Source organism: Psittacula echo, assembly GCF_963264785.1.
Source record: "Psittacula echo genome assembly, chromosome: 4".
In the NCBI taxonomy this organism is placed as follows: domain Eukaryota; kingdom Metazoa; phylum Chordata; class Aves; order Psittaciformes; family Psittacidae; genus Psittacula; species Psittacula echo.
The window spans coordinates 73,652,969-73,725,057 of NC_137738.1; the positions used below are offsets into that span (position 1 = coordinate 73,652,969).

The window sequence follows — 72,089 nt, forward strand, 5'->3', positions numbered from 1 at the left end:
GTATAATTTCAGTCAAAAATAAATCCAGTCCTTTGCAGAGGGAAGCACACTCATGATGGAGTTTCGGGGTTCCATATTAGCACTCAGAAGTCAGGATCTTTGCTGCCCACAGGTGACTCAATGACCTGTAACGAAAGTCAGTCAATCACTGCATGGTGAAGATCTGTGATTCCAGGTGCTATGCAGAGGTATTCCTGCATCTGTCAAGAGTCTAATTTGCTGCTAAATATCCTTCCTTAGGCCACTTTTGGATTTAAGGTGTTTATTTGAAGAAGATGATGATACATGGGGCCTAAAAACGAACCTACTTTGAGATATAGGTATGCCAGTTACAATAAACGAATATTTTGCAAACTTACATTTGTTGTGATCAACACAATGTAAACATACAGGTTTGGAGAAAATCCCTTGAGCATAGCTGAGTCTTCCAAAGCTCTTGTAAGACCAAATTTGGCTTTGGCTGGTCTTTCATGTTATGCTGAAGTAAGTCTTTCTCTCTAAAAGATAACCCCTACTAAATGACCTCAAGCAGACCTTTTCCTCATTTCCCTCAAAATCTTCTCTCACAGTGACTGTATTAAAGTTTTAGGGAATTATAGTAGAACAAAAAGAAAGAAAATGCATCCCTGGACATCTGGGAGCTGTGACAGATGGTGCATGAGAGATCATCATCACCAGAGATGGGCATGGGGTAGAATATGGAAATTAGATATCTTTGCCGCAGAAGACAGGGTTTGGATGGTTTAGACACCCAAATGCCTGCTTTCAGGCAGCTGAGCTGAGCCTTCCCTAGATGTCCATTTGCAGTAACATGCAGTAAAGGGAACTTTGATAACTTGCTGTAATGGGAACTTTGATACCTTGCTCACATAAGAATATGCATTTTGATAACTTAAATGGAACTAGATCACATCCCACTCTTTGTATGTTTTCTAAACTGGATAAAATTACACAAAGTCAAAGGATGCCTTCAGTTGTTATGCTGAAATTAATGCCTACAGAATTATGACATTTATTCAGTCATAAAGCCAAGCGATGAGGTAGGGACTTTGAGAGGGTATTTATAGAGTCACAATGATCTTGATGACTCCTTTAATGTTGAAGGGTTACAACCAATATTTAAACAATGGAAAATGGTGCTACTTACGTCTTGTGGCTGCTATGACCGTGGTGTGCTTTAACAGAACTTGTACTTCAGGTGACGTGGGTTGTAAGAAAGCATCGCTGCTTTCAAAGTGTACCTGTAACGTCTGCTGGTCACTTTGACTGTCCAGCCAAGCCAGCAGGCAGGGACACCACTGCCAGCAAGCTTCTGTTTTCAGTGACTGCTTCCTTGAACCCAGCAATAAGGAGGGCTAACTTTACCCCATGGATTTTGGTGAACTTGTGTCACTTGATACAGCTCTGGTTTGACCGCTCAAAAACGTGTCTGGTAAAAGCATCACGTTTTAAAAGGGGCCTGTCTAATCTCAGTCCAATTTGCTGTCTGAAAACAGCGGCACTGAAATTCTCAGAGGGGTTTATGCCATTTCTGTGCAAGGAGGAAGAGGCATTTCGCTCCATCTTTCCCCTAGCAGCACAGAGCTCCTGTCAGCCTCAACGAAAGAGCTGCTTCCCTGGGGAAACCACTCCTCGATAAGCAGATATTGCTGTGGAGCACCAACCCTTGTAAAACCAGCTTAAAATTGCATTTTTATTTTAAAAATGTATGCAACAAATATTTCACTCCGCGTATCATCATTGATCTGTAATTCAGCTTCTCTCTTATCTATTTCTAGGCAAAGTAGGGATGAAAATAGCACTTTATATAACCCTGATGTAAAAGCATCTGTCAAGTAGCGGGGAAGAAATAAGTATGAGAGACTTGTTAATAAAACAGTAAAAATATCCAGAGGCACAGCATTACAACGAGGGAGCCTGGTGCTCTAATTAAACCATCTGCTTTTAAAATTGGTTTCCTATAGCGACCAGCTTAAGTGCTGGGGCATCCCTGTGTGGCACCAAGCTGAGCCTCCTGGACCTGCCTCCATCAGTCTTTCCCTGGGCAGGAAGGCATCGTCCTCCATACCAGCTGTCTCAGACGGTGTGAAACAGCCCCTAAATCCATCACTCTCATGCAGGAGCACTCCAGAGAGGGGCTCCTGTGCCAGAAGAGTGTTGTCATATGAGATGGGTGCATTTCTGCCTTGTCCATACATCTCCTTCATCAGGATCCATGCTGGAACAGCATCTGACAGCCAATCATTTTGTAAAGTAACCCTTCTCTTTCCACCCACTGGTGAAACTTCCCTTGGCCCAAGGACGGAAGTTACTGGCTAGTTTATAAAGTGAAATGATAAAGATTTGGGGGGGTTGTCCGAGGGCACAACTTGGAGAACTTTGCAAACTTATAGCTTTGTGAAGAAGTCAGTCTCTGTGTCATCCAGCTCTACTGGGAGACCATCAGGTGTCCACTGCCCAGTTTATTTTCCAGACATAACACAGCCTTATTGCAGATGAACAGGTTTTCCCACTTTCTTCCAGTTGTGGTTGTCTGCTGTTCCTGGCATGGTGTGTGAGGGCAGCAAAAAGGCCACCTCTATCTAACATCGCAGGCATGGGGACCATGTTTACTGATTTCCTCTTTCTACGGGACATCCTTCATCAATAAAATAAATATAATAGAATAGAATAGAATAGAATAGAATAGAATAGAATAGAATAGGAGTAGAATAGACTAGCGTGAGCCACTGAGGTCCACTGCTTGAAAAAGCAAATGGGTAGGAGCCCCCCAGCTGTAAAGGAAGCAATAATAGGGATAGCTGAGGGGAACACTTCTCAGCCGACATGCAGAGCTGCTGGGAAGCAGTGGCACAGGTTACACCTACTGCATTACCTGCCCTCACTGACCTCAGCCCTGTAAATCCATGCTGAAAGAATGGGAAAAGCAAATTAAATGCAACGCTTCATTAAAATCCCTCTAAAAAAATTCATTAGCTTCGTGCAAAACAGTTTACTCATCCATTTACTGTTGTGCTCAGTCTGTTTATGAGAGTAGCCTGTTCAGTAGTGCAGGAAAACTAAGGTGTGCGGTAATCCGCTGATCCTGGGAAATTGCCCCATTAAGTGCCAATTTGGCATGGTCTAAGCAGGGCAATGAGCTGTTGCGCATGTGCTCAGCCACACTGAGAGGAGTCACAGGACACCAGGTTGGAAAGGACCTCCAGGATCATCTGGTCCAACCTTTCTTGGCAACAACAGTGCAGACTACATGTCTGAGCACCCCGTCCAGCTGAATCTTAAAAGTGTTCAAAGTTGGGGAATCCACCACTTGCCTCTGGAGATTATTCCAATGGCTGATTGTACTCATTGTGAAGATTTTTCCTCTTGTGTCCAGTGAGAATCTCCCCAAGAGTAACTTGTGCCATTACCCCATGTCTTTTCCATGTGACCCCTTGTAAAAAGGGACTTCCATCTTCCTTGTACCAACCCTTCACTGGAACACGGTGGTTAAGGTCTCCTCTGAGACTTTCTATTTAGGCTGAGCAAACCCAGTTCTCTCAGCCTTTCCTCACATGTCAAGTTTCCCATTCTCTGATCATCTTTGTGGCCCTTCTCTGGACCCTCTCCAGCCTCTCCACTTCTTTTTTGCATAGTGGTGACCAAAACTGAACACAGTATTCCAGGTGTGGCCTGACAAGAACTGAGTAGAGTGGGATAATGCCTTCTTTATCTCTGCTAGTAATGCCCTTGTTGATGCAAAAGCAGCTCCTTGGCTTGATTACTGATCACCTCCTGGGGCAAGAGGAACCAGCCCAGCCCAAAGAGCTGCAAACAATCCAAACTAATCCCACTAAAGCTTTCTAGAAATGGTATGAATTGCTGCTTCAGCCTCTTCAGTTGTTTTCTACATCTGCAAAAGCTTGGTGCTGGCAGAAAGACGCAAAGAAAGTGGCTTGTCTATAATAGCTTTCATCTTCATCCTCATTAGCTGTGCCAGGGAAAGGAGCATACAGTGAAAATGTCTCTAAAACGAAAGCAAATTTCCCAGGAGCCTCTCTACTTATTTTCTTTAATTTAAAAACCAGGTTTACCCTGCATTAACAGCAGCTTGAGCAACATATTCTTTATAGGCAGGAATAAAGAATTCATAATACAAATGGATGACAACAGGATCCTGTAACACTCCTGGTTGCTCCTCCAACCAGAAGAACCCCATCCAGCTCCCCATCCCAGCAGAGCGGGGCAGCAGATGCACCCTGCAGCAGGGCTTGTACCATACAGTGCCAGCAGCACCCCTCAGCCTCCTGCTGACACCAAGCCTAGTGCCCATGGACCCTGGCACTGGAGCTGTGGGGTTCTGCTGGTGCCTGCCTTCCCTCAGCAGGTCAATTAAAGCCCAAGGGCTTCATGGTTGTGGTGGATTATGGCAGCTGCCTGCGTGTTCCCCATTAGCAGATGTCCATCACTGCCAGTTGTTCCGCTTGGTCTCAGATTTTTTTGTGTTTGCTGGGGAGAAGAAGATGAGAAGGCCCTCGTAGGTGATTAATGTAGAGTTTAGGTCATATGTAACCCTGAGAGGATGTTGAGCAGGTAAAGAAGATCCTGTAAAGTTACAGTGATCAAAATTCTGCCCAGTCTTTAGCTGGGAAAAATTGCTGAAGCGGTCACCATTTCATATTTCCTTCTCAGTGATTTTAGGACATATGCAACACTGTTTTTCTGATTATTATTAACCGTAAAAGTATCTGTCCCATTGGGATTTGAAGACCATAAACTTCATAGCACCCCTTGGGGCAGTGATGCATCTGCTCCATGGGGTTTCAGCTAACTGGGTGAGAGGCATTTTCAGATGGGTGGTGCTTTGTAATGACAATTGATAATCTTGGAAAGAAGATAACCAAGATGTTTGTTACATTTCCACTTATCTAATACCCCAAAATGTCCCCAAATATCTCCACAACCACTCGGCTGGTGACACAAGGCAGGGAGACCAACGTGAAGTTAGGGAGTGTGGCAAAGGCACTGAGGTTGCATTTGAAGACACACAAGGTGTAAAGAGAGAAGACTGGAAAACACACTGATAAACGTGCTGAAAGTCCAGCTAGGATGGCATAACAAGGGGGAGAATTCAGTTGAGAGCAGGTTGGAGCAGGCACCACAAGAGTGATTTTGGCTTGATGTGCAGGAAAGTCAGGCAGCAGGACTGCCCTGAGAGGCGACAGCAAGAGCTGGCAAAGGAGCGGGGAGGGGAGAGCCTGAGCCCCATGCAGCAACAGCAGGCACCATGTGGCTGCTGAAGGGCAGGAGGAAGGCTCTGTACATGCTCTGGGAAAAGTGGCCATTCCACAGCACACACAAACAAAGCCGGAACTGCAACAGGCCCCTTACAAGTTTTTATGCCACAGTAACTGCAGTCTGCCATGAAGAGTCAAGTTCCTTGTTCACATCTGTGGGGAATTAGGATTTACCTTTACTGACTTCTTTCAGTATGTATCCCTATCCATTAAGCTGAAATGAATTTTAGGAAGATACTCATGGCCTTTCCAAGATCTGCATTCCACTCTGCACCTGGTGAAAGTTAGAGGAGCACATCCCTGGCTATTGATTTTTCTGACACCTTTGAATTAATTGAAGGTCAAAGTCTGTCAAACAGAATGTTTAATTCATGTATTTAACAAGTTCTTTCATTTGCCCACACAATATGCCCAAGAAATATGGTAAATTGGAGCAATAGCTCAGTCAGGATGAAAATGAGAAACTGTTAAATTTCAACACTTCTGCCAAGATGAGAAAGCAAGTATCAGGATCATCTCTAAATCATGAATTCTACTATCTGAAATAATTAAAGAGCTCCTTCTGGGCTTGCTTCATGGAGTTAACCCATGCTATTGTACAGAGGAGATCTCCTCATCCCAAGGCTCTCAGTTGCCGCTGGCCATCAGTGGGCACTTTGCACTGGCTCAGCCACTTCTTCCACCTTAGTGTTGCCAAGGCAGTAGAGAAAACCACCACGGAAGCACATGTGCCAGGTAATTCCTGCGAGGGAGACTTATGAAAGGACAGAAAGAGCAATGGAGATAATCTGGACATGAATAAACTTCAACTAGAATTTGGAAGAAAGTTCATTCTTTAGTGCAGAAGCAGCAGGATTTTGAGACAACCTTCCACATGGCAGAGCAAAGCCAGGAAAAAAAACCCACGGGAAAAGAATTTCAACCCAGACCCAGTCTGGTGCTTTTAGGTACAATTGGTGGTTTTATGAAACAGGCTCTGTGATGACAGAAATGCAGAGGATTTTCCTCCGTAACCCAAGAGATCTCCTCTAGGTTGACTATTTAATGCAGACCATGAAATCTCGTTGCACCGAAATGCCTCAACCCCTGTAAGTTTCTGTAGGTCTAATTGGGTTTGATGGATACCTATGCTTTGCTTAGATCACGAATGCTCCGGAGAACATGAAATGGCCACTTAGGCCCTAAGTATTATAGTCTGACTGGAGCAGTACTGATGCTACAGCAATTTACCCTAATGACTCAAGAGTGTATTTCATGGTGATGCTGTGTGCTGTCCTGGCCTAAAAGCCATGGCTTAAACTCAAATTATGTCACTCACAGAAGACATCTAAAAGAAAAAAGCATAACAAACAAATCCAAGAAGAAAACCAGAAGGATTTAAAGCTATGAAAACCCAGAGAAGAAGATGTGTTGAAGGAAAATTACACCAGAGGAGGTGAAAATGATTACAGAGGTCTCATAGCAGGAAGAACGTTAGCTCAGGGGTCAGCAGTGAAAGCGATTATCAGCCATTACTTGGGTGCAGCACTGGCCCCTCCACTGGCATGTGCTCACGGGGCTACAGCCATCTCAGCGAGCAGCTTCGCTGTCTCTGGATATGTCATATGGCCATGTCACCACTGCAAACGGGTAATGTCACCGAAGGGCTCCATAGGGGCCATTCCCAGCAGAGACAGTCATTTGGCAACAGCTGAAACAGAACAATATGTGTATGTTGGCAAAGGAAGCTGGGGCAGAAAGAACAGGACGCCTGTCCAGATAGAGCTTTAATTAGACAATTGATAAATGATAAATGTTATGTATTTGAAACACATCAGTATGCTGTTCATATCATGCTTAGGAGTGATTCAGCTTTCTCACTTCTCACATACAAAAGGCTGGTCAGCACATCAATTATCTGCCTCTTCACACCTACATTCTTCCCGCCTCCTTGCTTTAAGGATATAAAACTGTGAAATTAAGAGAAGCTAAGGAAAGCAGAAGGGAAGAGCTCCTAGCAATGCTTCACCCCTGGCTGCAGGCTCCACAAGATGGATTTTGCAGATGGAGGTTCAAGGATAAACTGGTGTTTATGTGCTGTGAGGCCAGGAGCAGCTGTACCCACGGCATCTCCAGTGCTGTGTGTGCCATCCGTGCAGCTTTGCCCTGTGGAAGAGAAGACAGCACATGAACTGGCAGAGAAGGAAGAAAATTGGCTGAAGTTATTTTGGAGATGCAAAAGCCATCAAATCTGGCAATTATCCTTTTCCTACCAGGAAGGCATGAGCTGGAAGTATTTAATGACAAGGAAGGGTGAGCTAGCAGTGGCTTGGAGAAGCAGCCTGGGACAGACCGGAGATGCTGTCTTCAGCAAACCTCACCTGCCACAGCACCGTGTTTTTCTCCTGGCCTTGCCCACAGGTACTTGATCACCCTCTGCGGGTTTCTCTTATGCCAGCACTGATCTGCTTCCTACTCCTTTGGTCACACACCCGTGGAACAAATCCCTTCTGCATAGGTGCACAGTCGCTCTGGGAGGCAAAGGGAAAAGGAGTTGCAGCTTTGTTTGGCAGCCAGGGCTGGAGGTCCTGATACGGTGTCAGCTCTGGCACTTCACAGCAAGGTATCTGCAAAAGCGTGCTGATCCTCGTCGCTGCTCGCTCAAATAAATGAGGCAAAAAAGACAAGTTACTGATGATTGTTTTCCTTTCGGTTCCCAGCAGAATAACTTGGTCTGCCAAGCTTATTTCTGGAAGGTGCTGTAATGCAGAGACGTGTAGGCTCAGCTCTGGTTTTACACATTCCAATGTTCATTGATTTCAGTGGAATTGCTCTTGATCCCCGAAGAGGTGCAAAGAAAAGGTAAGCACATTTACTGTGCAGCATAGTTACGGGAGGTGGTGCCTGGGTCTGAAGGAGGGGTATGATCTCTGGGGCTCGAGAGGCACAGAATCAATGCGCTGTTTATTCCCGTTATGTGAAGAATACCTTCTCTCTCAAGCAGCAGATAGCCTTCTAAACACAATTCTGCAGGCCTGCAGCAGACCTTTTCTTTAGGGTGTTAGTTTTTTAATCTTGTAAATTTCTCACGTTTCCCAAATTCATCAGGGGATCGAATTGCATGCAGTGGTCACCTTTAAAGTAATCAGTGGATGGAGGACTTGCAGCCCGAACCAAGTTTGCCTGTGCCACACCATGCAGCCTGGGGAGGTTACTTCAGATGACAGTATGAAAGCACCTTCAGTAATAGCTTGGTTGAAGTCTCTGGAATGAACAAGTCAGGTCCTTCTGGAACCTAAAAAGCAAATCAAGTTAATGGGCTAGTCGAGAAAAACCTTCTCAAAGCCCAGACTGACTGCTTGGGGTGGGAATGAGGAGGTGTAGTAAGACTGGTAGACACAAATGTGTGCAAACACAGCAATGACTTTCAAGCATTTTGTTCACTGATGCTCCTCTGGCTCAGGGAGCACACACAGAGCTCGGGAGGACGGGAAGAAGACAGCTAGTGGCAAAGTATCCTGACCATGCTACCTCTGCATGCTGACTGCCCTCAGTGCTCTCTCTGGCAGCCATGCAGGAGGAATGGCAGCGCCACGAGTTTCACACAGAGCACAGGAGGGGTGCTACATAAGCAGTGATACAGAACATCTCTTCATCTTCCTCTCCGGAAATCAAGACATTTCCGCACACCCCTGCAGCAAAATCTGGCTGCTTTTACCCACCGTGACACAGCAGCTGAGCTGCTACAGCTCTGCTCACTTCAGAGAACTGCTGCTACCCGTCCTACATCAGCTGAGGATCTCATTTCAAGGATTTCAGGCTTGCCTTCCCCATCCACATCTCCTTTACTCATTCTGTCTTAGAGCAGGTGGCACAGAGCACCTCACTCCAGGGTGCGGAAGAATGGGTAGAGCTTTTTAAGCAGTGCTCACACTAGAGATAATGGACAAGTTTCAGACAGGTATTTAAAACCACATGCTAGCCTGTTAATCAAGGGGAGTCTGTCATGATGCAAACGTGTACCTTTGGTTAGCCACTTACTGGGTAAAACATATTTAAATACCTTCTATGGATCGGCAAAGTGGGCAGGCAAACCAGAAACTCACATTCCTGTCAGACAAGAAAAAGCAGCGCTCCTGAAGGTTTTAACCCTAGAAACAGAACTTTCAGGTGTGAAAACTTCCTGGGTCCTCTGTCCAAGCAACCCCAAAGTACCTGTCATTTTTTTTATCTGCTAACCCCAGTGCAAAAATGGAAAATACAAAACATCTTTTTTGGTTTGGTTTGGTTTGGGTTTTTTCTTTACTACTGTTTACCTGGGGAGGACCTAGACCCTAACCTGATAGGTGTCCTACACATTGCAATTCCCACTGAGCCACCAGGATCAAAGTCACTTAGCATCTTAGAGAATCAGGCTCACTCATCCTAGGCAAGGAGCTCTGCAGTGCTCCCACCTGCAGGGTCTGCTGGAACCAAAGCACCAGGCTGTCACTAGAGGGAGTTGCAGCAAGAGTAAAGACTCGTATTTTGTCCTTTGGCACACACAACACGGTCCACGCGTCTTTTTTGCGTTACAATTTTTATTAGATGAACATGGTTTCAATATATAACGTGTACACGGGCTAGGATGCAACATGCTCCCTCCCCCGCTGAGTTACAAAACAGATGCCATGAAGGTGAACAGCAACTCTGCATTTGTGACCTCACAGGGTGTGATAGAAGGACAGGAACAGAAGCTCTGCACACAGGTGGGTCTACACAGGACAGGATGAAGCACATTAGGAAGAGGTAAAGAATAGGAAGAAGAGAGTAAGCCGGATCCGCCCTGGTTGAAGGAATGCAGTCAAGAAGCTGTTCTCCATTCCCCCTCCCAAATTCCTTACGGAGCAGGAGGATGGTGGCTAGGCCATGATGCAGCTGCAGTCCCATGGAGAGCAGCACTGTGTGGCTGCACACATGCACTGCCAGCCAAGGGCTCCTGTGAGAACCACTGCTCAGGGTGCTGTGGGCCATTCTGCGCCATGTCTTCCACTCCTGCTCTCTGTGCAGGGCAAACACTAGGGGCCCCCTTCTCCTCCTCCTCCCACTGCTTGTGCCAGGGTCTAGTGAAATCAGTAGACAAGTCTGATTAGGCAAGTGCAAATGCCTAATGGGACCTAGCACTTGCCTGGTGATGCCCACTCTTGCAGTCCTGTAAAATGCCACAAGGCACTGCTTACAATCTCATGGTCCTACTTCTGAATCATGGTATTCCATGAACTGGACTCCCTAAGTAAATGGCCTGATGGGGAGACAGGGCAGGGAAGAGGTCCAAGAAAACACCTGAAAGCTTGGTAGCTCCACTTCATTTCAGCAACAGCACTTGGGCTGCTCAACCCTCGAATCAGACAGTTATTTTAAAGTGTAAACATGGATTTAGGGGCTTTACTCCAGGTCCATTTCCCTTGGAAGGTTTGGTTCAAGACAGTCAACAAAAAGGAAAAGGAAAGAAAAATACAAAAAAGCCACACTAAGACAAATCCAGAGTCAGCAGGCTCATCAAAAACTGTTTCAGCCTTACAAAGTATGTGTCCTTTGACTCAGGCCTCAAAATCAATGTACTGTATTATTAAAAAAGTAGCAATATAGAAACTACCCTTTTCTTTTTTTAAGTTTTAAGTTTTAAGTTTTTTAAGTTTTTTTTAAGTTTAAGCACATGTAAGAAGACCCTACAGAAACAGTCTTCTTTCTGGCAAGGCACTATCCAGCAGTGTGTGGCACAAACAAAAACACCTCTATCAAAGCCACTGATACAGTGAATGTGTGCAGGCACGTCAGCCCACACAGCAACTTCAGCTAGGTACAAAGGTTTACAGTTTAATTCACACTACTCTCTCTTAAAAACACAGGGTAGTTACAAGTATTAGCTAAAAACTGGGATCATTTGGTTCTCATATGCATATGCAAGTGTTTTTAACAGAATAAAGAATTTGTTATTCCTTTCAATAAATGGCTCTATTTTCCACAGACCTTTTCAGTTACCTGATAGCTACATTTCATTATTATAAAACTGGTTTAAAAAATCCCACATCATCTTGTGTAACAAACTAGAACTCTACTTGCTTTAATTACAAAAATAAGGCTGTAGCACAGACCAAATTCACATTCAAGCAACGCATATACTTTTTTTTCCCTTCTAAACTAGCCACTTAAAATTCAAATGCTGTGAGGGACTTACACTGCCAATCCATGCAAGCAAGCAGCATACCTTTGGAGCTAATGTTGTCCTCCATACAACCGATTATGCCCACATGCATGCTCTGAAATAAGCTAGGTTTACCTATCTACCTCTTCACTGAACAGGAGGCTTCTATTCTACAATTATCAAGATTCAAGAGGAGTCTTGTGAAACTAATTTAATCCCTGGAGAAATCAGTGTGGTTTTGCCTTTCACATCAGTAAACCTGTGATTTTCCCCAGGATTACTCCTGTGTATATACTTACACACTTAGGTAAGTCTCTGGAAACTGGGACTTCAGGCAGTTCTCAAAGTTTGCAATGTATCAAGTATATGATAAATCCAGGATGGCTTCTCTGTAATCAACTGTGTAATTATGCAAAATTATATCTATATTCATTTGAAAATAGACATATTTTCTTTTAAGATTTTTTTAGGAATAGTTATATTGAACTTGGTGAAGATAACAACAACCAGCTCCACCCCATGTCACATTCCCTTCCTATAATGAGCTTCAAGTCTCATTAAAGTGCGGGACTGGTAACAAGAACATCACAATAACTTACAACAGATAACATAATTCCTTAAAATGCACATGCATACATATATGGATACATATGTATGTATATGTATGTATATACATGTTATCAGCTAACCTTCAGGATTCCTGTAGAGAAGGTGCTGCAGCTAAGATTTTGACTAGCAAATACAACCATGGACTTGAAATATGTGTGTGCTCCATTTAACGCTTTCACTGAGCAGAGGAGACACCAGAGGATCCAAAGTGAAACTGATCTATGGATGGACTCCTTTAACATCTCCTTTTTTAAAGTGTTCTTGCCTTTGTACCACAGGGAAAAGCCACACAACTGCAAGCAGTTTGTAGCTGAGACAACAAGAACAAGAAGGTAACCTGTTCTTCACTGTAGCAACTGGCAGTCATGAACATTGTTCATGTCATGACTCTGTAGTTGTAAGCTGTTGTCCAGAATCTGAGAGGCTACAGTTCTATTGTTCAGCATCTTCAGCAGGGACCTGGATGATGACCTAGTGGGCACCCTCAGCAAGGCTGTGAACGACACCTGAACCTGGTTCAGTGGTTGGTGGAGCTGGCAGAGCTTCAGTCCAGTGGCATCTCAATAACACTGAGGACTGGGTTAACAGAAACCTCATGAAGTTTGCTAAAGACAGGTAGAAATTTCCACCTTTGGGGTGACGAAGCATCAGTATGGGCTGGGAAGTGACTGACAGAGTAATACTCCTGCTGAAGGACCTGGGGATTTTAGTGAATGCCAGGTTGATCATAAGCCAGCAATGTACTCAGTGCAGATAGAGGAAAGCACTCAGTGCGCTACTTCAGAAGCGTGGCCTGCAGGCTGAGGAAAGTAGTTATCCCCCTGGCCACATCTGTAATATTGGTTTGGGATCTTCTCTCAGTTCATGAAGGATGTGAACAAACCAGAAAGAATAGCCTTCCACCAAAGCACAACAGCCAGGGGCCCAAAGCACAACAGCCAGGGTCCTAAAGCACACAGCCTGTGAGGAGAGGCTGAGGAAGACAGTTTTGCTCGCTCTCGTAAGAAGAAGGCTGATGGATGATCTAATGGTAGCTTACGACTAATTTGAGATACAAAAAGGTTGGTGCCAATCTCTTCCCGTGAGTGTCAGAAAACAGCAAAGGCAACAGCCACAGATTCACTCACAAGGCTTCAGCCTTGGAGCTGAAGCTGGACATTAAAAGAAAGTTTCCAGTACGGAAGTGCTGCTGCACTGGCACAGGTTACCTTGTGGGTTACAAGGTCTTCATAGTTGGATATTTTTAACACTCTGCTAGACAAACCCGTATCTGATCCGACCTAGTGTGGTGTTAGCCTGGATTTTGACAGCTTTGGGCCAGATGACCTCCAGCTGTCCCTTCCAACTAACATGTCTCAGATGCCATGGTTACTGATTTTAACAGAACATGTTAAATATTTGTTGCACAGGCAGTGTTGCTTTCTGACACTTTTTAAGAGTTTGGCTTCCTGCAAGCCACACAGTCTGAGTAATGCTGTGATTGCAAAGAAGCTTTTCCACATAATGGTTGTCTTCTTTTACCCAAAGACATAAGGACATTTATTGGAATGGCACTACCCTGCCATTATGAAATCACTTCAGTAAAAGCTACATTACAGCATAGCTGTTATTTTCATAGCCAGACTTGATTCAAAATGCATAATGCAGTTTGACTTTTGTCTAGAATGTATTTTGGAATGGTTATTGGCAAGTCATAAGCCTAAGTTCTACTATGTGCATCAATGCAGTCCCGCTGGAATAATCTCCACGTCCTTTACTTGACTCCTGCTCCTCAACTGAGCTGATCATTGTGGCTTCATCCAGCAGAGCACACGCTTAGCTGTCTCACTGTCTTTGAGGCACCTCCACATTTCTACATCTGGGGATACAACCAGGATAACAGCTAGGTGAGTTAGGTGTGTGTTTCTTGATAGAGAGTTTAACCATCCATGAGACTAAGCCCTGGCTTTGAAAGTACCTCCTGACTCTCATGTGGCTAATGGTGGAGCTGTGTGTTATTGAAGGTAAACTGAAGGATTTGGCAAATTTCATTTTAAGACTGTTTAACTATAGAGCTCAAACTTTGGATGTTAAGTTTTCTCAGTTAAGCAATAACTTAATATTATCATTAGCTATGAGATCTCTTCTTCTGAACTACTCAGTATTTTCCATCAAATGTTTTTCTGCACATTTCACCTCCACTTGGAACCATGTCAAAATATTTCACTTTGGCACCTTCTCCATAATAACAACTTTTTGAACAGTCAACATGCATCATTAGACAAATTGAGTTTTCATGAACATGGTTAGCAGCCCATGTCTCTTACAATAAACATGATCTAGCATAAACATCACTATAAATAAATGTAGAGGAAAAACACACAGTTATTGGCTTACATGGAAATCTTAAGATTGACAATTTTTACCTTCTAGATCATAACCAGCACAAACATTCTAATAATCACCAGTGTTTTAATTATCATGAGGAGCTAACTTCAACTACAGTAGCTGGAAGAATTAAAAAAGGTGAAGAATCTGACTACATAAGTATATCAATGAACAACAGAAGCCCTACTCTTCCACTCCTAGTTCTCAAACACAGGTGTCAGTTAGAATATCAGTGCTAGCTGCAAAAGCAATCCAAAGACAAAAGTGAAACATCAACAATAAGTATTTTTAAAAAGGAAGATGAGTAGCCCAGCCTTAATCCTGTTTCATATGTGTTATTAACTCCGCATTGTTGGAGAGCACCGTCTCACAGCAAGCAGACTACTACTAATGATGCATGTTTGCTCTATCACAGTGATCCATTAGGAAAGCTGTTGTGTGCTGAAGAACAGGGTCATTCATACAGAAGATGTGCTTGTCCATACTTCAGGTAGGCTTTTTATGGTTCTGACTCCTATTTGAAAGAAAAGAGGAAAAGAAAAAGATCATTAATGCTTCTCTCCCATGTCTGTGACCTTTGCATGTAAGGTGCCCCTAACCGTGGTCCTAACACAGCAGTTGAGGATTCATCACTCTGAAGTACTACCAGACTGAAGCAGTGATCTGGCCAAGTTTATAATGTCTAGAACAGGTAGGAACAGAGCTGCATAGAAGCTATTTCTGATTGCAGTAGCACATCAGCTTTTTCCTAGGGCTAGTTCTTCAAGCTACGAAGTGAGGCAGGCTGTCAAAATAACCTGCTTTTGCAGTGCCCTGCTGAGGTTCCGCCCTATTCCTGTCCCTTGTGGAGTCCAGAAATAAATGAATTCCTGCCAGAAAAGGAACCATATGCAGGAGCTACCTTCCAGGCCTGAAGCAGTACTACTACCAAACACAGCTGTATCTACAGTAGTCAAGGGAAGAAAAATCCTCCCCTATGTGTCTGACCTACTGTCAAAAGGTGCATCATACAGTCTCTTTGAATAAGTGTCCAGGCTTCCATATGGCAATAAAATCTCGCCTATCATACTGCCCTCAACAGAAGGATGTTATCTGGCTCTGTGTTCTGATCTGTATATATGTATTTATTAAAACTGAATTTCTTTCCCAAAAAGTTGATGTAACTCCTGACTGCTTCAGCATTTCAGCATTTTTTTTGTAAAAGCACACCAATGCCTAATGAATAAATGGCCTGGTTGAGCCATTATGTCAGGCTGGCGCTGTAAAATGATGTTTTGATGGCATGAACTGCAGATATTCCAGTGACTAAGATCCTACTTCTGTCTCCTGTAATAATTAAGTTGCTTTCAACTTAGATTGATAATGTGAAGGAGACTGTATTCATTAAACTTCATTTATCTGCTGCCTCAGATTAACTCCTCACTATATGCTTGGTTTCATTTAAAATGCTTCGATTTTCATGGCAACTGTTTCAATTACCTCATTAGCATGAAGCTGATACGGACAAGGTATAGATCAGGGCAGCTGTACATCAAACGCACAGAGTTCTTTCAGTTCAAAGAAAATTCAATCTCACTTTATTTCAAAAACTCCATGAAAAACCTACACCGACCTTTGATGCCAAAGTAGGTTTCAGTCCGAGGAAGGAGAAGACAGTGTTGCTCTCCTTTGATTCAAAAAATCCATCATAATCCTAGAGAGGAAAAAAAAAGATGAGTCAACATTTGTATTCATGTTTTCCTGATTATTTTACCACACCAAGCTTTAGTCTAAAGGGCGATAATGCTCAGGAAAATACTGATACCTACCCATATTCTCTTATGCAAATCTAAAAGCTATTCTAAACTACAAAGGTATCATCAACCACAGTGGCAAAGAAAAACAAAAAAATTCTCTAACTTACACCACCTTTCACTACTTTATTTGATAGGAAAATATAAATGTGGACTTGCATTAAAAGGAAATCTATTGTGGATACATTTTAACGGTATTCAAGTGCCTAACAACACAAGTAAGTTTCTGACTGTGTTCGCAATTTGCATTTTAGCAAACAAAATACTTCATAACATGCAAACCTCCAAGAAGAAGTCCTAAGGCAGCTGAACTCCTTATTTCTTGTGTGGTGGAACAGAGACTTCATCATCATTGTATCCTTTGAAATCAGTAATCATATCTCAGCCTTGGACAACCACATAGTTAAATATAAAATGTTACCATAAAGAAACTCATTGTATAGAAAGATAAAAACCAAGCTTCATTAACATGATCAAGTTCCTTTTAGATTTCATTTGCTTAACATCAGGTTCTGATGTCAAAGTGTTACTACTGCTTTTACTGATTTATTGCATTGGACACCTGCTACTCTTCTATCATAAGATGAGCTGACAATATTCAGTTTTCCAGGGAAAAAGAGAAAACTAGAGCAGTTTAGTAAACGGATGTGGCATATGGCAAGGAGCTGGGAAGTTTCAGTTTCTCTTCGCGGTTTGGCAAAGATTTCCTGTATGACCGCTAGCAAACAATAAAGCACCCAGTTCAGACTCCTTTCCCCCACCACATAACTGCAGAGCGGAAATATTAATCCTTATTTAACTACTTCTGACATGTAAAATACTTTGTAAATGTCAGGAAATTTCAGGTATGTGCTCATCACTACATAGTAATTATCTCTAAATATCTAAGATTAGCAGTTATGCTTAACTTGAAAGCATTCAACAAGAGAAATGCCTTTAAATACTGACTGCGCACCTACATACTTTCAATACAGAATAGTAACAGGCAGCCCTGGTGCCACTGCATGCTTTTCATCTGTGTAACAGACATTCCAATGCACCTGACCCACAAAGTTAGCACTTCTTTGGCTCCTAAGCTCTCATCTCATACTTTTTGAGAGCTCATCTCATTGTTACAGTTTCAGTTGCTTTCCCCTCAATTTCTCCCCAGCAGCAGCTGCTTTGCCCACTTGTCACTTTCCACTCCTGCCTTCTCTTGAACCTATAACTTCACAAACTACTCCACAATCACAGGGTTGCTCTAATTGAAAAGCAGAAATCTTTCTCTGACCTGGCTATTCTTGAAAGGCTGTCATAGGATATGCAAAGATTAGGAACCTTCTTCTGTCTTCCATCCAGAGTTTACTCATGCCTAGCCAATATCCACTTGTGGGTACATGTTGGCTTCTCAGATCCTAAGCAAGAAGCAAAAATGGTCTGGGCAAGTGTTCTGCTTCCCAGTATTCTTTTGGGTCTTCACAACGCAGTGTGAATCTCACTTGCCAGACCCAGTTATAAGATATACCAAATTATATCCTTGCAGAAGGATGGTTGGTATTTTGTGAAATAACTTTGTAAGGAAAGTGTGTGCTTGCAGATGAAGGCTTTACTTTTCTTTGTTCTCTTTTTTCTCTCCACCAACATAAAATAAAAGATTGTTTGGACAGAAAAGTCATAGTCAACATAGCCAAGATAATATACCTCCCACAAGATCCATAACCATCCTCCAGATGTGTAGAATTTCTCTTAAAACCTTTATGTTGCACTAGCCAAATATGCTTTACTAGCATCTCCAAAATGATACACTGCTGTACCAATGTGCACGCAACTGTTCTAGCAAAGTGATACTTTGCAATTCCATAATCACTCGAATACCCTCACCGCAGAAAAAGCAGAGCAGCACAGAGGCAGTTTCCCAACCTATCCCTCTATAATAAGAGCATCAGCTCTGAAAGACACAGAGAGGCCACCGGGAGTGTATGGTGGTCATCAGGCCTCAGACAAACTAGCTGAAATAAATAGAAAGAGTAAACCTTCTTAAAATGGCTTTTTGTTGTCATATTCTTAAAACATGGCAAAGTGCTGCGCTATAGACTAGGGCAATAAGTCAGTATTTCAGGACTAAGCTTTCTGTCTACTGATCCTTCCAGCTTTCATACACATGTATATCTATGTATATACAGAGAGAGTGCACACACATTTCTTCTGTGTGGTTTTCAGTTCCATGGTTGCCACCATGTGTGATACGTCATTTCCAATGAATACCATCTACCCATTCCACATTATGGGAAGAGCCAAGTTTATTTGCTTTCACTGACAGGGGGATGAAACATATCAGGGAATAAAACAGTTCTGGTCCAAAGGAAGGTAGAATCTCCTGCAATGATCAGCATCACAGACTGAAAAACAGACTTCGCAGACAGATACTGCTATCATTATGAGCACAGAACTACTACCATTACTGTTTAAAATGCTAACATATTAGACACAGTTTTAAGTTCCCTCACTGTTAATTTTAGGTATGGTCTGTTCTACCTAACTTTGAAATTAAACATATGATTAAACACAGGAAATAGTCGCTCTTACATCAATTTAAAAAATCATTAACAGTGATGAAATAATGCTAATTTCTTAAGTAACATAAATTTATAACTAATAGCCAAAAAGTAAATCCACATAAAATAGACAGACGTCACAACTAAGCCATGACACAAGCTGAAATAGCACTGAAAGCAACCCCAACAATGCCATGAATTAAAAAGGGACAGTGGAATGATCAAACACCTAGAGGAGTAGTAAGTAGCAGTAAGTAGTACTGAAGCTCTGCAGAAGGATGTTTGATTAAGCCCTTAACCTCTATAAACAAGACTTGAAAAACTGCACATATGGTGTTAAACCTGCAAAAGGTCCAGTGTGATTCTGCTAAAGCAGATGAAAAGCCATGAGGGACACAAGCTATATAAGCTACCACATGTGAAGACAGCATGTGATCTAACTGAGAAATAAACTTAATTTTCTCCACTGGGTTCATCTACAAGTAAATCAGACTGTCTCTGGAGTTGGAGGCAGGGGAGCAGTGGTTGAGTACAACCCACAACAAGAACAGCACACACACACATCCTATCAGGACAGGATAAAATGCCTTAAGTTGCTCATTACAGCCCTGTAAACTATTGGCAGCCAACCTGTGGGCAGGCAGCTATTGTGAGCGTTTCTGCAGCAGCTTGGCACAAGACAGACATCATTCTCACATCCACCAGGAGTACCTTTTCCTCCTAAGCACATAGGCAGTTTTCATGAACCCTCAGACACCTCTGTGCCTCAGTGCTTTGTCCGAGGAAGGCTCTTTGGTTTTTTGAGTGTGTGATCTTCTCTCAACACCATTTTCAAGTTCTGGGGTTGTCCTGATGAGTCTTAATCCCAGAAGTTCAATTAGCTCTAAACCACCGCTACTCTAAGTCCACGTTTTTTTCACTCTTTGATAGTAAATTGGAAAGAAAAACAGAGCAGGGAAGGATTCACAGCCTGAAAATAATGTCATAAGAAATAAGGCTGCATTCCTATCTCTGACAAAGACTTTGTGACTCTGCTAATCCACCAACATTTGTTAATACATGTTTACCTTAACCTCTGCAAAGTAATTTAAGACTTTCTAATGCTAAAAAGCTTTCTGAAAGTGACAGTTATCCATTTTTACTCCCAGAAGTACCTGGGACTGATTTAGTACAGGGGTTTTTGCACATTTTTACTAACTATCAAACCTGGATTCACTTACTGAAAAAATTGTTAAGGTTACACAGTGAGCTAAAATGAGGAAGTATATGTTTGAAAGAGCACAAATCCCAGCGGATTGATTCATTTGAAAAGGAGCAGAATATTTATTACCACAGCAGATAATCTACTAGAAGCAACTCCCTGAAGTTTTGAAACATCTGCATTGCAAAACATATCAAAATGCTATTGACACTTTCTTACTTTCATAGGGAACAGGGGGAAGAAGCAACATGATTTTAGATAAAGCAGCAGTAAAATTTTGAATAGGAGAATTTTCTTCCTAATCATTGCAATAAAAACATATGATCTCAAAATATTCACATGTGGGAAAAAATGTTATAAAAATGCATAATAGTCCCATAAAAGGTGAAAGAAATCACTTTAGTAGGGTAGTCTCTTAAGAGATTTTTGAGAAGCATGATCTCAGGGAACCCGATCTCAAGGATTCATCAATTGTGCTTTGGCATGTGGTAGGAGTTCAAAGTGGGCATCCTTGGCTTTCCTGGTAATACAGCCGAGGTAACAGATGTTCCAAAAGCATCCTGCCTTTGACCTTACTTTCATAAGGAGAGAATGTCTGTGCAGATTTGGATGACATCCAAAGACACTAAATCCATGGGTGAGGACATGAAAATTCTTGCCCCACATAAAGAACATCCCACTGCTATCAGCAGTAAATGCAGAGGTTCAAGAAGAAAAATGGTGCCAAAGCTCAGTGGAAGCTGAGAGCTTTGTACCCAGTCAAGGACCCAACTTGGTTGCAAGCCAATGGGTTCCACTTGGAAAAACTCAGTGAGACACTGTGTCTCCCACAGAGGAAGGACGTCACTATCTGCTGGTTTTGGCAAGGCAGTGGTTCCCTGTTTCTGCACCAGGTTCCACCACCAGTAGCAAGCTACTACAATCCGCCTGTCACTGTCCCAAGCACTCAGCAGGCACTGCTGCTTTGCTGGGGTCAGCTGAGCAGTGCTGTCTCACCCCTGTGCAAGGAAGTGGCTCCCACTGAGGCCCTGGAGGCATTCGGAAAGCAGCTGTTAATCTAAAAATACAAGAGCAGGGCAAACTGCCACCCTCTGCTCCACTTCAAAAGGCAACTGTGTGCACAAATATCGTTTTGACCATACCATTTTGAATGATGATCCTTGGTGCTTTCCAGAGCTGCTCATTACACATCATGAACATACAAAATTCTGGCAACATCAGTAGCTGATTAAGGCTACTAAAACTAAGGGGACATAAGAGAAAGTAGACATAGAGACATAGAGACATCAGTGACACAGAGATATTCAATCTCTCTGGAAAAGCTCAAAAGCCAGAAATACAGGTGATACATCACAAAGACGAAGGTATGAAAGGTTACCGAGAATGAAAAATGCCAGTTAGGAGGAAAAAATGTATCTCAGGATGGTTTGATGGGATAGAGAACTGACAGGAGTATAAATAAAGTTAAGTAAAAAGCTATTTTAAGTCAGAGAATGCTTCTGAACAGGATAACAGGCATCTAACTGCTTCAGGCCTGGCTCCTCACCTTTAAGGTCAATGGCAGCTTGATCACCCACCAAGTAGTGTGAGCAAGATACAGCCCCTCAGTTTTACCACAAGAATGGTTACAGTATTGAAGATACTCTAAAAGCTACCGTGGAATGGATTAGTTCTTGCTTTGTTGAAAATAAACACCGCTAACTGTACTGGTTTCAACAGCTCACCTACAGACAAGCAAAATCTCGCTGGTCTTGCATGGCCAGCATGCTTTGCTTTCTTTGTTTTCCCTGCTCCTACTGAGTGACTCCAAACCAGGATAGAGAGGCAGACTGTAGCTGCAAAGGTCTTCAGGAGCAAAGTTACCCCAGGTAGTAATGGGAGGAAGGCTGTGATGCTCACTGTGGTGGCAGGACAGTTAATACTATATTTAGAGCTCAGTGGGCCCATGGGAGCACATTGCCAGAGTGTAAGAAAGATGTGAAGTGCTTACATGGCTTCACCAGAATGCTGAAGTTCACAAAAGGGAAAGGCAGTAAGAATTACTAAATACATTAAAGTGATATTTGTTTCAGAAAAATAACTACAGTCAGGGAGAATACTCCACAGAAATATTTTATATGCTTGACTTGCTTGGAGTCTTTCCTAGACACATGCTTATGGCCACTGCTGGAACAAAATTGGTCTAGATGGGCCTCCAGTCTCACACATCTATACACTTCTATTATCTTAAGGTGTATCTTAAATAAAGTTTTAATATAATCAGCAAAGTTACGTGATATTGTTCACTTAGTACACTGCTAAAAGAAAGAAAAAAAGAAAGAAAAAAAAAGCAAAGAAGATAGCTTAGATAGCTTTGTTTTCAAAATCTGAATCCTTGCAGTTTATCCTGAAAATAAAAGGTGCCGTGGCAGCTTTACACCTCTTTAAAACAGATTAATCAAAAACAGGAGAACTCTCTTAATGTCTAAGATATGCAGAAATCTCAACAGCCATCCACTGCCCAAATGCTACAGTAAACTAAGGGCAGCTTAGTCTTTGACATAGTACCCAAGCATTCAGGAAATCTGGACTTAATTCCCCATTACAACACAAATGTCTTACATCCTTCTGGCATTCATGGGGGGTTTATGAGAATTCACTCCAGTAGGAAAACTGTTGGTCCTTGGGAATTCTCTTCTCTTTAGAAATCCCACTTCCAGGGTAGCTTCCCCTTTCAGCAACAACTGCCAAGTTCACAAAGTTCCACTTGGCAGTAGCTGTACCCCAGCTGTGATGTGGAGACCTTAAGTGTGCTATATTCCTGGTGCTGGGAAATGAGATCACTGTACTGATGTGATGACAGACACTGCCAAATTAATTTATTTGGCCCAGCATTTTGTTAAGCAGGTACACTAAGGCTTGTTTAAACAAACACTGTCACTACTGGGAGAAACTATTTGCTGCACATCAAAGTTGAATCTGGCAGTACTACAGATCAGCATAAATAATTATTTGTGCTTCAAGGAACATAACACCAGTGTGATGGCACTGGATCAAAGTAAAACAACACCACAAAGTAGACTTTACTTACAATTAGCAATTACACAGTCCACCTATTACTGCAACTGTGATTAGGAGAACATTGTATCTAATGAAGTTTCAAAGACAGTAACTGTGAATAAACTTCCTTTCAGTAAGTTTCTTTAAATGAGCAAGTTGGCTTTGTTGCTGTTTGCTTTTAGTTTGCAACAAGAGAAAGAGTGAGCTTGTTTAACAAATCCTTATTGCTTACCACACCAACAAGCAGAAAACCAATCCTTAACACACCAACAAGCAGAAAAACAAGGAACTCACCCAAATTTAGCATGCACTGCTTTTCATACAGATTTTTTTAAATGCACTGATTATTGAACTTTTGATATACTATTATGATATCTCAATTCTTATAAAAGGGGCAAAGTAATTGCTCTTGCAAGTAATGGTGGTGAACTTATAATTTAGAAGCACCAAATCAGCACTTTGCTGCTGAATTAATACTGTATGCCAGTGAGAATGAGCTGTTAGCATCCTTCCTGAAAAAGGCAGTTGAGTGCTCTAGAACAGATGACATTCATTTACTGATCTGATTAGGATTACAGTGCAAAACTCTTACTCAGCACAGCTCTCCTTGGAGAATGACTGTGTGTGCACGTGTGAATCTTTTAAAATATTATATAAATACACAAAAACATGATCTTGTCTGCACATCACCGGACAATTTAAACATGACAGTTTTCAATTACTCAACCTTCTGGTAGGATCTCTGATCATGATTTTTAAAGAGCTTATAGAATTGACTCTACAAAGGAACCTGTTACTCCTCTCCTAAGGGCCAGATGTTTATTTCAGTAATCTCTTTAGTTGTAGGCTTCCAGAAAGGCTTTAATAAAAGGAAGCAGATGTCAGCCACAGCTCTATTCTTTGGACAGTACATGACAAATGCAGGCTGAATGTGATGTCTGCCATTCATTCAGCAATCCTCATGGTACACAGGCATCAACTATCTAAGAACCAATATCCCTCAGCTCTAAGACAGGGAGTCCAAGTGCAGAAGGGCTTCTCCCAGCCTTTTAACTTGGACTTTGACTTGTTGTAAGGTAGTTGTAACTTTACAAGGGACATGACAACCACATGTTGGTTGGTTTTCATCTTAAAGTGGTTTACTTATACTAATATTAGGTTTAGGGATTTCCCCCTTCCATTTGTTTATTTTACGAATTAGACTCTGACAGAATTATCTTTCAACATTTCCTTTGTTTTCTGTGGATCCTTTGAAGAAGAACAGAAATGGGAACCTACTAAAGAAAGAAGAAAGCCACACTAATTGCAACGGTACTGCAATGTATTAACACATCTTTACTTATAAATTGATTATAACTTTGAATATATCTTCAAAATGTTTCTTAGAAGATAATCATATTAGCATGATTACAAGTAGAACAGTGGTACATTGAATTACTTATTTTATCTTTGTTGTTCTCTGACAACAGACATGGTCTTTTCTAGATATTGTTCCAAAATACTGCTACATCCATGTTGTGTGCCCTCAGAGTATTACTGCCACTTAGGAATCTTTTTAGCTTTTCTTCATATATCCCATATTTAATATATACTATATTTTAGTAGAACAGACCCTATATAAAATACTTTAACCAAATTAGTCATGACACCTTCAAGAATAAACTATTTTTTCCAAGAAAGTATGGCACAATAGGAAGTTTCCATTCCATGCAAAGAAGAATTAGGATCCCAAACAAAATTGTTAGCAATTACGTCACACTTACTGATGATCCCTCAGTTTTGCAGAACATCAATGTCAGAAACATAAAAACCAAAAAGAAAAAAATTTGCAGTGTTTTCTACAACATCCCATAAAGGTGACAATTCTGATTTTAGACTGGTCACCTTTAAGTCTTTTAAAACACATAAACACCCTATACTACTATATTTAGGAAATGCAAACAGAGTAAAGTATCTCCAGAGTTGTATCAAATCTTTGTCAGCTATCATCTTTATGTGCTGGGATGGTTTACAAAATACCTTCTAGATACTTCACTTTGAAACAGCTATTCATGAAGTTTAGAATGCGGAGGAAAGTCCAAATAAAAACTGCTGCTCAATGGGCACATACTCTCTCCACTAGCGGGTAAACAGCAGCACTATAACACATTACTGATACAGTTCTACCTGCTCTGAGGAGGATAAAATTCTTGGATTATTTGATTTTTACTGAGTTGCTGAGTTTCTGTGTCTTTAAGCCCTAACACTGGTCAGGCTCACTAGTCTACACTTTGCGTCTGGTACCACACTCCCCTTTATTAAGCACATATCGCATGGAACTAAAGCTCTTTACCTCAGGACACAGAAAAGCAGTGTGCAAAAGCATAGGCACAGCTTATAAACGAGAACCATGCAGACCCTGTGAATGGTCTGAACAGTATCTTGCCAACATGGAGGAGACACATGGGAAGGGTTTGCTTTCCAGCACCACCTCTGCTTTCTATATTTCTTGCTTGAGAAAATGACTTAATCAGAAAGTGCTGTGTAACTGGCCTCAGGTCACTCACATTCAGCCTAGGGTCTGCAGATGCCTGTGAGCCACAAACGACTTCAATACAACTACAAAAGGAAATTAAGAACAATTTCAAGCAAACAGCTTAAATTTGCCATACAGGAAACGGTGGGAAAATAATTTTGCCTGATGGGAAAAATTATTAATCAAGAAAGTTTTGACATCATCAATCATTAACAACTGTTAATGAACTCTGAGTAACTCAGACAGACTTCTATCTAATGAGATTATTCCTCTTCTAAAGGCAGATCCAGACCATCAAGACACTCAGTGAGTCAGGTGAGACATCTCCAAGGGTGCAGGGAACTGAAAGTAGACTGGCTGAATATCAAATTAGCCCCACAACTGCATTAGTTTCTGAAGGAAACACACTACAGAAGGTGTTCTAAGGTGAATTCTGCCAAGTTGCTTGAGGATCGAGAGAGACAGAGAGTTCAAGCTCTCTGTATCTGTAGGCACAAGAATAATGATAACCTCCCCCCCATTGCAGGTCAGGGCAGAAACTCTGAGGTGGCCTCTATCCAGCTTTCTTAAATCCTCTCTTTCCTCTTCTTTCTCTTATCAGTACATTGGTACTGATCTGTCATTTGACACATAGAGAAAAGGAAGAATAAAAAAATATGTATGAATCTTTCCATGATCTTTAAAAACCAACAGAAGAGTCTGATACCTAACAGTGCAAATGAATCAGTGCCGCAGGAGTTGCCTGTTTGCTAAATAGGTTCTCAAGAACACTGCAGCTCTTTCAGCAGCCTATTTTCTTTCTTGTCTATAGGCCTTCACTGTTTTGATGGAGTTGATACCCATGTATCAAATTTCAGGGAAGGACAATAGGACAATAAATACCACGTATCTCTGTCTCTACTGCTGCCAATAGGCACTCTATCAGGGTTTACCCTAACACTCCAAACCATATGAGCAGCTTCCAAGAGAAAAAAAGAGAGAGGGAGAGACAGCCTGCTATGCTATGTAAATATTTTCCCTTCAGCTCAATCTCTCAACTGGAAAGACATTTCCTTTTAATTTGGTTGGCCTGAATTTCAGGCGATCTCACTTAGAGGCAGATTTCTGCATATGAAACTGTCACTGTTTCAATGTGCTACCTTGAAGCGTTGTAAGGGTAAAGTTAGGGTGCAGTTTCACTAAGGAAGTGGAGATTTCCAATCTTCTGAAAAATCCAGAAGTCACCGTAGATTTCAGAGAAAGCAGAAGAGGGAGGTGTGAGGCACTGATCTGATTTCAGACATCATTTTTCCAACATTTCTTGCTTTCTGCTTTAAGAGCTCTCCACGTCTGATTTTCTGGCTACTGCAGATCCTGTTTGGATACATGTACCTATGGCTCCTCACCTACCATGCGAAGAAGCTAGAGCTCTAGATAGGGTCTCAAAATTCCACCACCAAAGCCACATCCCCAAAATGTAGGCATTTCAGTGCTTGGCATCATGCTATAGTCCCATTGTGAATCTGGCCCTAATGCACCAATCTGCAGTAATCTCTCCATCTGTCTGGATTTTCCACAGTCTGTATTAAAAAGGTAACAGTAGCTAATAAGTAAGTAAGGGTAAGTAATTATTTGTTCATTCTTTTAAGTAGTCTTTAAACTGCAGGACACTTAATAGTACTATTCAGGGTCCTACCCACAGTACTTTAGAAAAATCTGAGTAACTTTCATGCAAAATCACTGACCTGGCTGTGTAAAATAAATTCACAATGGGAGGTAGAGCATTTAGAAATTTTCTGTAACCTTGGAAGTAAAGGATTTAGTTAGTGAAAACTTAGCAAATGAACTACAGTCTTCCTGTTTTTACTGGGTCCAGCTGGGATGGAGTGAACTTGTTTCACAGCAAGCCCTATGGTGCTGTGTTTTGGATATGTGACTAAAACAGACTCGATAACACACCAGTGTTTTGGCTATTGCCAAGCACTGCTTGCACAGCACCGCTTGCACAGCACCAAGGCCTTCCCTGTTTCTCATCCTGTTCCCCCCGCCACCTTCAGAGAGCAGGCTCAGAGTGGGTAAGAGGTGGGGAGGAAACACAGCTGGGACAGCTGACCCTCACTGGCCAAGGGGGTGTTCTATACCATATAAAATCATGCTCATAAAAAATTGGGGAGTGTTTGTCTTCCAAGGTAGCCACTGCCTGGAGACTGGCTGGGCACCAGTCTGGTTTTGGGAGATGGTGAGTGATTGTATTTGCATCAATTGGGTTTTTTCCCCTTCCTTCACTTTTTAAAATGTCTTTATCTCAACTCATGAATTCTCTTGGTTTTGTTCTTCCTGTTTTCTTCACTGCTTGTGGAGTGGTGCAGAGCAAGCAGCTGTGTGGTTGCTGGCTGGGGTTAACCCTCAACAGTCCTTTCTGGTTTACAAATATGGACTCAAAAAGGGTCAAGATAATGACAGGTTTGATCAGAGTGTGCTAGACTGAATTTACAACTGTTATACCCATGTCCCAGTTTTGTCTGGGATAGAGTTAATTTTCTTCCTAGCAGCTGGTGCAGTGCTGTTTTGGCTTCAGTCTGAGAACAATGCTGTAACACACCCATGTTTTAGTTGTTGCTAAGTAGCACTTACCCTGATCAAGGACTTCTTAGTCGGTAGTGCTCTGCCAGTGAGTAGGGGCACAGGAAGCTGTGAGGAAGCAGAGACAGGACACCTGACCCAACCTAGCCAAAGGGGTGTTCCATACCAGAGCACGTCATGCCCACTATATATACATGACTGAGGGGAGTCATGTATATAGGCCCAGATCATTGCTCAGGTCAGGCTGGGCAGCAGTCAGTGGGTGGTGAGCAATTGTATTGTGCATCCCTTGGGGTTTTTTTTATTGGGCTTTCATTATCGTTACATATTATGTAGTTTATTAAATAATGATAATTAATAGTTCTTATATTTTACTTTATTTCAATTATTAAACTGTTCTTATCTCAACCCATTATTTTTACCTTTTTTTTCTGATTCTCCTCCCCATTCCACTGCAGGGGGGCAGTGGGAGCAAGCACACAACTGCATGGTAGTTATTTGCCAGCTGGGGTTAAATGACAACAACCAGCTGTTATTTGGCAAGCTGTTACTTTGTGTTGCTGGTCATGATGCTGACTCACTAGTTCTTGATGCTGATTTGTTTTTTTCCCCTCAGTTGCCCTGTTGCTGGCTCCTTTTCTTTCTGTACATCAAACTTGAGAGTTCATTAATGGCTGTTCTCAGCTTTTGCTGTTTGCTGTGTTGCTTATCACTTTCTTTTGCTTTGCCTGGGAGAGCCATGATAAAAGCATTGGCCTTGAACCTGGTCTGGTATTTGGCCCCTGCACTGCTGCCATCCCAGTACCCTGGAACCACCTCGTGGAGACAATTTGCAATTACACCTTTCTCCTCCAGGACCCACTTTGTGGAAGAAATGAAGAATGCCATCTTCTTCTTCTCTAGGACACAGGTTTCCACCCTTGCTGCAATGGCCCTTCAGTTTCTTGAACATCCCAGTTTACCCAGAAAGCTGTATTGGTGTTTGCACCAAAACTGATTTTGGCTTTTCGTAAGGCTGGCCAACCAGCTGGGAATGCCACCCAGGAATGTTCCCTGAGGCAAACAATTCCTGGGTGACAAGGAGTGTGGGAGAATTTGGGCAGGTGTGTAGAGCAGTTTTCAACTCCAGTAGTTTGGGACTTTGGTCCAGAAGACATGGAATCCTGCTGAATTGGCAGACCACTTGAAAGAAGGATGCCCTTGCATATCCCATAAAGACACAACTTCCAGCACTGTGTTGGGGCCTGTGGTAGGCCTATGCCTATGCTTAAAGGAACGAGAGAGTCTTTGGATCTGACGACAAGCAGACACTGTGAGGGTCTTTGGATCTGAGGACACAGAAACAGACACCGTGGCTAAATCAGAAATCCAACCCCCAATTACAACAGTTGTTCCTGCAGTTAAGAAAAAAATCCAGAAGCATAGGTTGACCCAGTTAGTAAAGGAGGTAGAAGCTTCTCCTGAGGGATTGCAGGAAGAAGAAATCATGGACTGGCCAGAAGGCAGACATTTTGAAGCATTGCCTAAGGAGATGACTCATGCTAAATAGGCCTCACTGTATAATAGATTACTACAAAATGAAAAACAATATGCTCTATTTACTGATGAGTTCTGCCATATTGTGGGAAAGCATGTGAAGTGGAAAGCTGCTGTGTGGAGTCTCACAAGACAAGACAGAAATTGTCACAGGCAAAGGTGAACTGAGCTTGCAGAAGTGAAGGCCACCCAGCTGACTATAGACATTGCCCAAGAGAAAAGTGGCCAGTACTCTATTTATACACTGACTCACTGATGGTGGCAAACGCCCTGTGGGGGTAGCTAAAACAACAGAAGCAGAGTAACTCACAGCACAAAGGTAAGCCCATCTGGGCTGCTGCACTGTGGCAAGACATTGCTGCCCAGGTAGAGAACCTTGTTGTAAAAGTACTTCATGTAGATACTCACTTCCCCAAGAACCATGCCACCAAAGAACACGGAATCAAAGAGCAGGTAGACCAGGTTGCCAGAAATGAAAAGGCAAAGGTGGAGCTGGGCTGAGAACCTAAGGGCCAGTTATTGATAGTTCAGTGGGCCCATGACACACCAGGATACCTAGGAAGAGATGCGAAATACAGATGGGCTCATGACTGAAGGGTGGAACTGACCATCAAAGCCACTGAATAGGTTATCCATCAATCCAAAACATGCGCCATGAATAAACAAGACAAGTAGGTAAAGCCTCTGCTGTGGAGAACAGCTGTTGAGTGTGGGTTGCTCTTCCCTCAGGAAACAGCAAACCCATTTGGGGGGTTCCTTTTGCTCAAGGGCCAGGGTGCACTTGATGATAAATGAGGAAGATAGGGAAACGCAGTGTGCACCTCAAGGAGATTTAACCCTGGGAGAAAATAATCCATAATTTGAGTTGGATGTCATAGCTGTGTGACAAAGTACAACAGCAGGAGCCACTAAAACTAACTGAGGATGAGCCTTGTAAGGAACCAGGCAAGACACAGCTGTTTTTTTTAATGTAACCCATCACACTCAACCTAACACATCCAATCCAACCCAATGCAACCCAACACACCAGCTCCTTCCTATTAAGGCTCTGCTTGTCCATTTTTAAATCTTTTTATCTTTTCCAAATTATCTTCATTTTTCTTTATGCAAAGTGCATGAGTTCCCTCTTGGAATGTGCACTAGTTTCTAACATTTCCTTACTCTTACACAGCACTAACTAGAGCAAGGTAACTAGTAATTTCAGATTCACACTACTGTAAATTACAAGAGCAGGTTCATGTGTCTGAGTCATTTGATACATGTACTCTCTTCTCACACACTTAGAATGTTATAGCAATGTCACTAAGATGAAACAAAAGATTGTAAAATCATTAAAGTATGTAAATCATGATAGTGTCAGTGCTATGACATAGTGCTGGATTATCAGTAAAATGATTTGTGTTCTTGTGTGCTTACAGCTCTTCTCTTGTTCACGGGAAATAAAAATGGTTCTTGCCAAATGCTGTATTTCAAAATCCACTCGCAGAAATCACTACTGAAAAATTGTGGGCTGCATCTCAGAAGACTGAGAAAAGAAGAAGACAGATTAATTATCATACTGGAGATCACATTGACTCAGAAAAAATCCAAGGTCTTTCTCACACTTCAAAACATGGAATTTGTCTGTTGGTACCAGAGGATCCCTCCCCCTGCGGTACAAGGTGTTTTGCGAACCAGTAAGCATTGGTCATCTTTTTGTACCTTCTCCCCTCTTACACCACCTATTACATGCTCGGATGGCTGACACCAATCCATTTTGCATACTTACTGACAACATCGCAGACAAACTTTCTCTTTATTGCAGTCACATTCTGAAGAGTGATTATTTCAAATGGTAATGTCTTAGTCAGAAAAATCTATCCTGTGATAATACCCCTGCACGCATTGCTGATGTTTTCTATTAAAGGGAATATGGCGAGAGTTAAAAACAAACAAACAAACAAACAACAAAAAAAGTATTAATTCTTTACAATACTGAAAACAGTATAGCTATGAACGTGACATTGAGTCACAGCTCATATGGTTCTGAACATGTTCATGTTATTTCTCTATTGAAATAACATGAACAAAATAAAAAGTATACTTATTTTGCTTTGCCTTGTTTAGCCTCCTTGTTTAGGAGGAACAGCAGTGGATCTGAACAGTCTGCACTGTCAATCAATCAGTCTGTATTGTCAGTAGCAATGTATGAGATGGAATAAGTACATAGGCAGTTTCCTGGTGAGACTTCAGAACTGGCAGGCAGAAAAAACAGACAGTGCTTCTTGATAGAAAAAATTGGATTAGAAATTGCTGGACATATATCAGGAATAAGGTAGAATTTTCACTAGCTCAGCTAACAGAAAACTCAATGGTTATTTTTTTTAATTTAAGTTATTTAATTGTGATTATTTTTTTTTTAGATAAACTTTTTCTAGTTTGTCAAGATAAACATATGAAAACACTAACTGGAAATGATAGAGACAAGATGTGCAATGTCTGCTGACTTCATCTAATTGTGTTATTTTAACCCCCTCTCCAGCACTGACCTCCTTTGCGTCCTGCCTAATGTTTTGCCTCTATTACCCAAGAACTTCATTAACTAATGCAGCAGTCTAATTGGTGAATGTTGGAGATCCTGCACATACTTCTTCCTTTATACCAGAAAGCACAGTTTCTTTCAAAGCATGTTTGCTCTTTATAGACATCCATGCAGACAGTGTGGTCTAGTAATAGGATTAACTCTGCTCAACCAAAACGGCTATCAGCTGAGCAGAGAGATTAAGGAGATCATCTCACATGTTGCATGACATCTTCTTCCTTGCCAATTCCAAACAGCAATTTTTAGGACTAGTTAAAACATACTATGAAGGCAAGCTGAAAAGGTAAGAAACAACTACTTAAAACATTGTATTTCCCAGGCAAACTAAAATCACACAGAACAACGTAAATATTGTTATTTGTAAGTGAGGGGCAGCTCCATAAGTGAGGGTCAAAGCCCCTTCCATGTCCCAGGCACATTAATTGACATTTCCTACCTGGAAGTAGGAAGATATGCGTTATACTGCTGAGGTAAACAAGGCCAATATAAAGCATACGGGAAGAATGTTAAACACCTTATTTCAAGAAGCCACTTAGCTGCTACACCATACCCAATCTGTTGGTTGCAGAGGATCCTAAATCACTTCTTATGTGCTTCCTACACTAAGCTAACAATTGCACTGCATTTGACAGGTTCTTAGCAGATCTGAACGATCCATCAACCAGAAGCAGCTTCGTTACAGCTCTGTTGAGCCTGGCAGGGATGGAGTTAAAACCAGCTTGGATGTATCTGCACCACATTGTAGTTAGAAACCCACATTTACTCTGTTCCAGCTATTATAGTTACAGAGACCCTCTTTCCTATTTCATTCTCCTAATGAATTCTCAGACAAACGTGACGCAGTCACTTACTGACGCAGCCAGGGCAGCACATCAAACCTCCCTGATTCTAACAGATACCTCAGACCTGCCTCCTAAAGGATGTAGGTCACATGGTTGAAGTATGAAAAGATGCAGCAAGGCAAAGAGGACCCAGTTGTGGTTTTTTTACATTTTGTTCTGGGAAGATTCTCCCAGAGTACAACACTGCCCAAGACTCATACTGTGTAGGCAGCATAGTAAAACATCCATATGGTGCCATTCTTAACATGTCAAAGGCTACCACTCCAGCTTGCACTGGATAGAGAAGTTATTGCAGCTTACAACATCAGAGAAACCAGCCTACCCATCAACCTGTTGTCAGATTCACAGGCTCTCGTGCTTAGCAGTCTTTCAGCAGAGGAAGACAAGTTTTAGCTGCTTTGCTTTGGGGAAAAATAAAGCTATTCTACAATTCAAAGAGCAAATAGTTTTCATTTACCCTAGAGACTCTGCATAAAGGCTCTGTGAGTGTAAATGAAATTTACGCTATGATGCATCTGAGAAGAAGGTTAATTACAATGACAGTATAACTCAATCTAGCCAATGTTCCCATTTACTGTTCAAAAGACTGCCTTCTGAATCTTTATGCTTGGACTAGATCCAAGTAGCAAGAAAACCATAAATCTCCCACTTAGAGTATTCTCACAAGGGACTTTACCATCAACAGGTGGTACACAAAGCATGTGACATTACAAATTCTTACATTTGTGGAGGGAATCCATTACCTGAGGACAACCTTAGGATTTACAGATGCATGATCTGTATTTTCACTGTATGATCATTACTCAATCCTATTGCCACAAACTGTCACCATTAATTCAGATGCTACTAGAGATAGTTCACCAGCAAGACCCAGCTTTTTAAATGGCCAACAGCGTATACTAATATATCATCCAATGACAACCATAACAGCTACTTACTCCACAGTACCGATCATCACTGAATATCTGTGGTGGCAGTGGATTGCCTTGTGCAGGCTGCCTATCCTCAGGAATATTTTTATACATCCATTGTCTCTTCTCCTCCGACATTGTGATATCCACTTCTTCAAACTCGATGCGATTGGCTTCCAGAAACCTCACCACATCTTGTTGCCTCTTCTTTATCTAGACAGAAAGAAGGAAGAAAGAGAAAAAAACAATACTCAGGCCAAGCCCACCATAACCCAGACGTGCTTACAAACCTGAGGACATTCCTCCTCTCCCGTTCCACTTTCATGGAATGGGAAGTCACAAACTCCGAAAGACAGGAGAAAATACTTTTCTTCAGTTTTAAGTTTATAGAAGTTGAACACTGCTGTTTCTTTACAAGTTGGCAAAGGTTATACTTCTTCACCTCATTTCTAGAAGGTCTCTCTTTAATTCAACCACGGGAATTTCAGCCTTTACCTTCTAAAGATGCTCCAAAACAAAATAATGTATATAACTCCTACTTCCAAAGTAGGAGTTAAAAGAGGCAGCTGTTTTTACAGGTCATTAGGGGCTAAGTTTTCCTAAGTATACAGGCACGTAGAAATGCAAGGTAAGCAACATGGCAAGTCCCAGGAGAATCTACTCCTCTAAGTGTTCATTGAGGTAAACATGTCAGTACATCTGAAAAAAGAACACCCCAGCCACACACATTTTTGTTTTCCTAGACACCTCAGCAGTTCCCTGAGTAAGGCTTGTTGAATCTCTAATTAAGAGTGTCTGTCTGCATTATACACAGGCCTAAAAATAAGCATGAACTCATCTCCTGAAAATTTACTTCTTTGCAAAAAAAAACCACATGAGGTTTGTACTATAGGGGTTCTGCCCCTCAAATTGATTATCATCTTCATAGAAAACCCTAACAGAGGCAGAACAGTGGCAGTTTTTAGCTCAGTGTTGCTAAGATCAACCCTTAAGAGCTAGTGGGGCTTCAAGCAGACGTGCCCAGGTGAAGACTACTTCTGCCTCAAATCGGACTTTATATGAAGATAGCAACATTTGAAATGAAAGCCTGTAGGGCTGAGGAAAGCTACCCGGGCTCAATTAGCTGGAATTGCTCTGCATTCTCTTCAGCCCACACTGTATTTTTTGCATCTACTTAACAAAATTAATTCTTTCAGAAAGGAACTATAAATTATATGCTATAGTTTTTACAGCTATAATCAAGGGTATTATTTGAAGAAAAAAAATACAGCTTTAATAATTTTACAGTATTCCCGAAGTGTCAGATGCACGCAGTTGATGACTGGCATAAAGCCCAGGTGGATGAATCATGCCTGTGGGCATCATATGACCTAGATACTATTTGGAAATCAGAGGATTTTTAAAGTGCGTGTGCTAGTTGTTCTTGTCACACAGCCCAGTCTGTCTACCTAAATGTACAAAAAATTATGTACAGAAGTACATAACTTTTGGAGGTAATGCTGATGAAATCACTGTTTCCTTGAAAAAAGAAGGTAGCTATCCCAAGAAACTGCAAAGCTCTTAAATGATCCCTGTCTTTCTTAAGAAGTGGGCTGCATAGAAAGTTTATGTCTCAGTGTCTTGCTCTTTTTCCTTTTATTTATAAACTGGTGGGGCTTTTTAGGCATACATGAAAGGATCACTTTTCCATATAGAAGACAGCTTCTAAAATTGTGTGCAAATAATGCATTATCAGTAACAGCAAAATCAGTGCATCATCATCGCTGCCAGCATCGAAGACAACATGCCTTTTATTATCTCCCCAAAAATTGCAGAGACAAATTCTGTTGTCAGTGTAGAAAATATTTTCCACTGTCCTTCACCAAAAAAGCTGCAAGAAAGGCCCAAAAGAGACAGAGATTTTCTTAACACAAATATTAAGTATTTGTTCAAACAGAAATGAAGCATCTGAAATGATGTGTGGGAGAGGTCATTTCCTTATAGTGGAATACTGCTAAAACCAGTATGAATTCCCTCCTGCCCTGGTCAGAGCAACTAGCAAACTACACAGTGTCTGGGCCAGCCCCCTGGCCCTGAGGCCAAATAGCATCATCTGGCCAAGTCTATTAAACCTGCAGCCTCTTGGAGTGGCTGCATGCAAACCGGGAATGAACCCTAGCACACTGTATCATCTAAATCATGGCCACAAGCTGTTTGTGAGGCTGTAAATTAGCCTTGGCCAAAGCTGCATGTGCTGGCAATCATTCTTCTAACAGTTTCTTAGTACCAGACTGTGGCATTGCTCAGAGCCAGGCCATGTACCAGTGCACATGTGTCTACACATACCCATTTCCATCTGCTGTCTTCCAGTAATCTGTACCCTGGGTACAAGTTTAACTTAGATTTAATCAGATCCTTAATATTTCACTGTTCACACCATAAGAATTCTCCCACAACTCCATGTTTCCTAGTATCTCCTTTTTTACAAAACTAATTAAGATGTTGAAGTGGAATAAATTGTGGGTTTGGGTTTTGTTTTAGCCAGAAGCCTTGCAATTCTCCATATGACATCTGCATGAGTTATCAGCTGTGGATGTGCCAGCTGCATAAATTTAAACAAAATGCCCTAAAAATTTTTAGCCAAAAAAGTAGCATCTCCTCCTCTCCAAGTGGTTTGATTCAAGCCTGTAAACTGAAACAAGAGCATTAGTTACATTTAAAATCCTATTAAATTATGCCTTGTTGTTTAAGATGGAGGCTCAGAGCATCTGCCACAACAGAAGCCAGCTGACTATTCCCCAAGAAAACCACAGGACCTTTGTCTTCCCCTGCAACTGGATCTGTGCCGCAGGAGTGCGTCAGCCTCACAATCCTGACTGCAGCTCTCATCTGTGGTTACTCTGGGCTCTAAGAGCCTCCAGCATTAAACCACATGAAACAGTGAGTAAAGACAACATGGCATAAAGAGCAGCATCAGTTCTGCCTTCCTCACTAGCCTATGCAGAGGATATGAGCTCCTCTCAAGTGCCCACCAGAGAAAAATATATCCTCATTGGACAAACAATGGAGGTGGGCACTTTATTCCTCTTCATGAAATTCAGCCTTGTACCTTGCTGCTTCTGAGGTTTCCAGACAGGGATGCAACTGACAGGAACCTGAAGAGAGTATTCATATAATCACAGGTACTCCATTCGGAAAAACTTGGTTCATGGCTATTCATATGCCACTTTTGGAAAGCATCTGTATTATTACAGGATAAACTGCTTCATTGTAAAAATATTTTGGATTTAAAGTTTGAAGACACTGTGAGCTACACTATCAAAATATATATCCATTGTGAAGTTTCAGAAGAAAATCTTTACATAATATGATCCTAATCTACCTTTAATACAGTGAAAAAAACTGAGAGAGCTAACAGTCCACTATTATAATTCAGTGTTTGACCCCCATATTTTTAGCAGGGTAATTGTTTTCTGAACGTCATTTCTTTGGGATTTGTTTTAATCTCTATTTCTATTCATAAAATTAAGATGGGAAAAATCCCCAGAGACATCTCCATTTTGTCCCTGTTAGGATTAAAAAGCAGCAAAGATAGTAAGTCTATTTTGATATACAAACCTGCTAAAATATGCTAATCACTTATTCAGGAGTCCAGTTTATAAAGAAAGTCTATTGTAGCTAAAGCAAACTTTCTTTCTGCCTTAGTTTTCATTTCTTTATACTGATTTGCAACAGGTAACGGGAGGATACACTTTCAGACTCCTTTGGAGAAATATTTCAAAGACCTACTCAGGTCTGGCCAGGTAGGACCACTGGGACTACCTGTTCTAACCTTCAGCATCCCTGAATTAATTCCTCTTAGAAGTAAAGAATTTGTTTGGATTTTCCCCCAGGCTCCATTCCTGAACTGACAATAACACAGAATCTGCTAGTCTTTGTAAATTGTTCCCATAGTTAATTAACTGTCTCCACTTAAAATATTTGCTTGCTTCTGTTGAGAATTCACCTCACTTCTACTTTCAGCCACTTTTTGTGTCTTTGGCTAGACTGAAACCTCTTCTGTAACAAGATTTCTGTTTCCTGCACAACTAACATGGGGAAGAAATGGATCCCCCAGCTACTCTGAACAATGATCTCCACTAACAAGATAAATACTATTGCTCATTTCACAGCAGAATGACAAAATAAGGACCATCAAAATCATGATCAGACTGGAGCAGAAGCTCAGCAAAATCAGATCACATCCTCTATCTGAAAGCCCCTGGAAGGTTCTCACCACTTCAACAGGTCACAATTTCATTCTTTTTTCCCTCTCTACATTTTCTGAACATGTTTTCAGAAGATGTTCTGCACTAGAAAGGCTTGCCTACTGATAGCTGCTGAACCAGAGCATATCATGTGGTCTCTCTTGCTAAATGGCATCAGCGTTTCATTATTCTATACTATCTGAAACAAGATATCCAACCAACACACTGCAAAAATCTCTCTACTCTGGGATTTATCTAGCTGAGATAGGATAAATGAATATTACTTCTACTATACTACAGTAGAAGCAAGATGACCCAACTAGCAGCACTACTAGGAACTGTGAATTAGCCACGATTAAAGAGAACATCTCTGCCTTATTTCATTAGCCCAGTCAATATAAACAAGACAAAGCAGACGCATTCTCAGTTTCAGACTCTTCACAGTGTCAGCAGTCATGTTGCCAAGTGTCTGGTGCCCGCAAAGTGTATGCAGGAGGTTGTACCTCTCTGGACTCTAACCCCTACCTTCTGCTGATAAAGCATTCTCTTGGCTTCAGTCCTCTTGCTTGCAAGTGGAGGGACTGACAGCAGGTACTTTTCAGTGCGGGCTGGTGAGTGAGATCTGTAGCACTCAAAGTCCTATATAAGCTCTTCATCCTGGAACCAAAGAGACCAAACTGCCCACTCATTCCAGACAGATCCCAAGAATAAATAGCCTGCTTTCTAATACAAAATCCCACCCCAAAACGTATTCAGACCACACATACTGAGAACAAGGCCTTATGATGAATATCTTCCAAGGTAGCTTGTCAGCCCACAAACACATTTTAGAAGTCTGACATTTAAAGAAAAAAGCCAATACAGGATCTATGTCTAAGTCCACCTCAAAGACTTGTTTCACAGACTGGCATACGCCTATCTAGACCTGTGCTTCTAAAGACAGAGATGGTCCTCCAAGTTCCTTTCCTTCCTTTTCAATCTCGTTATTCTTTCCTCACACCTTTCCTCACACTCCAGAACTGCAGCAGCCACGTTATGAGCTCACTGACTCAGCTGAAAAACTGAACGTATTGCTTTTGGCAGGGGCACCTTTAAGGTGCAGTTTGATGATACAGCTAAACAGATTACACTGCTGGCTGTCACTAGGATGACACAATATTCCGCCTGCCAAGCAGCTCCTGCAGCTTTCCTCCCACAAGCATAATGCAGGAACCAAGGGAACAAGGGAAGAAGCACCAGTAATGTCAGCACCACAATCTTATCAGTTTACATCAGTAGCAAATCTGCATCCTAAGAAAATGGCTCAGCAGAAGCTGAAGAATGATCAGCTTTGAAATATGAACTGCATAAACAGCATTTCTGTTACATAAACACAAGCTCCAGCTTACTCCCACAGCTGAAAATATTAAACGGGAGCCTCTGCCTTTGCATGTCATGCAAACATAACCAAAGGGACTGTTGCAGTGTAAAATGCAGATGTAGTATAGTTACTGCAGAGAATTAGTAACCTTCATGTCTCATACAGATGAGGCTTGACACATACTTCCAGATATTAAGGAGATACTATGCACTAATAAAGAGATGCAAGTCCTAACCACATCAAATGAACAGAACCCTAAACAGTGTTTACTGCAAACCTACACTTCCCTTTGCTAGAAAAGCAAGGAGGCAGTGCCTCTTACAAACATACTAAGCAGCATCTCCATTCTTTTCTTCTGTTTCCAGAGCGTTTGCTCTCATACACAAACAATCTCACACATTCGCAAGGTTGACATGAAAATCCTCATGGTTTTGTTACACTTGCAACCTGTAGTGACAAAGACTTTTTGCCGAATTACTCTTTCTTTGCCTGGCTTAGGGAAGAAGAACACAACCAACCCCTGGCAATTTCTACTGCAGAGAGATGGCAGTACTGTGACACACCTTTACAAATGTTCATATGTTTAATTCATTGCTCTTGGCACAGAAAAATACAACTCAGTTATGTACACAGGGAAAAAGGAGATGAGAAGCAGAGATGAGGTGAAGGAGGGCAATAACAAAGAAATATTGAAAATCAGAAAAAAAAAAATCATCATTGCATAATTATTCCCAACATTCCTAAACAGTTACCGGTCGTGGCAAATACTGCATTACATGCGATACAATGAAAACAGTCTCTTCAGAACAGACATCCAAATATCAAACCCATCTCCAATGCTTCATCCTCAAGAAAATGTTCCAATATCCTAAAAACTGACCACTGGACTTTTCAATCTGAAAAGAAACAAATTGTCTCTGAGCAGTGGCCACAGGCAGCCTGCACTGCCCTGGTGTCCTGCTAGCCGGAGTCTTCTGCTTGCATTCAGAGACATAATTAAGGACATGCCATATGAAATACTGGGTTGAACTGAGAGGGCAATCTGTTCAGCTTTATGCAAAATAAGTTTGCAGGTCCTTGGGAGCTGCTAAGACGCTGCTTAGCCAGGCAACCTGCACACCTTTACCTCTAGGCTATACATGTATGGTATCTTTGGAAGAGCCCAGTAGTTAAGAAATTTAACTAAAATTTGAGCCAGGTTTGGTTTTTAGGACTCCTAATCACAAGCAGTTACGAAAGGAAAACATATTCTTTTCTTTTTCTATAAAGCTACAGAAGACAATAAACTGCACCATGCCCAATGCCTGCTAACTTCTTATTTTCCCTGTCAGATGTTGCACTATGACAAAATTAATTTAAATCTATTTCTGTGAGTATATTTCTCTTACAAGCTGAAAGGAGAAGCTTCTTATTTAAGATAATTTGTAAGAAGCCATTGTTCTTTGTGCGAGTAACAAGGTAACATTCAAAACTAGGAATGAGTCTTTAGCAACTACAAACACATGTAGTATTTGTATATATATAGATATATCTATTTATAGATATATCTATCTATTATCTATTTATATCTATTTATAGATATATCTATCACTGCACAAAACAAGAGATGCTGGGAGTTTGCTCAGGGCTTTGCTTGGTAGTATTTCAGTAAGCATAAGGGAAAAGGAGAGGCAGAAATGGAACAAACAAAAAAAGGGGAAAGACCAAGAAAGAGAAGGTTCTACAGAAATATCAGCTACAGGCAGTGCCATGCAGGGGACCTTTTAGCTGTGTGAAGCTGAAGCCTCTGAAGTCACTCCCAAGCCTACTTCTTTTGATTTACTCTGTATTTCAGTAAACAAGGCTTGCCAATGATGTACACAAATGAAGTAAGCACTTCTATTGTAATTTTCTTCTTGCAGTAGAAACAATGTGTTCCTACAGTGTTGAAAATCCACTTACATGTGAGTCTCTGACAGAACAGAGATGCCAAGAGACCCAAATGCTGGCTCACTACTTCCCATCAAAAGAATAAGATCCCACTGAAGCTGGATATATCTTCCAGTTATTGATGTGAATTTGTATTCTGCTGCATCAATATGAAACCAAAACACTGGCACTGCTTGTAGAAATAAAATAATAGCTAAAACAAAGTGAAACTTGAAGACTGCAACAGGAACTGAACCAGAAGTTGGAAGTCCCAGTGAGTGTAGAGGCAGGCAGCTCCAAATCAGAGAGACCTTGGCAGATGAGCAGCCAGAAGAGTCCATGCAGGCTGAGAAATGTAGTGAGAGGATTCTCAGCCTAACCTGGCAAGCAGCAGATGACTGGCAGATTGAAGGTCAGGATGTACTGCTGGTTGTTCTAGTAGGGAAGCTTGCAAAACTTACTGCTAGTTTGGATCATAGCATACAGGAAGAGCTCAACTGTCTGGAATTACACTATCCTGAAAACTTTTACATTTCTATTTGACAAAAACGCATGCTTGAAATTATATTTGTGCTACAGATACAGCATCTTTCCTTTTCATAGATATTTTCTTGTGAGGACAATGGGAAGGTGTACTGGTTCTTCTTTGGCTGGAACTCTAGCTAAAATAAAGTGCAGTTTAACAGAGCATGCTGGTAATTTAGTCTGGTTTTAAAGATGTCTCAGCCAACAGTGAGCCAAGAAGTTTCAAAATTATTACAATTACGTGCTAGGACTTTTTTTTTTTTTTTTTTTTTTTGTTCTTAAAACCAAGGTTGGTATCCTAGTGGCTAGCACAAAAGACAACAGAAACTCTGAACAGCCCAGAAGATCTCAGGGATTCATGAAGTGTGGTCTCAGCTATCAAAAACTTCCAGTGGAACCATCCCGCCAGACTAGAATAATTCATTCCAAAAGACACAATTTAAAGCCTAGCTGGCAGCTAACTTTTTCAACAGATAGATGGTTTTGTTTACAATTTACCATATGTTTCAGTAATTTGAGAGAGTGGTTAAAAAGAAAGTGTTATTTTTATGAATTTTTCCAGCAGAAACTTCTCAAAGATGCCAGAGAATAATTTAAATTTCCTATTTAGCATTCTACATTTAACTCCTGCTCGTACTATTCCCTTTTGTTAAAGTGGCATATTTATAGCAAGTATTTTGCATCATGAAAGAAACCCTTTCAACAAGCAACATCTATCTTCCTTTTCAAAATGCATACTACACATAAATACAAGTATGATAACTGCAACCCTTATTAATTCAGCTACTCTTTAGTACCTCCTAATTAAATGCAAGTTGGTCTCTGATCTCCATGCTATATTATGTTTATTCATACATTTCTTTCTTTTGATTTCTCTAAGTTATTTGATTCTGAAGAATATTTTTTTGTTTCCCAGTAAAGTCTCAGTTCAGCAAGGTAGCTGAGAACTGTCAAGTTCTGAACCATTGGAAACTCAGCAGTCAGTCCTGCAGAGTTGAACAGAAAGTTGATCTTTGAATCTCACAGTTCTCCCTGCAGAGTTAGGAGGGGGCAGTATTTTGGTGTCTTACACATTGAAGTCTAATACTGCTATAGCTGAAAATCTGCAGGAATTTAGAAATATCACTTTGTTAATGTGAAGCAAGCTTGGTTGGTAGAATTATGATTTTGTGGAGGGAAGAAAAATAGGATAACTATGGTTTGCTTGTTTTTTGAAACGTTAAATATTTGGCAATTGTTTAAAGTTCACTGAAATGGCAGTGAAGAGAGCAATTTTATAACAAGGTTTTGGAAAGTAAGCAAATGCATATGAGTCAGCCGTGTGCTCTGGCATCCCAGAGGGCAAACTGCATCTTGGAGTGCATCAAGCACAGCACAACCAGACGGTCAAAAAGGGGATTATCCCACTATGTTCAGCACTGGTGCAGCCTTGCCTTGAGTTCCAGGCCCCACAATTTAAGGATGTGAAGGTCCTTGAATGCACCCAGAGGAGGGCAACAAAGCTGGTGACAGGGCTGTAAGGAACGTCCTATGAGGAGCAGCTGAGGACTCTGGATTGTCGAGTTTAGAGAAAAGGAGGCTGAGAGGCAACCTCATTGCTCTATACAGCTTCCTGAGGAAGGGAAGTGAGGTGGTGAGCTCTTCTATCTGGTATTCAGTGATAGGACACATCAGAGCTGTTCAGACTTGACATGAGAAAGCATGTCTTTACCAAGAGGGTGGTCAAACACTGGAACAGGCTTCCTAGAGAGGTAGTCGATGCCCCAAGCCTATCAGTGTTGAAGAGGCATATGCACAGTGCCCATAATACCATGCTTTCACCTTAGGTGAGCCCTGAAGTGATCAGGTAGTTAGACTAGATGATCGTTGTAGGTTCCTTCCAACTGAAACATTCTATTCTATTCTAAGTTCTGCAAAGAAAAAAGTTTAAAAGCAAAAAAGTCTCCCTAACAAGAAATTCACACACATTCCCTATTATGTAACATGTTTATCACCTAAACTTTTCAGATGAAAGCACACAATTGTCTTTTTTTTTGGTGACATGGTGAGTCAGCAGAGCACTGAAAGTGTTGTGAACTGGTTCTATGTACTTATCAGTCACACTGTTTTGTCATAATGAATAAAGTATCCCCAGCTGTATTTTCTTGTACTTACTGCAAATGAGATAAAAAAGCAAATCTCTTGGTAGTAAAAAAATAGGTCATGTTTCTTCCTTCTCATTAGCTTTGAGAATCAAAGCCCAGTGGTATTGGAATATTTATCTATTAGAATAGATAAAAACACCTAGCAGCCCATGAGACTGAATTAGCCTTGTTTCTTCTGGGTGGGTCTCTGTTCACCCTACCCATGAGGCTGCACTCTCCATATTTTGTCACTCTGGACTCACAGCTCAACACCCAGTTACACCTGACTGTGGATCCAGCTATTTCTAAAACAAGAGCTAGTTGATGAATCATGGAATCATGTAATAGTTTGGGTTGGAACCCCTCATGCAATAAGCAGGAACATTTTCACATAGATCAGGTTACTCAGAGCCCCATTCCACCTGACCTTGAATGTTTCCAGGGATGGGGTATCTACCAACACTCTGGGCAACCTGTGCCAGTGTTTCACCAGCCTTACTGTATAAAATTTATTCCTTCTATCTAACCTAAATCTACACTCTTCCTGTTTAAAGCCATTCCCCTTGTCCTATCCTTACATATCCTTGTAAAGAGTCTTTCTCCACTTTTCTTGTAGGTCCCCTTTAGGTACCGGAAGGCTGCTCTAAGGTCTTCCTGGAGCCTTATTTTCTCCAATGTGGAGAAGGATGTTATGAAGAATGAAGAACGTGGCGCTGTAAAAAGTCACCTGCAGCAGCCTCCTTGCAGCATAGTAATGTTTTTAAAAGACATTAAGGAAAGCTTCAAGTCTAGCCCAACAGTGCCAAACTGGGGTTCATGAAGAATTCTGGTCTCATATAAACATGCAGGCATATCCATATTTCTCCCATAGAGCTACTAAGATCTCTCCGTACATTTGAGAGAATTATAAGACCTCTTGGACACATGGAAAAAACACATAGCCTTTCCCTAAAAAGGACTATGCTTGCATTTATTTGTTTTCTGATCCTGAAGTGTCAGAGATATGGTTCCAATAGAATTTGAAAAACAAATTTGTGAACTAAAGCTCTCACTACTTTCACTATTTTCTCGTGACAGCTACTATCCGCACAGCACAGCTGCGTCATTCTGCCAACCACAGATATACACACCCCTGATAATGCACTTTAAAATAACAGCAGTAACAGCAGCACAAGTCATTCAGAATTTGTTGTGCTAAGTTTTACAGATATTTACAGGTTTTCCCAGCAGTATATGGAACAGCAACAGAAAAATGCATCTGTGGCTCAAGACAAATGTCATTATTTCAGATAAAATTGGACTATATCACTGCAAAGTTCTATCAGTACGGTTTTATAAAGCTAGGATGATGGATTCTGTTGATATAATTCTCTAAACTGGGGCTGACTGCCACTGCTATTATTCAGATCAATAACAAAATTACCTTTGACTCAACTGAGAGCAGGATGAAGCTTCTAACTTTATTAACAGATGTCAATGTCATTTCTCTTTCAACAAATGCAACTATATCCATGTAGCTTGTGTGTTCTTGCGGCTCCGTATGTTCAAATTACCACTTCTTTGGTATTTCTGCAGCTCAATTTCTTAGTAAGTGGCTGCATTCCCAAACACAGCAGCATTCTCATTTTATCCCATAAACTGCAGACACATCTCCTGTAAGGTCAACAGGAGTCACCTCCACAAACCCAAAGGTATTGCTGAATATCATGCTGGATAATCCCATAGATTTTCAGACTCCCCTGGGGTATGATGCTGGGAATCTTTACCAGAAAAATACACCTTGCTGCAAGCAAGCCAATTTTGCCGTGTAGGAGGGGATTGCTTGCACATAGGGGCCTTCATGGCAGATCTCTTCTCTGATCAAATACTAGTTTTGTATCTCCTTTCTAATTTTAGCTTCCTTGCAGGTTCCTACTGAAAAATGTGATGCTATCTAAGTCGTTCAAATGCCACTCCTGTCTCTGCTTCTATATAAACATATTAGATCACTCAGTTAGAGATACTCCAGGAGATATCTTAGGAGATGCAGATCCAGATCAAAGGTTTAATGCATACTTGAATTGTGTTTCTTTAGATTAAAGAGGGATAATTTCATGAAGCCTGCAGCAATGTAATGAGAGGTTTCAGTTGCTGATGCTTTATTGTTCATCAGATCAAAGGAAACTTTCTTTCAAATGAAGACAACAAAAAATTCACTTGTCTTTCTTGGGAAAACACAGACCCCAATTCCATGATTAAGAAACCAGACATTAACTGACTTGTAATGTTGTTATTAAATTGTTTCAAATAATTATTCATAAAGGTTTTAATAGCACAGAAAATACCCAATATTATCCTCTGCAGCATATGAAAATGTCAGGAAGCGAAACAACTTTGTGAAAGTTGTGATAGAATTTCCATTATTAAATTCTGATGATTTTTTCTTCTGAGTCATGTTCTCTTGCTTCAACTGGGATCTATCCAGTGAATTCAGAGGACCTGTGTTAGAGAGCAGATTGGTGAAAAGGACATTATCTTTATTGCTCTTCTGGGAATGTAAAAATCAGTGGTTTATTTTCACCAGGTGATAATTAGACTCTACTGGTGATTCTGAGGTTAAGAAACATATATGCACACTATATATACTACATAAATATATATATAAATATATCTGTACACAAAAATAGACATCTACATATGTATATTCAAACAAAAGGCAGGGTGATACACATGCAAATGTCACTCCCAGACATTAACTTATGCGAGTTTATTCCTTGCAGCAAAATGAGAAACATCTTGACCATTGTCTTACCAGGAATGGTGGGGATTAGTTATCCAGAGGTAAAAGAGCAAAACCAACAACAAATCCTGAAGCTCTGAACTGTTAATACAAGTTTTATCCTACCCAAATAGAGACAGGCAACAACAGAAAGGAATGCTTTTAATTAATTAATGTGAGTCACTGAACATCCTGCATCTCCTAAGAGCTTCTCTTCATAAAACAGCTAGCAAGACAGTTACTCCATTTTCTCTGTGCCAAATTCAATTACTTTATACTTAAGTACAATATTAAATTTAGACTAAATAAGCTGTTTACTGTTGTAAAATCCAGTTGTTTTTCTCTTTTCCCGGTGAGATAGAAATAGCTTGTTTAAGAAGGTCCCTCATCACTATAGCTCTTATCACCCCAAAAGGATAGCCACATGCTTTAGACTCAGCCCCTTCAGAGTTGTGATAAATAGCTTACAACACACCTGAATGGAAAGACTGCCACAGCCTTGAACAGAAGAATCAAAAGATTTTAACACAAAATACTTCACAGATGGAGGCCTAAACCCCAAGAAAGACAAGAAAGCAGATTTTGTATCCATGCTCTCTTGCTATGGGAAAAACTATGTTAAATTAGTTGCCTGCACAATATTTATCTCAGTCACGCCTTCCTCTCAGTCAAAGCATCTGAAGTTCACCAACAACTTTGAGTCATTCCTGATCAGGTCACATTCTGCTCACCTACATGAGTCCCACTAAAATTAATATGATGTTTGTTTTAGAAATGAGACTCAACAGTGACTCAGGTTTCTGAACTGACTCCATCAGCCCATCCAGCGAGTGCTGACTAAGCAATGTACCAACCCCAGGAGAGAGGATTATGGAAACAACCTCATGGCTACTGAGGAACTCAGAAGCTCTTCCAAGCTTTTGGAGCTAACTGCAGAATGTTTCCATTGACAGACACAGGTAAGAAACACTACCACGACCTTCACATTTTCATTCACCTCACGAAGAATGAGGTGAGGACCTGCAAAATGTTAACTACCTTCTGTAAAACTTATCAAAACATTAAGCTGGTAAAAACCACTGACATACTGGAATATGATCATGGGTTTGGATACAGCAGATTTCCACCAAAAATAGATTACAAGGACTACAGCATTTCTGTGTTCATTACTCTCATCAAGCTTTCACACTGCAAGCAAAACAAAGATTGCAGTATTTTCTTCTGGATAGACTCCCTTAGGAGGCCAGCACTTGAGGCTGCAGGTGAGGAAACTGTTGCCCTTTGTGTACTTGCTAGTAAATGATACACTCTGTATTACCAGCTTAGTGACAATTCTTTAGCTTCGAGTTGCACTCAGATTGCTAAAGACAAAAGCAATCCTGATTTTATTATATAAAGAGCTTCCTTAAATGATGATTGTTTTTCCACAAATACTAATTTCTTCTACATTTCCCTCTTTGGATAAACAGAAGTATAAACAGCCTGAAATAATTAAATTGGAGAATGGATTGTACATAAGAGTACCAGAGTGAATCTAACAGACGTCAACTGAAACATGTTGCATTATAGACTTAATTTTTTATTTTAATTAATCAAAATCAAAAGCATTCATATAGCAAGTGAAATGGACTTATTCAGCAGTATACTTTACCTTTGATAAGACTATCAGAAGCAGAACACTCAATATATCAGTTAAAATACCAGAATTTTTTTAAGCTCTTACAAGTACTAAGAAAGGTAATTTAGTCTGAATAAATATTGTCCCATATTTTGGCAAGTTTTACAGGGCTTTGACTATCAGGTAACTGATTAGTGCAATTTCACATTTACTGGTGCATTTTCACATTTACTGGTACGTCTTCACTGTTTTTTTAACTGAATCTATAGGTCCTTAAATTTAAAACATGGGGATGTATTGAGGAGCAGAAGAGAGACACAACTTTGCAAGAGCTGGTTATTTGTTTCTAGCCTACCTGTCCACCAGAATGGTGGAGGCTCAGGAAATTCAGCTCTCTTGCCCAGAATGAGGCCTGGAAGTCATGCAACTGGTACTTCCTTGCTAAGGTTTGCCGAAGAACAGAGGCTTAGGCATCCAATACAACAATTCTACCAGCATTCTAGTTATTTCATTTTAGACAGAACCTTATATCCCAAGATTCATTTCTCCTTACTGCTAATGAGGACATGTTAAGTTTGCAAACAATACTCAAATGATTCCAAGTTGGCACCAGCAGCAGCATTGTACTGCTTACATGCACGAACACATTTAGAATAAAACACATTATTAAAGTCCTGAACTCATTCACACAGGAGACAACATTTAGGTATAACAGTGGAAGCCACCTGGCCTGGATGAAAGCCCAGTCAGTCAATGAAGATGTTTCCACCAATTTCAGCAAGCTTTACTAAACTAGATATTACATCCCAGTAAATTACTGCAGATCACAGGATTCACATTAGGCCGGCAGTGATTTCAATTCAGCATCTTCTTTTTCTCTTTTTTGCCCAAATAAGACTTCTTGAAAAGAAAAAAAAAAAAAATCTAGAGAGGAAGTGAGTATCTGACTTCAGTTTACAGAAACATTGCTGAACAAACTTTGGGAAAGCAGTTCTGTGATGCCCAGATGTAATGGAATTGAGTAATTGTCATTTGGCTGAACAACCTTTGTAGTGATAAGAAACCAGACACCAAGCCTGCAATAGGCTGCATATGGAAAACACGCTGCTTTCAGTTTGAATTTACCAGGTTAAAGTTGCTGGTACCAAGATCTCCAGTTCAGCAGCACTGAAGCAAGTAGTTGAAGTGACCAAATGTGTTACAGCACGAGAGTTGCCTGCCTTGCCCCTCTGCTGGAGTCTCTCTGCAGGATCAATGTTGCCAGAGAATAATGTGATCATGGCAACTGTAAATGTGGCAATTTATATGTTTATATAGTTTATATGTTGGTGTACTAGTGCCAGACAACAAAATGGGGACAACCAAAGAATGACATATGCTTTATTCCCCGCCTAACCCCCTGCGTTGTACGCTCTAGAAAACAGACAGGTGAGTTATGTGCCCAAATTAATTTTCCTTTCACAAACCAATGTGGAAAATAAAAGTAATCCAAAAGCAATTTGTACTAATAAATTGCATGCAAGTTAGATATAGATATTCTTTTTTTTTCATTGATGTCATCAAATTCAGTTATCTGTGATCTCCAGTGATCACTGACCCTATGACCAGGGTTAGGAAAAAAAGGATTTCTAGGCTTTGATGGTATGTATGGAAGATTAAGGAGAATAGGTCACCATCAGTGAAGTATGTCTATTCAGGGCCTTGCACTTTGACACTGCTGTAATCTATAGAAAAACAGAGGGACTAAATCTTTGATTAAAATGTCACTATATAGTTATTAGAGGCACTGAACCATGTACAAAGCTGACCAGTACATGGAGAGTCTAAACACACGCTCTAACAGTCTTCAGGAGCCCAGTCAGAACAATACCTCCTTTGAAGTTCTATTACAGCTATGATTGTAATCAAAGGTCAGTAACAGTCCTACTGCTCATGATACCGTGTATTCTAAAGTGTGTTTTTCAAGGTAGCATTATTTCTGACATAATCTACCTGCCAAAAAGAAATGTAAATATTTGAAAAGCACTAGAGCACACAAGAATGGTGCAACAGTTAGATACTGAATACCATGCAAATATGGTCTAAATTCCACCTACATCCTTGTGACTAGGGTTCTCACCCAGCTCCCTGCTGAACACATTCCTTAAGCTACCTCAGCTGCTGTTCCAAGGCTCTTATTTCTGTCCATCACAAGGATGTAACTAGAATTAAGATTTCTTTGGAATACAGACTTGAGAGCTAGATCCTCAGAGGGTCCTTAGGGTGAAAAACAGCTAAAGCCTTTAGCGCTGACCTCCCTGCCTCACAGAATCCACAGTTGCTAATAGGGTTCTCAGGCTCCCTCTGCCACTTGAACCCTGCAAAACAGGCCTGACAGAAACCAGCAAAGATGAGTATGAGTCACCTGACCTGACAATCAGAAACTTGAGTAAGGATGAGGGAACTGATTCTGTCAGTCAAAGGGACTACATCCAAAAAATCCCCAGATCTCTCCTATAGGCATCTCCTATAGGCACTATAATTGCTGATGTCTGAGACACAGATACATGACATGTTCTGTTACCAGGTGAGGGTCCAACTATCTTCATCCAGTACCACTATCTCCATACTATCTCCAACAGTACCACTGCTGTTGCTACAGCACTACTCTGTAGGTGCACAACCAAAAGCAACACCGTCTTCACCAAGTGAAGGGACACAGTATGATCTTCATGTGGGATTCATAAACCAGGCTTTGAGGATCCAGTCCAACAGGTGTATCCTCAGCATGCTGGCAGATGGTAGACAATATTGGGGTCATGCATTTAAAATACTATTGCCCACATACATATTGCAGGATCACTTCTAACTGTAAAGATTATTGTCTTGTTTCCAAAAAGCTAACTTTCCTGCTGCTCTGATCTGATCTTAAAAACTTCTAATATTAAAAAAAAACATTAAAATGTTTATAATTTACAAAGCTTAATATTTTATATCATAGGTAGTTGAATTTCCATAGATCGCATGCAACAAGTTGTAAATCCCTCTACATGACAACCATAACTAATACAGTTTTCACAAAAGACATTTGCATCACTCTCAGTTCTGATTGTTGTGCTTCCGGGGTGCAGAGAGGTAAAACAGCCTGTTAGATGGCAGAGATTCTAGAAGTGACATATTTTAAGTTAATTTATTCCACACCTCCCAGCAAGACGCACATTCTTCCTGAGAAGTGCTAAGAGAAACATAGCATTGTTGAGTTACAATGACTTTGTACAAACAAGGGTGGAGTTGAAATTCATGATTATCACTAGGAGACAAGCTTAGCCTTAAGTGTGCAAGCACTGTATTTGTCTTCATTACATTATCCAACAACACCTGAACCAAACAAACATGACTGTAATTATTCTGACATTCTGATGTTTTATACTGTAACTGAAAGTCATTCCAGGAAGCAAAAATTCCAACTCATTTGACTTCCATAATATGCTTAAATAAAAACAGAGCTTTAGTCTCATAAAACAAATATTTGCCATAGAAACAATTTAACTGCACCTGTCTTATCAAGCTTCCTTATAAAAAATATATAATTCCCTTCTGTAGCAACAGTCAAAGTCCAAGTTTTGGTTATTTAAAGAGTCTATTCTTTTCGGGTTGGTACTGTCACTGGTCAGAGTAGATTCTACCTGCTGTTCCATTACTGCAGTAACTAACTTCCCTTTATTATCTGTTTCGCTTAACAGATGATGCTCCAAGGCAATAAATCATTACCACAGAAGAGAAAGCACAAGTGAGACAGTTGTTTCAAGTTTCTCCATTACTTGAAAGCTCTTCAATGACCTTCAGTTCTCTGACTGTAAGAGGACTGAAGTCTACTCTGGTTTGACATTTCTGGATATCTGTAGGAATTCCAGGCATAGAGTTACTTAGCTCATGCTACCTGTTTCCTGTCAAAGGTAGAGCTGCTTTAAAACACTGAAAAAAACATTTAACTGAGTCAGTGCATAGTACAGTAGCACAAGTGTAAATTTGTATTGATAGACTGAAAATGTGAAACCGATCAAATTAACAGTCACCTTGGAATGATTTGTTGAAAAATGAAGGCATAAGCTATTTCCTGAAAACAGTGAAGCACTGCTAAGGGAGAACAGTGAAAGGTAATTTTAAAGTAGCCTTTCTCCTCAGCACAAAAGAACACAGATTGTCCTTATCAGTGAAGAGTTGCAAAGCTTGCCTCCGCAGTCCTACAAAGAAGTGCTTGGAATTTGAGACACAGCTTACCAACAACCAGTAGAAATTCAGGTCAGAAAAAGTAGGAGACAGTAAGGCTTGTAGAAACATGCCTGCCTGCCCATGCAGAGGATTGCCATTGTGATTCAATTGGATCTACCTAATACATGCTTAAAACAACACGAGGATATTCAGAAATGTGCACATACATAAAATGCCTGTATCTTCCCTTCCCACAAGAAGGTCTCAAGAACTTGTCAACAGCATCTCTATGGGTAAACTCACAGTACAGCTTCCCTAAAAACTGAAGGTGAAGGTTTTCATACCAGCAACAATTAGGTTTTCAGACCTGTGAGCTCTTTAAAGCTCATGAGGCATTTATATTCACAACTTTTATTTTAAAAAACAACAGAAATAGTAACTCAGCGGTCTAAGAACCTTCAGAAGTGAGGAAGGTGCTGCAGGGAGAAGTCCAAGACCAAATGATGGGAAGGTTCACAATATTCTTGGCTCCTTCTCATCCACTCTAATTATTTCCTTTCTATTCTTTAGAATGACACCCAAAACATTTTATGCACTGAACTATTAGAATTATGTATGACTATTATGTATATTTATCTTCCTTAGCACAGAATAAATTACACCAAGTATAGGGATTAATAACTATTTTAAATGTTTCCAAGGAAAGTTATATTTATGTGAATTGAAGCCTGCGCTGACTACACAACCAGTGTATTTCTCAGCAATGTTTCAGCCAAACGTCTATCATTTGACCCGGGCATTCTGAAGATTTCTAAAGGAGTCATATTTGCCAAACCAAAAGCTTGCTCTACAGACTAGATGGGCTTTTCATTTTAAAATACAGAGTAATTCGACAAAGTATTTCTAGTAACATTAGGAAAGTGAATCGAGTCACCACAGCACTGCTTTTAGTTTACCAGCAAATATTACATATAGAAGGTTTTGCTCAATTACAGCAGGGCAGACACTAATCTCAGCCACATCCACTCTCACAAGCAGTTGGCTTACAATTTGACTCAAGCTGACCTAGAGGTGTAAATTAAACCATGGATTCTGACACTCTTTTTAGCAGGAGACAGAGTAGGATCTATAAGGGACACACATTTCTCTAGATAGGGAAATCATCCTGTCCCATGAATTGCACAGGATCGCAAAAAGTAGCTGATGTAGTTGTGCTGAAGGCTGGAGAAGATGACAAGGAATTACATGACTCACTTTCTGTTGTATTTTACTAGAATTTAGTTCGAGGAGGATGACAGTAAGTTTAAAACTTCGCTGTTTAGAGATGTATGATACAGTAACCACCTTTTTCTCCAGATGAGGATTCCCACATAGCAAGTTGATAGTGCTTTTTTCTTTGTCATTTTTTTTAACCATTCAGCTTTGACGTACAGACACCCCGTGCAAACCCAAAATTAAAAAGCCTCGATGATATGACACTGAGAACAACGGGAACTCAGCCCATACTGAAAGCTCACGAATGCTGCAATAAAACAGATGAATCAAAACTGACACAAAAGAAATGTCACAGCTTTGGTCCGGTGTGACAGTACCTTCAGACACTAAACTATCTATTATTCTCTGGCTAGGCAGTACTCAGGCATGCTGCTGCTTAGATGAAGTTGACTATCACCATATGCAAATTGTTAGCCATATTATATGTTATATTCGTGTTGTCCAACCCAGAAAAAAACTCAGCAAATGAACTGATGTGCAAATTAAACTGTTTGTCATCCTCAAATTTGGTTTGTTGGGTTAATAGACAGTGAAGAGTGTTATACTGCTGCTCTTAATGGGACATGTATCCTGCAGGCAGAGAGAGGGGAAGGAGAGTGCAGAACAAAAAACTCCCATCAATAACCTATTTAGAGACTGGAGATATGGGTGAGCTAATAATGTGGCCTTTTTCCTCCCCTTCAACAAAAACAAAATATAAAACTATGCATTATTGTTCAGGCTATGAGGCATGAAACAGAAACTAAACCTACCAATACTGTGCTACCACAGTGTGAAACAACTGCCCATGCAGGAAAGAAGATGTTTCTATTATGGATGTTTGATGAACATGGATTATAGAGTTCTGAAGACACTCGGTGTTTACTCAGTTGGCTACCGAAATGGATAATTAGTTTTTATTAGCTGTAATGCAGCCACTAAGCATTTTGAACACTTCATGCCAAAACATATCAGAACACATACCTGTCACCACGCCACTGAACTGAAAACTAGTATTGCGCAGTAAAAAGCTGAAGGAAGTAAAGACACAATAAACCTTCAGACTGGAAAATATAGTGTTTCATTCTTTTGCAACGCAACAAATGCCACTGCCTTCATTGCTGAAGCATAAAGAATAGCAATTATATGTAAATCTTTCTGATGTTTATCATTAAAGGACAAATTCAGTAGAATGCTTACACTTAGATTGCCTTAACAGAAATCAGAACTGTCACTTCATATAAAAATATGGATGTTCACAGCTCACATGCATAAGTAATTCAACAAAAGAAAGCTGTAAGAACTCCAATTAAGCTAAGGATTAATCGAGTTTGGAAGGAGCTGTACCTTTCCCAGTGTATTTCTTAGCGCAGAGAAGTGCTAGGGGTGAAGTCTGTCCCTCTGCTCTCCTTTCGTTTATTTTTGAACCTGCAGTAGTTGGCACGCACGGAGGTACCGCATCTGCCTGCGCCAAGGCGCTGAACCCCGCTCCTGAGCGGGCAAAGTTTAGCCCTGTTTCATCACCTTTGATACCCTTTAAACACACCCAGTGTTCGTCCCCCACAAAGAGGTTTCAGAGGGGCTTGGTTTGCCAAAGGCAGTTTACGAACAAGTTAATCTTTGGCTGCCTTTCGGGGCAGGGGGGAGCAGTCACTTTCATCACCACGGCACGCGCAACCCCGGCAAATTCAGACCCGCGTTTCACAACAGCCGACTGCCTGGATCCCAGGTCCTCGCCGCCGTGCAAGGCGAGCTCTAGGAGCCGAGGGCATGCTCGCCAGCCGCAGGGACGGTGAGCGCCGGCTGGCAACCACCACCAGCACCGCAACCACCATCTCCACAACCATCACCGGCCGGCTTCGCCCCGGCCCCTGGGGCTCAGCCACGGCTCCGGCGGCCCCGCGCCCCGCTCATCTCCCTTCTTCCCCGCCGCTCGCCCCCACTCACCGCCACGGAGCCCGAGGAGGAGGCGACGAAGACGCGGATCACCATCTTCACCTCATGAGCCGCGCCACCGGACGGGACGGGGCAGCGAGGCTGCGGGGATACCGCTCCCCCGCAGGGATCGGGACGGGGAGGAGGAGGAGGCCGCCGCGCTCTACCTCACCGCCCCCCGAGGGCGGTCGCTGCCGCAGCACCCCGTCCCTCAGCGGCGGCAGCCCCTCTCGGGAGAGCCGGGTCCGGCTCCTCGCTGACAGGAGGCAGGCGATAACGGCGAGAGGCGGGAAAGGTGGTGGCGGCGCGCAGGGGCTGACGGGAGCTGTAGTTCTTTCCTGGCAAGGCACAGCGCGCCGCGCCGCCCTGCCCCACCGGCACAGCGCCGGCAAGACGGCAGCTGCGTGCTCCGAGCCGCGACCCCGCCGCCCGGGGCTGCCCAGTGCCACCGTGCGTTTGAGAGGCTGCAGAGGAGCTTGTGCGCCCTCCGGGTGCGCACCTCCAGGTCGAGGTGACCCCAGCGCACGATGAACAGCGCCCATTGAACCATGCCCTCCGCCGTTCCTCCCTGACATCTCGGCCTGCGTGGGTGTTCCCAGTGCTCCTGCCCTGTGTGCAGCCACCACCTCTGCTCCGCCACGCCTGGGTCTAGCTCCCCTGGCTGCCACTTACAGTGGAGAAGGGATGGAAAACGTTGCCGTTCTGGACAGGCTACATAGGCATATTCCTGTCAGGGCAGGTGAAAGGGGCAACACAAGGGATGTTAGGCCACTGTGCAAGAGGGCTTTTCTACACCATACATCTCAAAGGAGTCAAACAGCGCTATTTGCACTCCCTGGTATAGAAGTACAGCTGTCAATATTGACAGCTGTGGAACAGATGTTATTAATCAACAGGATAAGCAGATAACCCCAAATAACCCTTCACCAGTCAGCGCATCTGCAAGTGACCAAAGAGAATCCCTACATCCCTCATCAGCTTTTGGGGCCATAAGGATACGGCCTGTCTTTATTTACAAACTCAGAACCATGCAGCTGGCAGCCTTCTATGTGCTACCACAGTAATAACCCTCATCCTTTTGCTACTCTACAGGCAGCCCGAGGGGTTACTCTCTCCTTCTGACTCAACTCTCCCTTCCCACAATTTCATCCCAATGGCAAAGTGTGTGGTGCCAGCTTCCTTCACAACTTTGCATCACCACCACTCTCACTGAACTTCCATTGTCCCCACTAAGTACAGACCTCAACTCACTGCCAAATACACCCTTACACCTTTCTTTACATTTTAATATTGATCATTTATTTTGAAATCCTGCAAGCCTCATGGAAAGTACCTAGCAAAAGCCATAAAAAAATAATCAGGATTCTCAGTGCTCATTCTGAGGTTGATTTATAACTTGTGGAGGTCACTCAGAGGCTTTCACTAACTTCAGTGTCCTCTGGAGCAGACCTCAATATCAGCAATATCAAGTCCAATCCTGTAATGGGAATTCAGCTACTAGTCTTGCAAAGATCTATGACTGTGCATTACTTTGCCTTCCTGAGACTGCTTGTTGAAAAAAGCAGACCTCGTTGGAGAAAACTTAGGTACAAAGGTTAAGGTTTTCTGGCTTCAGTGCTCTTGTCTTCATCTGAGCGCAACTCTTGCTATGGGAACCACAAACAGAAGACCAAGAACTGTTTATTGGTTAATTGCTGCTGAACAACCAGCAAAGGAGGCAAACATTTATTTTATGTTGGTTTGTAAGGTAACTCCAAGCAACTTGTTAAAATTCTGTGATAGGTGAGTAATTATAGGAATGTGCTGGAAAATCCCCATTACCTTACTCGGTGAATTTCCTTTACACTGCAGGATTATTTCTGGCAACATATTTTCTTGTGTTTCTCTCAGTTTTCTTTGAAAGACGGAGATGTTTCCTTACCACTTACTTCCCTATTTACTCCCTACTAAAAATTTTGGGTTAAATATTCTAATTTGGCCATACTGATATTATATGAAACAAATAGAAGGGCAACTCACTGCAGCTGATTGTATTTGATTCTCTCGGAGCACTGATAAATAACATTAAATTATAATATTAATAACTCCTGCCTTTTAATATATTTCGTGAAAAGAGTAAAACAGAAAAAGAGAAAACAAAGTCTGATTCTGAAGTGTGCTGAACATCTTTAACTCTCACCAAACAGAAGAGTATGCTCCTACCTCTCAGAGACAGCCTTGAAACATAACCAACAACTAGAGAAACCATGTGGCTTCTCAGTAACAACTTTGATGTAGCGTGGGCATTGAGAATCCAGCCAGCTTTTTTATTTCTGTCTTTTGCTAGTGTTTCCATACACACAAAGAAGCTAGATCTGACATGGAAGTGATCCATAAAGTTAGGAAAAAGAAATATTACACTGAGAAGTTGAAGATTTCAAAGCTTGTAGAGCAGCCTCTTACTTTACATTGCTCCTAAGCAGAGAACTATTACTCTGTGTAGGGTAAAACCTATCGGACATTGCCATGTGACGTTTTGCACTTTAACATGTTGTACAGGTGTAAGACTGGCCGTCACTGTCTGTCCTGCAGCTGCTGTTTGCAAATGTCCTGAGGCCATACCTCTAACTCCATTTCTGTTGTACATTTCTAGAGGCTTGAAGTCCAAATTGTAAAACATTTAGCTAAGTAGAAAAAAAAGTAATAAATAAAAAAATCATTAAAATTATTTATGAGCAGTTTTCCACGTTTACCGGGGGGTACAGAAACACTGCAATCTAAGATGGGAGGTGAAAATGTGGATTTATGGAGGGCAGGGGATAGTTTCTAAACATTTCATGGTAAGAATGATTCACTGCTATGCCAGATCTTCATGGAAGATTAAACAGAACTTTGCTGCTGCTAAGGTAACAAAGAATACACAAAAACAAGTCTTAAGAGTATGTGAAAATAGAAGTATAAAAGTGCAACCTTGGACAAAGAAGACTCTAATTGTGATAAAAGATTATTTGTATAGCACGATGCAACAGGCATAGGAGGAAAATTCTGAAGAAACAGAATACTATGTTAAGGACTGAAAAAGTGGTTAAGATGGCTTCATCTCTCACCTGAAAGGAGCAGTCTGTCTGAGACATTTCAGAAGTTTTCTGGCCTCTGGCCTGTTAGTACCCATCAATTATTTCTCTGGGTTCTGTGAAACGTTGCTACTAAGCAGTAAATTCACATAGACCCTGCAATAATCTACATACCTAAAGGGGTCTTCAGCACTTCTTAAAAATTCTAAGTACCAAAACATGTCAAAAATCACTGGTTTAGAGTGCCTTTAAAAGCTCTGACAGTCCTGTGCAATTTTCCTTGGTAGAATTGTGATTGTCATGCTAGGGAGCAGCTAAAAATGATAAATAACAGAGAAAACAGAATGTTCCAACTTCAATAGACCTACCAAGTATCATTAGCTGATCTCACGTTGCAGATCTCAAGATAAAGTGGATAACTTAAAGGCTCCAAAACATACCTGGGAGGAGTGGCTGACACACCAGAAGGCTGTGTTGCCGTTCAGCGAGACCTGGACAGGCTGGAGAGTTGGGCGGGGAGAAACTTGATGAAATTCAACAAGGGCAAGTGTAGAGTCTTGCATCTGGGGAGGAACAACCCCAGGTTCCAGTAGAGGTTGGGGGTTGACCTGCTGGAAAGTAGTGAAGAGGAAAGGGACCTGGGGGTCCTGGTGGATGGGAAGATGACCATGAGCCAGCACTGTGCCCTTGTGGCCAAGAAGGCCAATGGCATCCTAGGGTGCATTAGAAAGGGGGTGGTTAGTAGGTCAAGAGAGGTTCTCCTCCCCCTTTACTCTGCCTTGGTGAGGCCGCATCTGGAATATTGTGTCCAGTTCTGGGCCCCTCAGTTCAAGAAGGACAGGGAATTGCTTGAAAGAGTCCAGCACAGAGCCACAAAGATGATTAAGGGAGTGGAACATCTCTCTTATGAGGAGAGGCTGAGGAAGCTGTGTCTCTTTAGCTTGGAGAAGAGGAGACTGAGGGGTGACCTCATCAATGTTTACAAATATGTAAAGGGTGAGTGTCAGGATGATGGAGCTAGGCTTTTCTCAGTGATGTCCAGTGATAGGACAAGGGGTAATGGGTGTAAACTGGAGCATAGGAGGTTCCATGTGAACATCAGGAAAAACTTCTTTACTGTGAGAGTGACAGAGCTCTGGAACAGGTTGCCCAGGGGGGTTGTGGAGTCTCCTACGTTGGAGATATTCAAGGCCTGGCTGGACAAGTTCCTGTGTGATGTACTCTAGGTTACCCTGCTCTTGCAGGGGGGTTGGACTAGATGATCTTTTGAGGTCCCTTCCAACCCTCGGGATTCTGTGATTCTGTGATACCAAATGGCCGAAGTAACATGACATAAGCATAGGATTGTTCCACTTGTTAAGTAATGACACTCACTGTAGTGGCTGATAGCCTATAAATATCTTGGCTAGACACAACCTGAAAGCATATGAGATGATGCTGTTTGGAGCCTGATTCTCTACGTACACTCTAGAAGCCATTGTATAATTAAGATGTTATTTTAATCACAGAAGGAACATCCAAGGTACACTCTTTCAGTTATGTATTAATGCCTACAGTTGTGCATACTACTATGACTCCTTCTGTACATGGAGATCCTAATACAACAGGTCAAGCAGCTCCTAGTCACCCTTTCCCTCACAAAAATGGTTTTAGAGGTTTTGTAGATCACACCAAAGTCTCCCAGTAGCAAACTCAGTTTCACACAGGACTCTGTTCTTTCCAGAACTTTCACTGTGGTCGGAGGTTTACATTCAGAGCATTTCACAGCTTTCCCCGTGGTCAGATTTTAGAGATAACATCCCAACATAAAGCTTTTTTTCTTTTTACTTGAATTATTGAAGTGCTACAAAGCACAGGTATTAGAGTAGACCCTTAGAAAGAGACAGAGCTGGAACAATTTTGAGAAGGGTTTTGATTCTTGCATTCATAAATTTGTGGCAAGTTGAGGAAAGCAGAAAGGTATGGCTGTTCTTGATTTCAGAGTGCTGAGTAAGCCCTCCTTAAAGCCATTTAAATCTAAACATGCCTAGGTAATTGGAAAGCTATGTAAGAGTCCATTCTTCTCAGCTGCTGCCCTTTAGTTGAAGCATGACTGGTTCTTAGTATCTGTGGCTGCTTTGATTCCCTCTCTGAATTCCTAATACTAAGAACCTTTGAAAATAAAAACTTTTTCCTGTGAAAGTCTTTATCTGATGTAGCTCAGTCATCTGACTTGTAATAACTGAACCCAGAAGTAGTAACAACTTCCATGCTCTGTATTAAATAAGTCATCATTCCTTAAACTTACGGCTACATTGCATAAGAAGTGCCAGAGTTCATTTTCTACTTGTGCCTTTAAAGATGTCACCATTGCTGTAGCTGGTCGTTCTGACTGAGGAGCAGGAATCCACGCAGGTTTCAATCACTGCCCAGCCTTCTACCCTGTCTGCTCTTTCAACCCAAGCTATTGTAAATTAATCAGGCCCAATACTTTGAAGCCCAGCAGGCTTGCATTTCTTGATGAAATCAAACTTCTGAGCAGCTTTCTTCTTCTTTTTTTTTTTTTTTTTTTTTTTTTTTAACATTGCAATTTAGGGCAAGGATTCATCCTTGTTTCTGCTAATTTGAACAACCTTTTGCAATCTACATTACTGCAGAGGAATGAGGGATGAAAGCCCCCACAAATCTGACTTCCCATCTGCAGTTCCAATGAAACTTAAATTACTGAGCACTCAAGATGTGACGTGCACTCAGGGAGCAGTCATAGAGCATTACATTCCTGCCAAACCTTTTCTGGGGGACCTTCTGCCAAGCTCTTGGAGAAACAATCTACCACCACATTCGTTTTGGCTGGTTTCCAGCTGGTTTTCCATGTCTGTCCAGTTTCACTCTGACAAGGCACTTTAGAAGATTCATTTCTTGCAGGATTCAGGAGAAGTGGGTCAGCAATGATATTTGTGTATACAAGGACAAAGAGCAAGCAACTTTGTGGAGAATAAGAAGCAGCTGAGTACATGAATACTGTAAGCTTTCCTGAAGTGTATGCACCAAATGAACTAAGAATAGTTATTATTTTTATAGTACTTAGGAGTTTTCACAGAACAGAGGCAGGGGGAAATCTCAGACTTGGAAACCTGGGGTAAATTTGAAGATAAAGGTTATATGTACTCTGCATTTCAGGCCCACAAACAGAGGCCACATCCACATTGTGGGGCACAGGACTGTACTTGGGCACAGGTTTGAGGTGATCTTTACAAAGCAGCAGGGAAGAGACTTTGACCCGTGCTAATCATCATCCCAGAGCCAAAGGTGTCCACATACGCAGCGTGGGTGACCCATTTTGTGATGGCCCCTGCCCTGTTGCAGGTTTATCCCACCTTTCTGGAGATGATGCATAATTGGCAGAGCCCTTGCCTGCAGACAGGATCTGCAGATGGCATGAATTTAACTCCATAAAAGCAGAGCAGATGGCTGCAGCCAACCTATTGGCATCCTTCTAAACCAGGGGAGTGCTGCCCTGATGACATCACAGGCTGTATGGGCAATGGCCAGGGAGAACGAAGGGCTGAGGAAAGCATGTGGGTCCTTTTTTCCAAACTGGAGAGGTGACTGGTGGAGGGAGAAGGCAGAAAATGAAGGCAGCAGGCATTAGGGATGTGATGTGCTGCAGACAGGTTGTACTGACCTACATGTGAACTGATTACCATTTCATGAGCTGGTGTGAACAGAGAGGACCGTCTCCTGCCTGGAGAGAAGTGGAAGAGATGTGGACTCACAGTAAGATCACACTGGATAGAATGAGCTGCCTGGCCTGGCATCATCAGGTCAGGGTAAATACAACTTTTGAAACTAATACACTAAGCAAAGGAGTACACAGGAGGCAATATAAGCCAGGCTAAACTTGCAGCTAAATAAATGAGAAACCATACAATATCTGAAGCAATGGGTATACAAGTCATTGCCCTTCCAGGCATCTTGTTATAGTCTCAACCCAGGCTCTTTTGTGCTAAGCATGTTATCTGTCAAAGCAGATACACTTTTTGTATTCTTTGGTAACGTAACTCTGAAAATTTGGTAACATTATTTATTCCTTTCAGATTTGTAGCAGTTTGTTACATTTTGCATTTCCATGACCTGTTTTTCGCACGGTGTTTTCCCTGGTCAGCCATTCAGTGAGCTATTACTTTGCCTCAGAGCTATCTGAGATTTATTTTCTACTGCCATAAAGGTACTGGGGAGGTAGTGGTTGGGAAGTAATATTTTCTATAGAGGACTCATTAACCTATAACTGTTGTTCAGCTCTAAAATGTAAAGTGGTGAAAATGCAAAGTGGCAAAAATGCAAAGTGGCACTTTTAGCATTTCCTAAAAGTTAGCTACAAAACCCAATACTGTTACCCTTGGTCAAGTTTGACCTTACCAGCTCTTCTTTGCAGCCAAAATGACATTCTTTGTGCCCATGTTTGCCATTGGGAGAACTGATGGTTGACACAGTAAGTACCTATTACTTTCGTCAGTGAAGGCATAGCTTAGGGCAGCTTCCAGACTATTCTGAGCATGACTGATAGCAAAAACAAATAATGAATTCAGCCCATTTTTTTTAATTAATAGGAAAAGGTTGGTGAAAGACACACAACCAGTTTTCACTGGAAATCTGTGAAACAAACAAAGGAGAAGTTAAGGGAGGTTACCAAAATTAATATTGCTGCAAGAAATGTTATTTCCTCCATTCATCAAAATCGTCTTCTTAAGATACATACCTTCCATTTCACTAAGCAATGGGCATATCGTGCATCCAGCAGGATTAAGCCTGCTGTTGTACTAATGGCATGGCAAGGGTAAGCACGTCAAAGCTGCTATTGACTCTTTCTAAATGCATCTGGACTGAACTAGAATTACTTTCAGAATAGCAGGTATGAAATAAATAATGAGGTTTTGGACAAGCATCTTGCTAAACCTAACAGCAACCTTTTGCTCTCGGAGTCTTTTGGGGATGAATTTGAGTGCAGGATATGATCCTGGGTTATGTCAGAATGCTAAAGATTGGGTTAAATTTTGAAAGAAAAAATTATCAAGCAGGTTGTTTGGCCAGTAGAAATAAACCTAAAATCTTAGGGTTTACAAAAGCAATGCATGCAAACTGGCTTATTTTAGACAGTATAAGTGTCTCAGTCATGACCTGTTTCAGCCATGAAGTAGTCAGCATAGGCTGCTCTTAGAGAACTCCTGAAAAAGAAGATACAATTTTTAAAAAACTATCTTTTATCCTTGTTTAAAGAAAATTGTCTTTTGACCTCAAATGGACAAATATGATACCACAGCTATACCAGACCCTTAGCTGGTCAGTATCTGTGATGCCCAGTCTACTTTCTACACTTAAAAAAAAATAATCTAAATCAATTCTACTTAAAATATCAGGAGATAACTTTGACTCAATATTCACTTTCAATGTGAGGACTGCAGTCTAGAAAAGTGACATTGAGTGCACCCTCAGCAAATCTCTGAGTTTTGCAGCTGACCTAGTGTGTAGCAGGTATAGAATCACAGAATCATATGTATCTTGTACATCACATGTATCTTCTTTAAAGCAATTTCTGACAGACAGCCTCTCAATATTTCTTTTAGGATCTTTCCATTTTGTCACTCACTGGGATGCAATCCTTAAGCATGACAATAATTGTTTGTCGTGGTTTTCATACCTACAGGCACCTTCTCCACCTAATTCAGATTCAGCTTTACCTGTGGTATTTTCACTCTATCTCCATGTTGCTGTCACTTCCAAGCTTGGGTTGTCTCATCTATTTATCTGAAAGATGCATCTAGATGTTGAACCAATGAGACTGATTTTGATGGGACATGGATATAACGAAGATCACAGTTGATGACGTAGTTTCTCTCATAGGCTGGAATTCATGTATTAAGAATAAACCCTTTAGGGATTCAGAACAAATTTCTTGTGAGGCTGATCAAAAACAGTGCCATGAACTTCCCCAGGAACTAAGGGCTATTTATACTTCTCAGTACAAGTTATATTAACAAATAAATAAAACCAAGTGAACTGGGTTACAATATTTCTCCTATGTTTGGAGCTTGCTGAATTCCAACGGAGATGGGAACCTTTGTCTGTGAAGCAAATCTTTTTCATCTGCCGCAATGGAAATTCATGTCTTGCTGTAATATGGGAAATGAAAGCCATTCCCAAATGGATTTAGTGCCACAGAGCTGGTTCGCATGCAGAAGCAGCTCTCTTATCTACAAAATATTGGTATGGATTTATTAAATTGGAATTATAGCTGCCTACATAATACATTTTATGATATTTACATTCTTTGGAGATTTAGGAGACTAGAGAAGAAAACAAAAACACCGCATACAGTCTTAATCTCGGCTTCCCACTCTCCGGTTCCTTCTCTGACCTTGGAGGTTTTTGTAGTATCAATTTACAACATTTTCAAAAATATTAGTTCTTTTCTAAAGGTTTTGCTGTCCTGATTTTTTTTTAAACTAAATAAACATTGCTTATTTTAATTAAAAAAAAAGAAAAAGAAAAAGAAAGCATTTGTTTTAGTTATAATGAATGATTCATAGCTCTTGCGAATCATCCAGGGACGCCATTCATCATTAATGATTAAAATGCAGTAATAAAACATGAAATGTTTGAAAGTCAACAGTGATGCCTCTGAAGGTACATCTTTGACAGAAATTGCTGACAGCATCAGAAACTCTCCCTCTATAAATATATATTCAACACAGTAATTTCTCTATTTATTTTTTCCCCTTTTGCCTTCTCTCCCTTGCAAGCATCTTCTGTATGTGCAGTTCCAGATCAATATTCTAGCAAGATGACAGGTTATCTAATTTAATTTAACATTTTTCTTTCTTAGTTTTCTTAGTTTTTTGCTAAGTTTTAGCCTGCAGCGATTATTTGCGTGGAAAGAAATTCTCTTCAAAGTCTATATTTAGCCTGATATATCGGATTAGAAATGTAAGCCAATCATGCAATGAGGTTAATTTTAAATCCTGTGGAAATTGTACCACTCTATTCAGTTTTCTCAGCACTGGCACCCATCTTGCTTGACATCATATAACTTTGAATTCCAGTGTCTAATGTAATTTCCCACCAAAATGAGTACAGGCAATCCCCTTAAAACCAGCATTTTAGAATTTATAAAGAGAAGAAGCCTGAGCAGATTTTTCTGTTTAAAGCTGATGCTCTGAGGGCTGTGATTGCATTTAAAAATATGCAAAGAATTAATAGAAAAATCATGGAGAGAAAAAAAAAAAAAAAGGCAGAAACTTGGGCTGGGTCTCCATTTCCTACCACAAGCAGTATTCACCAATTCTTACTTAAGGGTCACCCACCAATAGTGGTAGACCTGCGTTTTAGCCAGTGCTGTATTTATTATATTTAGCCAACATTAATATCAGTTAATGCTGGTTTTACGTTCTACAGTTGCCTTAACTGCTTCCTTTCACCTCAGTTTGTCCCCATTTCCTCTTCCCCCAAACATTTTGAATTTATGGGTTGGGGTTTTTTTTAACAATATTGCTGTTTTCTTGGCAGTGTCTGTGTAGGGATGACTAGCACATTCATTATCCCCATCAAATCTATTTATATCTATTGGTTACAATTCAGCTTGTGATCACTGAGCTGCAGATGGAGCTCCCTGAACAGGAAAGGGAGTCCACGTATCCGTATCAGATGCTGTCGGAGCCACAGTGAAGAGGGGGCTGAGAGGATCTGTCATTACAGAGTCTTTATCCCTCTGACCTTAGAGAGGTGTCAAAAAGAGGCAAAGACTGCTACCTCACCTGTGTATTAGTGTCGGGGCTTTCAGCAGACTCAAGAGAATCCCGATTATCCAGGGGTTTTTGCAAGGTGACATAAATTTTACAAGTAACTGAAGAGAGAACATGTCGAGCGGATGTCATTGTGAAACTTCCAATGAATGATGAACTAAATACTAAAAAGATGTATTTTTAAAGTATGGAACATGCAGGGTAAGAGTTCTTTTTAAAATGTGTCTTTCCAGTAGAACTCATTAAACATAGAGGGCAGTTCCACTCTAACCTATAAACTTCTGCATGATCTGCTATAGAGATATTTTTATTTTCTAGGGCATGGTCTGGCTTGAATATTTCATTTCTTAACTGCACGAACAGAAGCTGGAGAAAGGGTTTTAGAAAAGAACGAAGGACCAGACAATCAGACAATCAAGGCCATAAGCAGTGCAGGATAGTCCTATCTCTGGGTAGGACTGCACTGGATTTCCTAATGGAGGGACATGAGGGTGTCTCCTCATGGAGTGCTGCAGAATTAGGCTAAACCAAACATATTTAATATGATCTCGGGCAGCTAAGCTGCTTATCACTGTGTGTCAGATAATACATTATACAGCTGAGTGGCTAATAGACTAAACAGGGGAAGGCTGATGGCAGTGCATTTTCAGTTGCTTCAGATTATATTCCCCCCTTAGGAATGACACTGTGAACTTGGTAGGCAAAGGAAAGATCCTCAGCTTCTTGTTTTTCCAGAAAACATTATTAAAATATATATAAAAATTATCTTCTGTGTGCAAAAAATTCAGCAATCCTAAAAGCCATCATGTTTTAAAAATCTTTATAGGAATGGATCCTAGCTAGGAATAAGGAGTTAATAATTAGATACACGTATTGTTACAGAAAATCAGCCAAACATGAAGAAATCTTTAGTTTGGTTCTGAAATTTCAGGTTTCAGTTTCAAAAAGGGTTTCCAATCTACAAAAGAGCAAATGGATATCAATGTTACTGAAAAGATACCTGCATATAATCATAAAGGAGTGCACAAGCGTTCAATGATAGCTGTCCAGCCTGCAGCCTAAGAAAGATCAGGATTTCACATTTGTAACTATCACCATAAATGAAATGAACAGAATGAAGAAGCGTTTGTATGAAAATAAAGCAGTGGTTTTATTTGCCATATTCATACTTTCTGTTTCTGTTTTTGGAAACTGTGCTTATTTACTTAAGCCATCCCAGAGACTGGAACTCTGTCTGCTTCACTGTTAAACAGTGACCATGGCACTGCTCAGCTAGCACTCTCCCCAGTGACCCTCATGCACGGTTCAGGAGGCAGTGCAGGCCAGGGTGCACGGCTGGTTTAGATACAGCTGCACAGTTTCAGAATGACAGACTCATAGATTAATACAATTTGGAAGAGACTTCTGGAGGTTGTTGGTCAGACAATCTGCTCAAAGCAGGGACAACTAGATTGGGGTGCTCAGGGTTGTGTCCAGTCAAGTTTTGGGTATCTCTAAGGACAGAAACAGGACCTTTCTAAGCAGCCTGCTCCAGTGTTTGACCACCCTCATGGTGAACAGTTTTCTCCTAACATCTGGTGAACATTCCCCATGCTGCAGTCTGTGTCCAGCTGCCTCTCATCCTTTCAGCGGGCACCTTAGAGAAGAGGCTGGATCCATCTTCTCCACACCCGCCTAGCAGGTAACTGTGGATAGCAGTAAGTTCTCCCTGAAGCATCTCTTTTCCAGGCTGAGCAAACCCAGAGGGCTGGGCTAGGTCAGGGATGGGGTAAGCCCAGACCATGCGGTCTCCATGCTGGTCCACAGCCACGGGGCTGCCTGTGGGTGAGCTGAGAGGTCCCTCTGCAGGTCAGTGCCCTCGGCACAACACACGCAGCTGAAAGCAGCTCTTGACGGTAAGGGTTGGCCCTGGCTGTAATCCCTCCACAGCACATTTTAAGCTCCCTGACCCCAATCACCCCAAACCACCCCAAATGGAGTGATCACCAGAGTCACTCGTGGCTGCACAGGTGTGGAGTTAGCCCCAAGCTCAGCAGCCAAACCCCAGGAATGGGACTGTATACCCAAAGCACTAACAAACTCCACCCCCTTGTCCAGCTCAGTACTAAACACATGAAACAATTCTGGCTCCAGTATCCACCCTGAGGGATACTTCCAGCCATCAGCAGCCAGCTGGACTGTTTACTGCAATCACAAACTTTTGAGTCTGGCAGTTTTCACCCACCTTATCAAGCTTCCATCTTTCAGTGTCCAATGGAGGCTAACAGAGTTAAAAGCATGGAAGTGGGCAGCTGTGCCACCAAGACACTCCAAGTACTTTTTGGTTCACCACTACAGACGCAGAGTCTCAGCCTATAGACCAGACCCTGAATGCACACTGAGCCAGCTCTCCTGCAGCCTACAAAGGCATCAGTGCTGAACCAAGGTGATGCTATTCCCCACTAGTGCAGTAAGATGTGAGGTTGAGGTGTTAAAAATAGTTTAGAGGACTCATGGATGTGTTTTCTGCTAATGAGACTGCACCCTTGCACTGCAGTGCGAACCTCTCCATGTGCACTGGCTGGTGCCCGTACACATACCAATTTTAAGGAAAGATAAACCAGACAAAAAGGTACTTGTCAAGCAGGATGAAAGGAAACAGCCCAGCACGCAAGCCGGGGTCAGAAGGCACATGGGCGGATTTAAAGACGCGACAGAGGTGCTCCAAATCCCTCCACCGCCTTTAAGGGCTGGGTTTGCTCCCTCGGAAGCGGGCAGGCCAGCTCGCTGCCTCTGCCGGGGCTGAAGCCCCACCTAGAGCATCGCCGCGCTACTGCGCCCGCCCGCCGGAAAAAACCCGATCATCGCCTCCAAGGAAGAGGGGAAGGGTTAAGGAACTGAACGTAAACTGGTCTGCAAAGGCAGCCCTGCGCTTCCGCTGCCAGGCGGGCTACAGCGGTACTCCCGTGAGCTGAATTCAGACTTTGCACAGAAAAAGTTAACGGTGAACCAATATTTGCGGACGATAAATATAATCGCTTGGGTAACTACAGGCAGCGTTAGCCAGCAAGTGTCATCAAGCAAACTAATAGAAATGCTGATACGGGGTACTAATAACAGGATTGACAGATTACAGATTTATTAGCATCACTCAACACGGTTTCCCAGGAACTCAGACTGCCAAACAAATTTGATACTGTTTTAATGAGATTAAGCATTAGACTGATAATGAAGATTGTGGTTGAAATAGTGTCTTCACCAGACATTTGACATAATCTTGCATTAAGAAATAACTAAACAAAATCAGTGTAACACATTAAATGATAATTTTTAGAACTGGTTAACAACTCAGTCATAAAAATATATTGCAGTTGGAGTGCTTTCATTCCAAGGGATTGCATATTTTGTGAGCTTATAGAAGGATCTGTTTTGGCACAAATTTTTCAATACCTTTATCAATGCCCCTGATGAAAACATAGCATTACTGCATGGAAAGTGTGCATGTATGACATACAAATAGCTAATGTGGAAAACAACAAAGGCAACAGTTCTATTACACAGACTGACTGATAATTTGTTGAGATTAAAAAATGATCAGTTTTGTTAGCACAGATGTGGACCCAAACACAAACTCATATACCCAAAAACCAAAAGCATCATCAGATTTCTCAATTTGTGGCCAAGTCCTAAAACGCAGTAGGACATGGCGAAAGAATCCCATCAGAAGAACAGGAGTTAGTCAGCAGCAATTGGGTGCTGATGCCACAGTGAAAAATCCCACACAAAATATTGCATACATGAGAAGTCAAATGATAAAGTATCTTATTAGGACCAGTGTCATCAGCCCCAGTGCTCCTTGCACACTAATAAGCATTCTGGTGTCGCGGAATCACAGAATGGCTGAGGTTGCAGGAACCTCTGGAGATTGTCTGGTCCAACCCTCATCTGCTCAAGCAGGCTCAGAATAGATTGTCCAGGACTGTGTCTAGTCAGGTTTTCATTATCTAAAAGGATAGAAATTCCATAGCCTCCCTGGCCAAACTTCTTGTCTTTGATCATCTGCACAGTAAAAAGTGTTTTCTTATGTTTAAATGGAATTTCATGTTTGTCAAAATGTGCCCATTCCTTGTTGTCCTGTCTCTGAGCATCGTTTAGTTCCTTTTACTTTACTCCCTCAATGAGGAGCACTGATGAGGTCCCCCTCAGCCTTCTCTTCTTCAGGCTGAACAGTCTCAACTTACTCAGTCTCAACTTGTACAGCAGATTCCTCAACCTCTTCATCACCCTCACTGGGCTCACTCCAGTATGTCCATGCCTTTCTTGTACTAGGGAGCCCAGAACTGGTTCCAGCACGCCCAACATGCCCCACCAGTGCTGAGCAGAGGGGAAGGGCCACCTGCCCCCAGCTCATAGAGGTCCCCCTCCTGCAGTCCCAGGTGCCCTACAGCCCCAGGTGCATTGTGGCTGCCTTTGCCATAAGGGTGCATTGCTGGCTCAGGTTAATGCTCATTCATGATGCATGATGTGTCCTATGCACCCTCAGTTACATGTTATGTTCAAGTGATTGGTACCTAATTATCTCACTGGCCCAGGTACCCAGCTATCCTTGGCACACGGAGGCTAGTCCAGACTGGAAATTTTCTTGGAGCTAGGATCCAGTTAAGACCAAGGGGTTAGCAAATTTCAGCATCCTGCTTTTGAGAAATACTGCAGCCTGCTTCAGCACAATTATTTCACCAAGTGACAGGCAGTCAGTCACAGTCAATCACACCTTACACGTTGTTCTTACTGTGTAATGAAGACACAACCCCCCAGTTCCATCAAACATTTCTATGTTAATTTAGCACAATACAATTCCTCGCTCCCCTAAGAGCAGTTCAGTCACCAGTGAAGACCAGTTTGACCAAAAATACCAGATTTACTCTGGAGTACCTGAGATACAGCCACTCACCTCCTTTTGTAGGCTCTTATAAGAGCAGTTACCTGCAGCAGCAGGGCAGAGCAGACAGCTGGGGGCACTCACGACTTAAAACTCCCACATTTATTATGCAGTTCATCTGGATAAAAACATGCCCTTTCACTGTTAAAAATGCAAACTTTCTTTCTTGGAACTAGATCTAACCACTAAGGTTCATTGCACCTTTTTACTGCTAAACGGAAAACCATCTACCATAAGGAACAACAGAACTCACTATCAATCAATCTCTCAACCTTTTATTGCATTGAGTCTTCTCTTGCATGTCTCTTCCTGTAACATCGAGTTTCATGGACCCCCAGTGATTCTTGGAATGAATTTGTGAAGCCTTTTGAGGTTTTCAACACCCTTCTTCAAATGTAGACACCACAACTGCCTACCTTATTTCAGCTGACAGGTTCCCCTTGTGGCACAGAAAGATGTGATGCCACTTTCCTCTCCAAACTGGTATTTCCTGGTAGTAGCCATGGAATGAAC

At 41.5% G+C, this 72,089-nt stretch overlaps 1 protein-coding gene across 4 annotated transcripts; it reads right to left on the bottom strand.

The window, feature by feature from the left end:
- Positions 1-9,843: 9,843 nt before the first annotated feature.
- SH3BGRL2 (SH3 domain binding glutamate rich protein like 2) lies at positions 9,844-56,094 on the bottom strand. Of its 4 annotated transcripts, XM_080614820.1 has the most exons (5): positions 55,840-56,094; positions 38,681-38,812; positions 33,957-34,142; positions 16,028-16,108; positions 9,844-14,929 (listed from the first exon to the last, which is right to left on the bottom strand). In XM_080614820.1, exons 2-5 carry the CDS (start codon positions 38,696-38,698, stop codon positions 14,915-14,917), a joined length of 300 nt encoding a protein of 99 aa, XP_080470946.1. In that variant the 5' UTR covers positions 38,699-38,812; positions 55,840-56,094; the 3' UTR covers positions 9,844-14,914. The 4 variants fall into 4 exon arrangements, with proteins under 4 accessions (XP_080470946.1, XP_080470945.1, XP_080470943.1 ...); XM_080614819.1 differs by lacking the exon at positions 38,681-38,812; XM_080614817.1 differs by lacking the exons at positions 38,681-38,812; positions 55,840-56,094 and adding an exon at positions 45,495-45,583.
- Positions 56,095-72,089: the final 15,995 nt, after the last annotated feature.

Coding starts and splice junctions, on each gene's coding strand:
- SH3BGRL2 (XM_080614817.1), bottom strand. CDS start 45,554: ATGACATTGACATCTGTTAATAAAGTTAGAAGCTTCATCCTGCTCTCA. Junction 34,143..45,494: donor TGCTCTCAGTTGAGTCAAAG/GTAATTTTGTTA, acceptor CTTTCTGTCTAG/ATAAAGAAGAGGCAACAAGA. Junction 16,109..33,956: donor GTGATGATCGGTACTGTGGA/GTAAGTAGCTGT, acceptor TTTCCTCTCTAG/GATTATGATGGATTTTTTGA.